At 41.6% G+C, this 72,089-nt stretch overlaps 1 protein-coding gene across 1 annotated transcript; it reads left to right on the forward strand.

The window, feature by feature from the left end:
• Nucleotides 1-728: 728 nt before the first annotated feature.
• Nucleotides 729-34,122, forward strand: FH (fumarate hydratase; the record flags this gene model as incomplete). The annotated part of the gene is made up of 10 exons (XM_080698326.1): nucleotides 729-854; nucleotides 7,044-7,178; nucleotides 10,877-10,987; nucleotides 20,690-20,866; nucleotides 22,801-22,983; nucleotides 25,673-25,838; nucleotides 27,409-27,612; nucleotides 29,039-29,166; nucleotides 31,272-31,425; nucleotides 33,980-34,122. 10 exons carry the CDS (start codon nucleotides 729-731, stop codon nucleotides 34,120-34,122), a joined length of 1,527 nt encoding a protein of 508 aa, XP_080554452.1.
• Nucleotides 34,123-72,089: the final 37,967 nt, after the last annotated feature.

Genomic DNA, 72,089 nt, shown 5'->3' on the forward strand with positions numbered 1-72,089 from the left:
ATTGGAGGGGGTCGGCAGCCAGGTAATTGGCTCAGGGGTCAGTGGGGAATGTCCCTTTCACTGATTGGCCAAGGGCACCAGGAGGGGGCAGGTCTCCCAGGTAAGTGACCAGGTATGGTCAGAGGAGGATGGTAGCTTAACTGGTCAGACCAGGGCTCAGGAGACTTAGCTTATGGGGGGGGGGGAGAATCTGAAATAAGAACCTAATTCATCTAGCAGACTCCAATATGACAAGTTTGAAAACCCAGCGATTATTTTCAATGCAGGATTATTGTCATTTCATTCTCTATGCTGTTGCACTTTCCCAAAAATTCTAGTAGGATGTGACCTGGAAAAATGAACAATCCCCCAAGAGAACATGACACGATAAATATAACAATAAATAAATATTCTTTTCTAGGTTATTCCAACAACCAAACTGTTTAATCAGCTAAAATCTTCAGTCAGCCACGCATTCCAAACCGGTCACAGGAGCACTTGAACCACGTCTCCCAGGATTCCTTGCTCACTGGTTTCCCATAAATCCGAGGGCTTCTAACATCCGTCCCACAGCACCGAGGGAGTTAGCCAGCCCTCTCGCTCCTTATTGGCCTTTCACTGTTAGTCCCGCCCACTATCTCCACTCAGGCTGCTGATTGGATAGAACTGTGGGCGGGGCGGGTGGTGTCGGCGAGCGCAGGGGCGTGGCCGCGCACGCCCGGAAGTTTCCCCCGCGCTCCGTCCGCACCATGTACCGAGCACTCCGGCTCCTCGCGCGCTCGCGTCGCCTCCTGCGGGATCCATCCGCAGCCGCAGCTTCGGGCCTGGGTGGCGCGGCGGTCCTCCCGCTCCGGCCCCCGAACGCCGCACGAATGGTGAGCGCAGGCCGCGGGTGCCGGCCGGGCCGCGGTGACCTTCAGCCTTGCCCTCGGCGCCCGGACGCCCGGGGAAGGAGCCGAGGCCGAGGCCGGCCTCCCGCCTCTCCGACCCCGGGGCGGCGGGGGTGGGCGCGGCGGCGCGGGGCCCGCAGCCCTCCGCCGGTGGTAGACGATCCTTAGGAACTTCAGGTTTCATTTCTCGTGAAAGCGCCTCTTGAATTAGAGTCCGAATAGGTTTCCCCACAACTTTTGAAAAACTCAAATCCGCAAACTCGAGCGCAGCATTCGGAATCGTGTTTGAGGGGATGGGATAGGACCTAACTAGAGTTGACTCTGTAGTTTATTGATAAAGGCAGCTAAGGAACCCAAAAGGTCCAAGTTCAAGGTATGTCATGATTGCTTAAATAAGCACGCTTGCTCTTTAGAGTGTCACCTTCGGGAGTTAAGGCTTTATTATTTCTTTTATTGTTTTTAAGACAGGGCCTCGCTAAGTTGCTGAGGACCTCCTCGAACTTGTGATCTCCCTGCCTCAGCCTCCAGACGTAGTGGAGCTTACAGGCGGGGATTCTCACGCCCAGCTGGCAATTCTGGTTTAAAAAACATTAAATACGTATGTATATTAGAAAAAGTTCGAGGATATTAAGGATATTTTAGGAAGAATAAAGCTCTTCACTGTGGACTAAGGTGTAGTAGGTGGTTTGCAATCCCAGATGTGATTTCAGATTGGACTCTGCTATTCAGAAATTGAGACTTGGAGCAAATTGTCTTTGCACCTCATTTTCCACAACCATACAAAATTTGAGTAATTATAAATACTCAGTAGTAGTGCACATGAGAAAATACTACGTAGTGAGCGATAAACATGCTCCATTTAAAGGGCCAAGACCCTGCACTTTAAGGTTCTTTGATGAAATTACTACACCTAAAACTACCAAGTCCAGGATTGCTTTGGATTACTGGAACTTCCTGATCTCGTAAGTTTAGTGCATTTTAGAACCTTAAAAAACTTTAAAAAAAATTTTTGCTTTTTACTTTTTTACTGTTTTGTAAAGGAACCGGCTGTAGAACTTAAGAATCATCATCTTGGGGCAAATGTTAGAAGATTGTAATGGTTGTAATGTCAGAAAATAAGAGAGGTTTTTTAAATTTTTTAATTTTTTCTTTGTATATTCCTAAACACATTATTTCCCCTTTGAACACATTCAGCTCCAAACTCTCCATTGATTTGATTTTATTAAAAAAATTTCCTATCACTAGTGTTGAGAAATTCACATAGCCCTAGAAACTGTAGGTTACTTATTATTTAAAAGAACACATAGCGGGACATGGTGGCGCAGGCTTGTAATCCCTGCGCTTGGGAGGCGGAGACAGGAGGATCACGCAGGTGTGAAGCCAGCCATGCTTAAGAGACCCTGTTTCCAAATAAAAAGTATAGAATAGGTGCCTGGGAGTGTAGCCCAGAGATAGACGGGTTTCCAGGAACCCCAGCACCACAACACACACACACACACACACACACACACACACACACACACACACACAAGCTAATTTAGTAGAAAGATAAGGTATTTATTGAATGCATTCAATGTGTAAAGCCCTGGAAATAAGATGATAATTTGTGGGCTGTTTAGAGACTTCTTAGGGAGATTAATTAAGCAAAGTTGTTAAGTAACCAAAAATATCACACACGAATAATTACAGTGTGATAAATACTGTGGAGGAGAAAAAGTGCTTTGGGAGGGAGAATATTTAATAGGGAGCCCAGCTATTATATTGCCTTGGTAGCATTGTGATTAGGTAAGACCTCCATGTTTTTTAAAGGTCATCTTATTTCCTTAATAATTTTCAGGATGGCTATAAGCTCTGAAAAGATAATATCTTATTCTGTATTGCTATGTAAACCATTTGTTATGTTATATGCCTATTGTGAGGCATGGTAGTCACCCTATATTTTAGGACAAGACAAACTTTCAGAAAGAAATTGAAAACCCAAAACAGAAGTCAAGTGTTGATTTTTTTTTCAATTTGTTAAGCCTTTTTGTATGACAAATAAAATAATTTGGGTTTTCTTGAACACTAAAATATTTCTTTTGAACCAGTTTAGACTGAGAATCTGGAAAGCATTTTACTTGTCTTTAGGAAATGCCTGGCTTAGTTAAGTGGTCATTTTATCCATGCATTTGCATAGGGTTATCTTATAGGCTCAAAACTGACCTTTGAAGTTGAGAACACTTTGGCAATTCCTTAGGTCCTTGGGGACAGGGGCTGTTAACAGTATTTCTAGAATTGATATAGCTCTAACGCAGTGAATCCTGGACATGGGTCACTTATTATTTCCCTTGGGGGGAAGTTATCTCCAAAAAGCCCTTGGAAACTCCTACTTTGTGTTTGCCCTATACCTACTGGTTAAATTCTTAAAATCATGGTATTAATCCCTAAAGTGGCAGCTGCCTTTTCTTGAAATAAAGAATTATGGCATATGCAGACACAATTTCTAAAAAGAATGGTTACATTGAAGAGATGCTTCGATTGTGTCACTGATACTTATGTTATGGAGAAGAGCTACTCCCTTATTTTCTCCCAAACTACTGGCAATAGGTAATATACATGGTGACATAGAAAGGTCTTGAAAGCCACACGAGTGTTTTTCAAACCTGAGGTGGACTCATTAGTGATTGGTGAAATCAGTGTATTGGGCAATGATGGTTTTTTCTTTTTTCTTTTTTCTTTCTTCTTTTTTTTTTTTTTTTTTTTTTTTGCGGTCTGAGGATGGAACCCAGGGGCATTTGACCCTCCGAGCTACAGCCCCTGCCCTGTTTTTTATTTTTTATTTTGAAACCGCGTCTTACTAAGTTGCGGAGGGCCTGACCAAGTAGCTGAGGCTGTCTGTGAACCACGATCCTCCAGCTCAGCCTCCCAAATGTTGGGATTACAAGTGTGCACCACCACGCTCGGCTGTTTTTTTCCTTTTAACAGACGAGAATAACATGAAATAGAAACTATTAGTACATGACATGTATTGTTTCATGAATTTTGGTGTATAATGTATATTTATACTGGATCCAGATATAAAGGTCTTCTGTAGGTTATTTTTAAAAAGTTTGAGCTGGATGTGGTGGCACATATTTGTAATCCCTGTATTTGGGAGGCTGAGACAGGAGGATCGCAGATTTGCAGCCAGTCACAGCAGTTGAGTAAAACTTTCAGCAGCTTAGCAAAACTGTGTTTCAAAGTTAAAAAAAAAAAAGGCTGGGGGTATAGCTCAAGGTTAAAATGCCATGGTTTCAACCCCCAGAACACCACACACACAAAGATTGTTAGAAGAAACTTGTTACTTGACTGGGTTCATTGTTCTTCTACGTGCACATGTGCATAATTTTTGTATGTATATATAATATGTGTATATATATATATATTATTTAAAAGATTCTAGTCATCACACATAGGCAGCATCTCCTGACAGTTTTTCCCTAATTGTTTGTACTAATGCAACTTTAGAATTTATAGAATTTAACGAATAAAAACGATCCTACATTCCTAATTTTCTTGGTGTGAACAAAGTGCTTTCTTTTTTAATTTTTTAAAATTTTTATGTGGATCATACTGAAATTGGCATACATTCAGACTGTGCTTGGTGTCCTCCGCCACTCCCCCCCCCCCTTTTTTTTGCCATACTGGGGATTGAACCCAGGGGCATTCCACCTCTGATCTATTTTTTATTTATACCTCTAGCCCTATTTTTTATTCTTGAAACAGGGCTCACTAAATTGTAGAGGGCATTACTAAGTAGCTGAGGCTGCCTGTGAACCTGCAATCCCCCCTGTCTTAGCCTCCCAAGTACTGGGATTAGAAATGTGCACCCACTACGCACAGCTTAAAGTGTTTTCTTAAGTGGAATATCACATGCATTCTGCTGTTTCCTTCTGTTTCTCCTTCTGTCCTTTAAAATAAAATCAGACTTCAGGTCATTGAAGCATAATTCAAGAAGTTACTTGCTCCATGAGGCAAATATATATCCGGTGTGTGTGTGTGTGTGTTACTGTGGATTGAACCCAGGGCACTGTATATTCGAGCTTCATCCTCAGCCCTATTTTTTATCCTTTATTTTGAAACAGGGTCTCACTGAGTTGGAAAGGGCCTCATTAAGTAGCTGAGGCTGTTTGCTGTTTGCGTACTGCTATCCTCCTGTCTCTGCCTCCCAAATGTTGGGATTACAAATGTGTGCCACTATGCCTGGCTTCCATATGAATTTTTATTGCATCCATTTTGGGAGACACACCCTACCTTTCTGTTTTGCATGGGATTTAGCAGTCTGTCTTGGGTCTGTTACACACAGCCTTAAAGAGTGGTCAACGTCATTCTTCTGTGTCTGTTCTACCACTTTGTGCAGCATATGTATTTCTTGGAGTTAAAGAGAAGAAATTTTTAGTTTTTGGGAAAGTTATTAGCTAGCTAAGCTGTGACAAACACTGTTCCTTTTGTGTGTATATGTGGTGCTGAGGATTGAAATCAGGACTTTGTGTTAGGCAAGCATTCTACCAGTGAGTGACTCAACAAGTCCCAGTGTTTGCTCTTATTATCTATTTGGGATTTTTTTTTTTTTTTTGGTGGTACTGGGGTTCCTGGAAGCCCGTCTACCTCCGGACTACACTCCCACACCTATTTTTTAACTTTATGTGGAAACAGGGTCTCTTAAGCCAGCGAGGCTGGCTCCGAACGAGCGCGATCCTCCTGTCTCTGCCTCCCAAGCGCGGGGATTACGAGCGTGCGCCACCACGCCTGGCTTTATTTGGGATTTTTATTCTGAAGATAGGAAGTAATTTTTTTTTTTCTGGGGATGGAACCCAGAGGCATTTGACCTCCAAGTTACACCCCCTGCCCAATTTTTTTTTTTTAATTCTTTATTTTGAAACAGAGTTTCACTGAGTTGCGGAGGGCCTCACTAAGTAGCTGACGCTGTCTTCGAACCGCGATCCTCCGGTCTCAGTCTCCCAAATGCTGGGATTACAAGCATGCGACACCAGCCCGGCTAGGAAGTACATTTTTTAAAGTGTTTGGTGAGTGTGTGATTTGAACTACAGTTAGTAGTTTCTTAATGACATCCATATTTTAGGATTTGATTGAGACTGTTATTTCTTGATTTGGAATTAAACTTTTTAAGAGATTTAAACTGAAGAACATAACTAAACTTTATTCATCCAGAACTTGAATAGTTCTGAATTTTATCATAACAATCTGTAAGTTTAGGGGACAAAGTTATTGCTGTTTTATGATGAAAATATCTAATTTTGAACATAAAAAGTGACGAGTAAGTTTAAGAAACCAAATTTGACAAACTGCTGATAAAAACAATTTTTTTATGGAGCTGGCCTCTTGGTGCTTTTTCTTAACAAAGTAATGAGCTAGAATTCTTGGTGCCACGGCTGCCTTTGCTATTGCTAGTGTTTCAAAGTGTGTATATATATTTAACATATAAGGAACTTAGGATATCTGAAATAATGCAAAATAAAAAATATTTTTGTTTGTGCATTTGATATAAAACTGTGGCTGGTTTTGATTTATAAGAGGGGAAAAGGTTGGTGTTTAATGGCATTCATGTGAAACTACCATAGGCCATCTCCCTCATCTGTATGTTTATTTAAGTTATAGATGAGAAAAGCAAGTGACACAGCTACTAAGTGGTGGGTGTCTGGCTTCAAAGCCTGAGCTGTTTCTTTTGTACTATGCTGTCTCTCATGTGTAGTGTTTCTTGGTTGCCCGTATCTGAGCTTTGTTTAAATATATTATTTTCAAATTTTAAAGTATTATTCTCACACTATTTTCAAATGTTCCCAGCAAAGTAAACATTAACTTAAATTAGGTTTGAATTGGCTGAATCTTCGTCAATCATAGGCACACACCTGAAATGGAAAAGATTACTGTTATATTTCAAAGACTTCCTCCGTACTTATCATCACGATAAGACATGAATTCTATAGTCTGTCTTTAATATCTGCATTAATAAATTTGTGTGTCATATTTCTCAAAGAAAAAGCTAAAAGTAGAGAATAGAATGGTAATTAAATGAACCTTTTTGTCTTTATGATACTCACTGATGTTTCTTTGCCCTTGTAGCTGATGAGATGCCATTGCTCTTGATAACTGGTTTCTTTTCAGGCAGTAACAGTGTCTTATCCTTGTCTTTAGGCAAGCCAAAATTCCTTCCGTATAGAATATGATACCTTTGGTGAACTGAAGGTCCCAAATGATAAGTATTATGGTGCCCAGACTGTGAGATCAACGATGAACTTTAAGATTGGAGGTGTGACAGAACGAATGCCAGTAAGTGGCTTTTGTGGAAATGTTAGCTTATTTTGGATGAACTAGGCTATGTTTATGTCACTTTACCTTACAAATATTTTACAGAGTTAAGCGTAAAGGTATTAGAAAACTGTTTTAATGAGTAATAATTTTTTCTCTTTAAAATGTCGAACTTTCTAAAGTTGTAGCATACTATTAATTTGATCTATAACTTTGAATATTTTAAGATTTTTATTTTCTATTTTTGTGGTTACTGGAGATTGAACCCAGGGACATTGTATCACTGAGCTACTCCCAGCCCTTTCTGATTTTTTTTTTAAATTGTGAAACAATGTTTTGCTAAGTTGTCCTCCATTAGCTTCAAACTTGCAATCTTCCTATCTCTGCCTCCCAAGTATGGGGACTTAAAGATGTGTGCCACTGTATCAGCTTTTTTAGATTTTTATTTGATTGAACTAAATGACTCTTTTAATTTTTACTTGGTATTTACTGATTTTTGTTGGGGTTTTTAAGTTTGTAAACAACTTATTTCAGTATTATAATTCTTGATTCTGTTTTTTACTCATTTAAAACTTAGGTTTTTTTTAATATCATATTTTCTATCTTGGTTACAGTTTTCAGAAAAGTATAAAATACACAAATATACCAAAGTATTATTTATTCATCATGTTTGGCATATAATATATAATATGTGAATGCTTATTTAATGCCACATGATTTAGATAACAATTAGAAAACTTTTGCCATGTTTCATTAAATCTGAGATGCCATCAAGTAGAAAATGGACCAGTATGGTACCACTAAAAAAGAAGAAGCTAAAGTTGTAATATGTCATTGATTGTAAGATGCATCTTGATTTCAGAGATGTTAAAGTGTGAAAAGAGTTGATGAGATACATTACATATCTTCCTGGAGCCCAGCGGGAGTATGAAAAGTAGTCAATACAGGATAGGCTAGTAAGCCTAGAAGTAGCAGGCTTCATCCGGTGAGCTATTGTTTACCAGTTATCTCCTCAATCTACCTTTTATTCTAGATAATTTAAAATTCCATATTTTAACTCATTCCTAAGCCTTCAAGACTGAATCCTAACTGGTTTATAAAACTTTATTACAGAATTAAATCTTTGAAGACAATCTTTTTGTCACTGCCACCTATGGCCTGCTTAGTAACGAGATAAACAGGGTCTGACTACATGTTTGGGTAGCAAAGGGCTGGTCCTAAAATGTACTCATAGAATTAAACTCCTGGGGTGAAAAGGTTGGCCCGCCAACAGTGATGGAGTGAATGTGGTTCCTGTTTTGATGACCCTGCTTTAATCAGCAGTCAGTGTGGCTTGAAGGGTGTGTGCTGCTGCTTTTGCTCCAGAGCCAGGGCAACCATTGGGTTATATGTCTGTGAAAGGTGGACACTTGGGGACTTGGTTAAGTTGCATTTGATTTCATCTCTATTACCTCCCTCACCTTTCCTAGATAAGAAACAAACTGTATGTATGTTGGACTTAGTAGTGTGGTAAAATCCAACCCTTTGTGCCTGAAGTCCAAAGTAAACAAAACCAAAAAAGATTATGAACTTCTATACTTGATTTTAGCAAAAAGACCTAGAGGTGATGAGATTATGAATTTCTAATGTGAGTAGATTAAGAATGTTTTTTGTTTTTTTATACTGGGGAATGAACCCAGGGGCATTTTAACTCCATGATATACCCTCATCCCTTTTTATATTTTTTGTTTTGAAACAGGGTCTTGCAAAGTTGCCCAGGCTGGCCTCAAACCTGTGATCTTCCTCTCTCAGCATCCTAAGTACTGGGATTACAGGTGTGCTCCACCAGACCCAGATGATTAAAAAATTATAATATTTTTCTCCCCAGTGATACATTGTGAAATTTTATTTCAGTGGTGTTTAGTGAAACTCACACTGGTATGAGAAATTTCATTTCATTCCATTCCATATTCTTTTTTGTCTGATAATAAATACTAGGGTCAGGCAGTCCATTCAGATGCTCAGTGTTGATTGGCATTTGGTTGTGAATTTTGTGGTGGTTCAACCCACCACCACAGTGTTTCATTCCTGTAGAAACTTAACTCCCCATTTTTTCAGGTTTAAATCTTTTACATTTCTAATCATGTGTGCAGTTTGTTTCCATTTTGTTTGAGTAAAGCATTTATAATTTTTTAAATTTCAGTTATTTAGAATTCACAGTGAATTTTTTTTGTTTTTCATTTTTGGCTTACCTCTTATTCTCACTGTAGTCCGGGTTTATGTGTTTAATATGTTTTATTCTTTACATTTTCTTGTTTTTTCCACTTTGATACTCCTCAGAGGACTATAGCTTCTGTTTTATAAACTCTTTGTTCTTTTCCTCAGCTTTTCTCTCTCCTTTTTCTACGTTTAAATTTGGCTTGGAATCTGTGCCATGATTTATATGATTAATTTTGACAACTCTAAATTATTTTCTCTTGACAAAAACCAGGTTATTATTTCCTTGAACTTTAATCAAGACATTCAGTTTATCCTTTTAAAGTTTAGATGATTTGAAGTAGAAAATGAAAAGATTTCCATACTAAAAAATGAAAATACAGTTATATATTATTAACCATTAACTTTAAGACTGGAGAATCCTGGATTTAAAAAACAAAAATCCTGAGTCAGGTGTGGTGGTACATGGTTGTAATCCCAGCATTTGGAGGCTGAGACAGGAGGCTCGTGGTTTGTGAACAGCCTCAGCTACTACTTAGTGAGGTCCTTTGCAACTCAGTGAGATCCTGTTCAAAATAAATAATAAAAAATAGGGATGGAGGTGTAGCTTGGAGGTAGAATGCCCTTGAGTTCCATCTCTAGTATTGCAAAAAAATAAAATCTGGGAATATTTACAGTAATCAAATCTTATTTAAAGAATGTCAAATCAAATGGGTATGGTAGCACATGCCAGTACTGGGGAAGCTGAGACAGGAGGATTGCGGGTTCAAGGCTAGCCTCAGCAACTGAGCAAGGCCCTCTGCACCTTAGACTGTTTCTAAATAAATAAAAAATAAAAATAGTGCTGGGGGTATAGTTCAGAGGGAGAATGCCCTTGGGTTCAATTCCCAGTACCAAAGAAAAGTCTAATATTTACTAACTAGAAAAAAAATACATATGTAAAAATAAAGCTGAAAATGTACATATATGTATATGTATGTACACACACACACACACACACACACACACACACACACACACAAACACACATTTTCACCCAAAGCTATAAATGGGATAAAATGAAAGTTCTTTAGTCATTGGTTATCTCCTAGTGATTAGAAGTTAAATATGTTGTTGATTTTTTTTTTCTTTTTTAAGAAAAGGAAACAGTTATAATGCAACATGGATCCAGTGATGAAAAATTAATGACTCTTGTTGAGAAATGATTGAATACCTTTGGTTTAAATGTATATTGTATAAAAGTAGATATATACACTTTATAACATATATGTATATAGAGTATAATGAAAAACATGTCTGGATATGTGTGTATGAACATATATATATGTGAGATATAGATGAAGACTCAATGTATTTTTTTGGTTCTCTTGTTGCATTATGCGTTTATCTGTAATCTTTTTATTTTAAACATAGAATAATGGTATTAAGTTACTGTTTTATGTGCAGTTTTTGCATTGCATGAAATAATAAATTTTCATGCATAACTAAAATCACAAGTTGAGATGTTTTCTGATTAATTTTAGATCCCAGTTATTAAAGCTTTTGGCATCTTGAAGCGAGCAGCTGCTGAAGTGAACCAGGATTATGGGCTTGATCCAAAGATTGCTAGTGCAATAATGAAGGCAGCAGATGAGGTAGGTGGTGATAGTGTATTTTTTAAATAGCATCAGACCTGTGTCTTCCATTGGTTTTTACAAGCTCTGCTAGGGGGAAAGGGCACTGAGTACTTGAGCTAAGGAATTTCAGATAGGGTGACAGCATTGTTTGGAGAGGATATTAATATGACACTTAAAATACTGTGACAAAATTTCTGGATGATTTTATAACTTTTACTTTTAAGCATCTTGATTTTCCTTGTTGACTTATATATGGTGGTTCATGCCTATAACATCAGTTACTCAGGAAACTGAGGTAGGAGGATCAAAAGTTCAAGGCCAGCCTTGGCAACTTTAGCAAGACGACTGTCTCAAAATAAAAGACAAAAAAGGATACAGCAACTACACATATGTCGTTCATTACAGTACTGTTATAATAATAAAAACAAAGCCAGGCGTGGTGGCGCACACTTGTAATCCCAGCATTTGGGAGACTGAGATGAAAGGGTCCGGGTTTGTGGACAGCCTCAGCTACTACTTAATGAGGCCCTTTGCAACTCAGTGAGACCCTGTTTCAAAATAAAGACTAAAATATAGGGCTAGGGGTGTAGTTCAGAGGTAGAATGCGTCTGGGTTCCATCCTTAGTACTGCAAAAAAAAAAAAAAGATTAGATTATATCTAAAAATAACAGCTGCTTACATATGTTGCATTTGTTTTAGTTATATTGTGAATCATAGAAAGTTAGTGGATGTAACCTAGGGGCATTCTACCTCTCTACCTTTACCCCTGTTTTTATTCTTTTTGAAACAGGGTCTCGAGTTGCAAAGGGCCTCACTAAGTAGCTGAGGCTGTCCGCAAACGGAGATCCTCCTGTTTCAGCCTCCCAAATGCTGGGATTACAAGCATGCGCCACCCTACTCAGCTTGAAAGTTAGTTTTTTAAAGATTGGCATAGAACAGAGCCTAACCTATGAGAAATAGGGAAGAAAGTTTGCAAAAAATGTATGTTATGATCCAAATTTTGTTAAGGAAAAGAAATGAACAGAAAATGTGTTTTTATATACACATACAGACAGGACCATCCTCCATTCCCAAACCCACAGATGCTCAAGTCATCATATACAATGTGTATATTATTTGCTGTTGACCTACTCACTTCCTCCTTTAAATCATCTCTAGGCTACTTAAAATACCTAGTACAATGTAAATGCTATATAAGTAATTGTTACACTGTATTGTTTAGAGACCATTGGCAAGCATAAAGTGTATACATGTTTATTTACACATATATACCATTGCATGGGATACTGATTGCCATTATTTCTGAGGAGTAGAACTATTATGACTATTATTCTTTACTCAGATCTCAAATCGTCTGCAACAATCACCTATTATTTTTCTAGAACTAAAAAAAAAGTCTTGAAATGGACCAGTTGTCTAAAGTAGTAGATTTCTCAAGTGCATTGAATTTTCTTTTTTTTAAGCTAAGATTTTTTCCAAAGATGAAGTTGAGTATCTACTCATTTAGGAAGCTTACAATTCCAAAACGAATGCAAAAGCTGAGACTAGGAAAATAGGACAAAAATAGGGGCAAATCTGGGCAGTGCTTATTTCCCATTTGGCACTTGCTGTTGGTTGGACATCTGTGCAGTAAACTATCTATTAATGAATTCACATTTTCAGATCCCTAGTTCGTTATGCCGTCTCTGGTACTAGCATCTGTTGGATATTCCTTCTGAGCACCAACAATAAATGTATCTGAAGACAGCATATTTGCCAGCTTAACAGGTGGCCCTCTTCTAGAGGAGGCAGAGGAAAGTAAGAAAGATGGCTTTGATTTAGTTTTCATTTGAAGCCAGTTCATTATCATACCATGCAGAATGTATACTATTTCACTTTTTAAAGCATTCATGATTGTAAATGTGATGCTACAGGACCTTAGAGTTGAGACACACCTACATTTAAATGCCAGGAAGCCCTCAGAGAATCATTTAGCAGATGAAAATATCGAACATCTTTAAAATAGTGCTAATGTAATCATGGTTGATTAAAATAGTCAGTGAATATTATTTCTCACTTGGGAAGAAAGAATGTGGGTCTTCGGGCCAGAGGGAGAATCCATGTTGGAACTTAACTCTAACTCAGAACCTGGGCAGTGGAGATGGCAGGTTTCACTCTGCTAGCGGCAGTCTGCAGCTGAGCCCTCCGTCCAGTCCGCTCTTCCACTCTGCTCCACTCCATTAGTGAAATACTAAGGAATTTTCTAAGTAACAGAAGCCCAGCCTACTTGAGTCTAGCCCTCTCTAGCAGGAGGCTGCAGCAGCCCCATCCCCCCCTCCACTCCATTGGCCCCTTCTATCAGTGAATTACTACGAAAGCACACAGACCTGGGAATTGAGTGTAGCCCCTCTGGCTGTCAAGTTGGAGGTACTCTGCCTAAACCCCCCCTCCTCGATGACCTCTGAGATAAACCTAGGCAGCTGGAAACTGAGTGGGTGGGGAACAAGAGCTCTGGATCAGAGGTCAGGAGCAGCATTTACACTTTTCAAAGGAGGCTGGAACCCAAGAAGAAAAAACATCTGACATAGGACAAGAATTCATATTTAGCCTATTTAGTCCTTTTTCAAAATAGAGAAAACCTTGTCACTTTTTGTTAAACAATTCTTAAGATTTATATTGTTTGATTTCCAGGTATCTGTCTTCCTGCACCTTTTATTTTTCTACCTTTTCACTGTTATTTTTTTAATTTTATCTATCATTTTCTCTTTATTTTTATTATCTTTTTACACAGTTTTATTTTTTACCTGTTGCTATTCTTGCTCCTTTTGTTTCTTTTCCTCTTTTTTTACCCTTCCTTCTTGCTTATGTGATTTGTTCCTGTTCATACCAACTGACTTCTCTAAACTTAAACCTACTAGTTTCCTCAACTTCCGCCCATAAAAATCACTCTTTCCCTATTACTCCTGTCATAACTTGCTTGGTACTTTATATGAAGCCTAGTGGATGTACTAGTGCAGCTCCAATTTATATAGTTTGACTTCTTCCCATACCACCTCATTACTCACTCAGCCCTCCCTCACTCCTCTACTAACTGAAACCCCTTGACTGTACCTGCATACTCTTATCACTAGCCTTCCATGTATGCCTACCTTTTTTTCTCCCCCTTTCCAAAGACCTGCTAAACTAAACCCTTTAATATTTCCTACACATACTAAACCCTTCAGATTTTCCTCTTTTTTCCCCTTGAAGACTTCCCATCAACTAAAGAACTGTACCATTGCCGTCTTTAGAAATATTTAACTCATACAGCTCTCTTCCTCATCAGACATGTATTTGTGATCATCAAAATAGCAGAAGTTCTTGAGGACATACACAATACAACTTTCTTTTTTTTTTTTTTTTTTTTGTGGGTCTGGAGATGGAACCCAATGGCATTTGACCCCCGAGCTACAGCCCCTGCCCTATTTTTATTCTTTATTTTGAAACCGGGTCTCACTGAGTTGCAGAGGGCCTCACTAAGTAGCTGACGCTGTCCGCGAACTGCAGTCCTCCAGGTCTCAGCCTCCCAAATGCTGGGATTACAAGCGTGCGCCACCATACCCGGCCACAATACAACTTTCTATGTAGCTTATAGGTAGATATTGACACTGTTGTTAATTGATGCCTTCACTGTCCAAGTGATTGGTGATACAAGTAGTGTAGTAAGCATAAAGATACTGGGTTCATAACCAAATGCTATGTAGTGTCCAAGTCTATTGCCACAACTGTCTATTATGAGATCTATATATGAGATTAGAACGTACGATGACAAGGACAACACATATTTATGAGACAGAACCAGGACACCTGAACTACACCCCTAAATCAGCTAAGAGGTAACACATTCTGCCACACTAATTATCATTGAAGAATCCAAAAAGAAAGGGCACTACAGAAGTAATTAAAACACAAGGAACTTAGAAGTCATGAGAAAAAGAAGTATAGACAGTTGGTATGCATAACTGCATCCACAAAAATGGAAACTACCTCAGAAGAGGAATAAAGATGAGCTCAGAAATGTGTTTATCAATCTGATAAATTACCTAAGGGAAGATAGGAGGAAAGAGCTCAGAGAATAATAAGGAAATAAAAGGGTTTTATGAACAAATAGCTAAACTCTGAAAAAAGAAACAAAATTTGAATGACATGAAGAATGCAATAGACCAACTGAAATAATAAATAGAAAATATCACCAACAGACTAGACTACACAGAATCCTGAGTCTCAACTTTAGAGGACAGTACATTCAATCTTGAACTTGTAGTGAGTAACAGGTAAAAAAAAAAAAAAAAAAAAAAAAATATGAATGGAACATTCAAGATAACTGGGACACCATAAAGCACCCTAATCTCAGATTAATTAAAATTATAGGAGGCTTAGAGAAACTAAGGAAATAAAAAATATCTTTGAAGAAATAACATCAGAACTTCCCAAACCTGAAAGACAAGACAGACATTCAGGTACAAGAGACATCCAGAAGCCTAATTAAACAAGATCAAAGAAGACCCTCTGCACATCACATCCTAATTAAAGTGACCAACACTGAGGCCAAGGAGAGAATCTTAAAGTCAGCAAGAGCTAAATATCAGGTGACATTTAGGGGCAAGTGAATACTGATTATACCAGACTTCTCAACCCAAATTCTAAAAGCCAGGAGGACATGGAATGACATGTGCCATGTCCTGAAAGAAAACAATCTCCAACCAAAACTGTTAAATCCAGCCAAGCTGTCCTTCAAATTCAATGGGGACCTTTCCTTGATAAAAACAAAACAAAACAACAAAAAACTAAAAGAATATATTAACACCAAGCCAGCACTACAGACGCCAAAAGAAATAATTCACAATTAAGAAACAAAAAAGATAACCTCAAACACAAAAGGAACTATCTCCATTAAATGATAACCAAGTAAATAAAAACTTACAGAAGCAAAACTCTAAATGTTAGGAAATAACAAAAATTTATGTTATTTCCTAAATGTTAGGAAATAACACTGAATGTAAATGGCCTCGGCTCTTCAGTTGAAAGACTGGTTGGCAAAGTGGATTAAAGCTCAAAACTACTATACATTGCTTGTAAGAAACTCACAAAGATATTCATAGGCTAACGGTGAGTGAAAGGATAGAGAAAGATATTCCATGAAAATGAAAAACAGAAATAAGCAGGAGTAGCTATTCATATCTGACAAAGCAGATTTCAAGCCAAACTTATAAAAAGAGACAAAGAACTGGGTGTGGTGGCACACACTTGTAATTCCTGTGCTTAGGAGGCAGAGACAGGAGGATCGTGCAGGTTTGAAGCCAGCCGCGCTGGCTTAAGAGACCCTGTTTCCAAATAAAAAAGATAAAAAATAGGTCTGGGAGTGTAGCCCGGAGGTAGAAGGATTTCCAGGAACCCCAGTACCACCACCACCAAAAAAAAGAAAGACAAAGAGGGCCACTTCATATCGGTAAGGGAACAAACAATACAGCAAGATGATATAATAGCAAATATTTATGCACCAAATATTGGAACCCCTATGTACATTAAACAAACACTATTGGGCATTCAGACACGGAGATCCAAATACTATAGTACCGGGAGACTTCACCACATATATCTACATTAGGCAGATCAACCAGATAGAAGATCAGTAAAGACATTTCAGACCTAAGTAATACTATAAACCAAATGGACCTAACAAGCATCTATAGAATATTTCATCTAACAACAACCAAATACACATTCTTTTCAGCTGTTCATGTAAACTCCAAAAGAGATCACATTCTAGGCCACAAAGCAAGTATCAGTAAGTACGAAAAAAAATGGGTCCAGTACTGTGCATCTTCTCGGATCACAATGAATTGAGACTAGAAATCAATAGCAAGAATATACTAAGGAACTATACCAATGTATGGAGATTGAATAACACTTTTGAATGAGGACTGGATCATAAAAAAGGGAATAAATTTTAAAAATCTAGAACCAGGGCCGGGCATGGTGGCGCACACTTGTAATCCCCGCTCTTGGGAGGCAGAGAAAGGAAGATCGCACAGGTTCGAAGCCAGCCGTGTGCGCTGGCTTAGGAGATCCTGTTTCCAAATAAAAAATATAAAATAGGTCTGGGAGTGTAGCCCGGAGGTAGAAGGGCTTCCAGGAACCCCAGTACCACCAAAAAAAAAAAAAAAAAAGAAGAAGAAAAGAAAGAAAAATCTAGAACCAAATCAAACTAGAGATACAGCCTACCAAAATTCCTAGGATACTCTGAGAAAAATCTTAAAAGGCAAATTTATAGTATTGACTTTGCCTACATAAAAAAAAAAAAAAAGACTCCAAGGAAACAACCTAATGAGAAATCTCAAGGCCCTAGGAAAACAGGAACAAATAAACCTCAAGTCCAGTAGAAGGCTGGGTTGATAATTAAAATTAGGCCAGAAATAATTGAAATCAAGAATAAAAATTTTAAAAATCAATGAAACGGTTGTTTTTTGAGAAAATGAACAAGATTGATAAACCTCTAGCTAACTTAACCAAAATAGAGAAAACAACCAAATAGATTAAGAGATGAAAAGGGAGTTATTCACAACCGATAATGCAAAAATTCAAATGGCCATCCATAGCTACTTTCCAACGAATTGGAAAACCTAGAAAAAATTTTAAACTCTTAACTAGAAATGTTAACTAGAAATTGAACCAAAGGGACAGAAAATCTTAACAGGCCAATGTCAAACAGTGAGATTGAAGCAGCAATAAAATGTCTTCCTACAAAAGAAAACCCAGGTCCAGATGGATTCCCTGCCGAATTCTATAAACCCTTCAAGGAAGGGCTAAGCCTTCCTTGTGCTTCTCAAATTATTTCAGAAAATAAGAGGTGGAATACTCCCTGATTTGTTCTATGAAGCTATCATCACCCTGGTACCCAAGACAAGTAAAGATAACTCAAAATCACAAAAATTTTCTTAATGAATATAGATGCAAAAATTCTTAATTGATTACTAGCAACTCGAATTCAGAAATTCACAAAAATTGCTCACCATGTTGAAGTAGGTTTCATCCCAGGGATGCAAGGATGGTTTGGCATACACAAATCAATAAATGTACCTCACCACATAACCAGAAGTAAAGACAAAAACCACATGACCTTCTCAATACATGCAGAGAAACATTCTACAAAATTCAATATCCTTTCATGATAACCCTGAAGAAACTAGGCATGGAAGGAAATTACTGCAATATCTTATGGTAAACCCAAAGCCAATATTATACTGAATGGAGAAAAACTAAAATCAAAATCAGACAAGGATGCCCACTGCTATTTAACATAGTACTCAAAATTCTAGATAGAGCATTGAAAGAAGGAAATTAAAGGAATATGGGCAAGGAAAGAAAATGTGAAATTATTCTTGTTTGCTGATGACATGATCCTAGAAGATCTAATAAAATCAACTAAAAGACTGCTAGAGAGCTGATAAGCAAATTCATCAGAGCATCTGTTTACAAAACCAACTTAGGAAAATGCAGTAGAGTTTTTTTTTGTACACCAATCCTCAATCCACTGAAAAAGAGTTTTTGGGGAAAATTTGCACTCACAGTAGCTCCAAAAAGAATAAAGCAGTTGGCTGTAAATCTAACCAGAGAAGTAAAAGACTTTTATGATGAAAACTACAGAACACAGAAGAAAGAAATCGAAGGCCAGGAGATGGAAAGAAAGTTGGGCGAGGTGGCGCATGCTTGTACCTCTAGCAGTTGGAATGATGAGGCAGGAGCATGGTGATTCGCGGACAGCCTCAGCTACTGACTGAGGCCCTCTGCAACTCGGTGAGGCCCTGTTTCAAAATAAAGAATAAAAAGTAGGGCTGGGGGTGTAGCTTGGAGGTAGAAATGTCCCTGGGTTTCATCCCCAGTACTGGCAGGGGGGGTGGGGGAGCCAGGCATGGTGGTACACGATTGTAATCCCAGCGCATGGGAGGCTGAGATTGGAGGGTTGCACAGATTCGAAGCCAGCCTCAGCTAGTTAGTGAGGCTCTCAGCAACTTAGTGAGACCCTGTTTCCAAATAAAGTATAAAATAGGTCTGGGAGTGTAGCCTGGAGATAGAAAAGCTCTTGGGTTCCACCCCCAGTACCACCAAAAAAAAAAAAAAAAAAAGAAGAAGAAGAAGAAGAAGAAGAAGAAGAAGAAGAAGAAGGAAAGACATCCCATGATCTAGATGGGCAGAATAAGCATCTTCAAAATGGCCATTCTACTAAATGGTTACTACTAAATATCACAGAAATAGAAAAACACTCCTAAATTCATATGGACAAAGAAAAAAGTTTGCCCAGAATAACCAAAGCAATTCTCAGAAACAACCATGCTGGAGGCATCACAATATCTGACTTCAAACTCTGCTGCAAAGCTGTATTAATAAAAAGAGTATGGTATTGGCACAAAAACAGACACATAGATCAGTGGAACAGAAGATATAGAAACAAACCCTCACACTTATCTCTGACAAAGGGGCCATAAACAGACGCTGGAGAAAAGGTAGCCTTTTCAACAAATGGTGCTGGGAAAATTGGCTAAACATATAGAAAAATAGAAGTAAGTCCCAACCTCTCTCCCTGCACAAGAATCAACTAAGATAGATAAAAGATCTAAAAATAAGACTAGAGACTTAGCAGTTACTAGGAGAGAACAAAGGACCAACTACCTGACACATGCACAGGTAGATACTCCCTCAGTAAACCCCTAGAACTCAGGAAATAAGGAAAAGTAATAAAGAGGATTGTATCAGATTAAAAAGCTTCTGTGCTGAGAAACTATCAAGAACCTAGAGAGAGAACCTACAGAGTGGAGGAAAATCTTTGCAGCTCTTCTTCTGATAGAGGATTAATATTTAGAAAATGTAGAGAATTTTAAAAACTTAATACTAATAAAACAACCCAATAAAAAACTTGGCACAGGATCAAAATAGATAGTTCTCAAAAGAAGAAATACAGATGATCAAATCTATGCAAAAATGTTCAATCTCATTAGCAATCAGGAAAATGCAAAACAAAACAAAACATTCCATTTAACCCCATGTAGAATGGCAATCATCAAGAATACAAACAATAAATGATGTGGAGATGATATAGGGAAATAAGAACTATTCTACACTGTTGGTAGGATTGCAAATTAATATGTATCTAGGTTCCTTAAAAGGGTGGGAATGGAGCCACCAAATCACCATGCCATACCACTTTGGGGATCTTCTCAGAGGATTCAAATTCAGATTACTTGAGGAATACATACATTTCCATGTTTATACAAACTCAATTCATAACAGCCAATCTATGGAACCAGGCTAAATGTCCATCAACAGACAAATGGATTAATGAGATTATGGAATATACACACAGTGGAACTCAGCCATAATAAAGAACACACTCATTTAGTTTGCAGGAAAATGGTTGAACCTGGAGAATATTAAGCTTAGTGAGATGAGCCAGTCACAGAAAGTAAAGGGCCATATGTTTTCACTCATGGGTGGAATTTAGGGGAGAAACTAGAAAACAGAAGACCCCAGATAAATGAGGGGCACACTAGTGGAATGGATCTGGAGAGGTGGGGATAGGGTGGGAGCAGGAGGGAAACAACACATGCCTGCTTGTATGTATTTGTTATTCTGAAACTCACTATGATACATAATTATAGTGCACTGGTACCAAAAACACTCATTTTTAATGTTTTGTTTCTGCAGGTCGCTGAAGGTAAATTAAATGATCATTTTCCTCTTGTGGTGTGGCAGACTGGATCAGGGACCCAGACAAATATGAATGTAAATGAAGTTATTAGTAATAGAGCGATTGAAATGTTAGGAGGTGAACTCGGCAGCAAGAAACCTGTGCATCCCAATGATCACGTTAATAAAAGCCAGGTCAGTATGTTTTCTTCCCTTGTTTCATTACACATTGAAAAGCATAATGGAAGCGCCTGTGTGTGTGTGTGTGTGTGTGTGTGTGTGTGTGTGTGTGTACACGCGTGTGCATGTGAAGCATACACTTTTGACAAGGAGAGTTCTTTTACCTTATATTTGAGAATTGCTAAGATAGTTCAGAAGTCCTTTTTTCCCCTTTACCAGCTTTCCTTAATGTGAAAACATGTTAAATAAGCCAGGCATGGTGCACACCTGTAATCCTAGTGCTTAGAAGATAGAGACAGGGTGATCACAGTTTTTAGGCCAATTTTAGCAACTTTACTAGGCCCTGTTCTAAAATAAAGTTTTTTTTTTTTTTTTTTTTCGGGTCTGAGGATGAAACCCAGGGGCATTTGACCTCCGAGCTACATCCCCTGCCCTGTTTTTTAATCTTTATTTTGAAACAGGGTCTCACTAAGTTGTGAAGGGCCTCACTAAGTAGCTGAGGCTGTCCACGAACCAGGATCCTCCTGTCTCAACCTCCTGAATACTGGGATTACAAGCGTGTGCCCGGCTAAAATAAAGATAATTTTTAAAAAGGGCTCATTGTGTAGCTCAGAGGTAGAATACCCCTGGATTCAGTCTCCATTATCCCACCTCCCCTCCCCCCAAAAAACATGTTAAACAACCATGATACATTTATCAAAACTAAGACATTAACATAGGCACAATGCTCTTAAATAAATAAATAACAAACTTTTTTTAAGATTTTATAAATTTTTCTACTGATGTCATTTTTCTCTTCCAGGATCCAGACTGAGCTATACATTACATTTAGTCATATGTTCCCTTAAGTTCTCTGATTTGTGATGGTTTCTTGTTTCTTAGGGGCTACTATAGCAGAACACCATAGACTGTGGCTTATTAACAATAGAATTTGGCCTATGAGTACCTAAGAATTCATTATACTGTACATCTTATTGTTGTGCTTTGATATTTTCCATAGAAACAGTAAAATACATGAATAATATATCTCTTAAAAATGCATCATACTTGCTGGGCATGGTGGCACATGCTTGTAATCCCAGATTTTGGGAGGCGGAGATCAGAGGATCACAGTTTGTGAACAGCCTCAGCTACTTAGGCCCTTTGCAATTCAGTAAGACCCTGTTTCAAAACTAAAAAGACTAAAAAGTAGGGCTAGAGGTATAGCTTTGAGGTAAAATGCCCCTGGGTTCCATCCCCAGTACCCCCCCCCCCCCCACACACACACACAATCAATGATAATAAAAATTTAGGGCTGGGGGTGTAGCTCTGAGGTGCAGTGCCCCTGGGTACCATTCCCAGTACCACAAAAAAAAAAAAAAAAAAAAAAAATCATACTTTAAAAGTACAGGGTTAGTGGTTGAGGAAAGAGCACTGTGTGTGTACTGCTTGGTCAGTCTCAGTTTTTTCAGTTCCGATGTATTTTAGCTCCATCACAGCATCTCAGTCTCAAGCTCAGCTGTCCTGTGGTTAATGTGGTGACCTACCTCAGAGAATATTCCTCAGCTAAATAAGAAATGCTTATAAAGAATAGATGTGCTTTATAATTGTGAGGAATGTTATTGTTCTCTTCAAGTACAGCTTTTAATTGGATTTCTCTGTTTTGCTGTCCTTTATTAATAGGCAGGTATAATATGTAACATATGTAATATACTTAGTATGCTTGGTTATAATACATAATATATTCAGTATATGTTATGTATTCATAATCCTGAGTGTGTTCCATATAGCAAGACAAATACAGGAAGCCAGGTCACTTCCTGATTTGTTACATGTAAACAAATGTACTTGTTACATGTAAAGGTACACTGGGTTCTGAATAGTCAGTGAGTTATTTTGAGATACTTGGTTTTGCTTTTTGTTGCTTTGGGTTTAACATTTCACTTTTTTTTAAAAAAAAATTCCAACAGAGCTCCAATGATACTTTTCCCACAGCAATGCACATTGCTGCTGCAGTAGAAGTCCATGAAGTGTTGTTACCAGGGCTACAGAAGCTACATGATGCTCTCAGTGCAAAATCCAAGGAGTTTACACACATCATCAAAATTGGACGTACTCACACCCAGGATGCTGTTCCACTGACTCTTGGGCAGGTACAGGAATTTGACTTGTTCAGTTTAGGAAGTGATCTAAATAGCCAGCATATCACCCTTGAAATCACACTAGTTTAGAAGGACAAGTTTATAACAAAAAATTGTTCTGTATTGAAAGGAGATGAGTAACGTACTGGGAGTGAACCATCGAAATCAGAGTGCTTGGGCTCAAATCTTTGCTTTGCTGTGTACAAGCTATGCAACCTTAGGAAAATTATTTAGCCTTTCTGTGCCCAGATTTCTGTGCTGTAATGTAAAGAAAATTATATCTCTTTCATAGGATAATTATGAGGTTTTAAATAAGTGAATTCACAGAGTCCTTAGAATCATGCATTAATGTTGACTACCATAATCATCTTTATCAGTGTGATTATCTTGATTTTTTCGTTTCTCTTACTCTAAATTAGAAGGTTTAGAATTTAACTTTAAAGTAATTAAACAAGGTGTAGCTTCCTCATTAAAATTATTTTGACCATGTCTTCATTAAGATACCAGCAAATATTTTTATGTTTCTTAACCGGTTGAAGAATATGTGAATCACATGATAATTATGAAATAATCATTTCCCAGAAATAGAGGTGAGACTGAGAGTTTGACTTTGCTCATGTGGGTGTATTCTTGGTTTTGGTTTGGGGTTTTTGGTTTTTTTTCAGGATTGGGGATTAAACTCAGGACCTCCCATATTCTTGGGAAATACTTAAACACTAAAGAAAGCTTGATTAAGCCGAGTGTGGTGGAGCACGCTTGTAATCCCAGAATTTGAGAAGTTGAGACACGAGGATCTCCGGTTCATGGCCAGCCTCTGCTACTTAGTGAGACCCCCTGCAACTTAGTGAAATCCTATTTCAAAATAAAGAATAAAAAATAGAGCTGGGTGTGCATCTCGGAGGTAGAATGTGCCTGGGTTCAATCCCAGTACTGCAAAAAAAGAAAAGAGAAACCTTGATCTGTTAGCTTAATTTACATACAGAAGGCATGAAGAAAACTCAAAAGGATTTGTTAACAAACAAATTACGGAAGTAATTGAGCCCACTGCATGAAGTTGCCTCGAAGGCTGAGGCTCATTTCTCTTTGCGTCATTGACTCTTGGTACCATGTGTTTGAATCCGTGGTTTCTGATTTTTTTCCTTTTTTCTTGGTATGTCACTTTTTGTGTGTGTGGTACTGGGGATGGAACTCAGGGGCATTCTACCACTGAGATACACCTCCACCCTATTTTTCTTCTTTATTTTGAAACAGGGTCTCACTGAGTTGCAAAGGGCCTCACTAAGTAGTAGCTGAGTCTGTCCTCGAACCAAGATCCTCCCATCTCAGCCACCCAAATGCTGCGATTATAAGCATGCACCTCCGTGCCCAGTGGTATGTCACATTTTGAAATTCATGTCTGTTGGGATCATGTTGTGGCCTCTTATATAAAATTATCATTTTTACCTATCGTGACAGAAAATTCTGTTTTTCTACTTGACTTGATAATATGAGGATTCATACTTGCTTTTTGTGGAATTATCTTTTAAATTTTTGCATTTTCCCCAGTCATAATCTCTTCCCTAAGTGAACCAGCCTCTGTGCGTATACTCATATGTGTGCATGCTGTTTTGTCAAATGATTAGGTCTACCTGAAAGGAGTTGTATTTTTTTTTTTCTTTTTTTCTTTCTTTTTGGCAGTACTTCTGGGAATGAAATCCAGGGGCATTGTACCTGTAAACTACACTCCCACCCCTATTTTTTAGTCCTTTTAACATTTTGAAACAGGATCTCAACTGAGTTTCAAAGGGCCTCGGCTAAGTAGCTGAGACTGTCTGTGAACTGCCATCCTCAAGTGTGCACCACCATGCCCAGCTAGGAATTGTATTTTTGAAATGAAATGTTTTCTTTACATCAGTATGAAGTCCTAATGCTAATAAAAAAATATTTATGATTTTTTAGTATTTTCAGGCAGGAAAGAAAAGATTTGCTATAACCAATATCTTTGGCTTAACAAATTAGGTTTTAGTTCATGCCTTTATTCCTACATAATTATTGATAGGGTTTCTCTATGTTAAAAAATGGCAGATTTTGCAATTGCCTTATTTAAAGTGCATCCTAGTGAAGAAATAGTGCAACACTGAGAGCAGAATTAGCATGTATAGGAATGCTGTAGTCTTACCCCACTGTTACCTTCGTTCACAGTCTCTTCAGTGTGGCTTAGCTTCTCAGCTCCCAGTCATAATCCCAGTAAAGGATCTTTGTTACCTCTCAGATTTTTAATCTGAATTTTTTGGGAAAGGTTTCTGTATTTGTGTTTTTCTTGGGAAAATCTGTATTTTTTTCTTTCTTAATGTTGTCTGGAACACACCAAAAAAATAAAAAAATAAAAAAAAAGGAAATCACTTCAGTTTATTTAGGAGATTACAAACAAACCAGTAATTTAATAGAGTGAACTTATTTTTGAAGTTTATTTACTGTTTTTTTGTTGAAAGAATAGGTTCTAAAAGACTGCATGTGATTAGTTGCATCGTCCTATCATATCGCTTTATAAGTCTTCATCCTTCCCTGTACTTTTGTTCATCATCAGAATTGACACTATATGAATAACACTTGAATAGCTTATAATGTAGTACTCTGAAATATTTTTAGAAGCTTCTATTTAATGTAGTTAGAGTAACTTATAAGCCATGAGGAAATTCTTACTTTCCTTTTCTTCTTTCAGGAATTTAGTGGTTATGTTCAGCAAGTGCAGTATGCCATGGCGAGAATAAAAGCTGCCATGCCGAGGATTTACGAGCTCGCAGCAGGGGGCACTGCTGTTGGTACAGGTTTGAACACTAGGATTGGCTTTGCAGAAAAGGTTGCTGCAAAAGTGGCTGCCCTTACAGGTCAGTGATCCAAGGATTCTTACTCATTTTCTTAAACTCATCTGTATGCTTTCTAAGTATCTCTGCCTTAAACTTTTCTGAATTTCAATTTAAAAGTTATATTTTTCCATCAAACGTGTCTTATGCCTCTTTTAGAAGTTGTAATACTGATCCTTTTACATTAAAGGTTTTCTGCAGTTAAACAGTGTTATCTTTGCTTACTATCTGGTAGTATTCAATTATTTTCCCTTTGAAGCAATTTTGAAGTGAAATTTTCAAAGTAGGCAGAAATAACTGAATCTTGAGTAAATCATTGGAATGGGAAATATGTTGTAGATAGACTTAGTTTCTCTTTTAATGTCATGCTGTGGTATTTCTTTGAATATTAAACTTTTTAAATCTTTCTTTAATAGAGTACTATAGTGTGAATAATGATTATTACTATTAGAGCCAAGTTGTTATATCTGTAAGCTACTAAGGTGCAGTTGTTACCAGAGGGCTAGAGTGTAGATAATTACATAGTGTATATTACAGCTTGCTAGCCACATCATATTTTAGTAGAGAAGAATTGTGTTTTTAGGGCTTAGAATATGTAGATTTTGAAATTTGAGCACAGGAGAGATTAAGAGCATCTAACACAAGCCGGGCATGGTGGCACATGCTTGTAATCCCCGCGCTTGGGAGGTGGAGACAGAAAGATTGCTCAGGTTCGAAGCTAGCCTTGCTGGCTTAAGAGACCCTATTTCCAAATAAAAAGTATAAAATAGGTCTGGGAGTGTAGCCCGGAGGTAAAAGGGTTTCCAGGAATCCCCATACCACCACCACCAAAAAAAAAAAAAAACCATTTAACACAACCAGGCGTGGTGGCGTATGTTTCTAATCCCAGCATTTGGGAGGGTGAGACTGGAGGATGGCGGTTTGTGGACAGCCTCAGCTACTTAGGCCCTTTGCAACTCAGTGAGACCCGGTTTCAAAATTGGGCTGGAGGTGTGGCTCGGAGGTAGAATGGCCCTGGGTTCCATCCCCAGTACTGCAAAAAAAGAAAAAAAAAAAAAAAAAGAACATCTAACACATGATGCTCCTTTGTCCCTCAGAGGGAAAACCCAGGTGTTTGGCTAGAGGAGAAAACAGATTTTAGCAGCTGTGAACTAAGAGAGGAGTAGTATGGGATAGAGCAGAGTGGATTTTACTTGACTCTTCAACTCAAGGGAAGTCATCATGCACGTGTTTGCAGGATGAAAGTGGATTTTCTTCCGCTCTGTTTTCTTCCTTGCAGTTTCAGCCACTGAATGTGCCCAGACCAGATCCTTTGTGCTCCTCTAGGACTGCTAAAAAAAAAAAATCTAGATGTAGCTTGAGGCTTAAAATGAACATATTTTCTTGAAGTACAGCTTCTGATTGGTTTTTGGTTTCGCAGTGCTGTGATCAACTTAGGGCATCTCACAGACTAGGCTAGCGGTCTGCCACTGCTTCCCCTCCCTTCTGTTTCTGATTTTCATTTACTAAGACTGTCTGTTTATCTTGCTGAAAGTAGAGGTTAGCTGTTGATTTGACCTGTCTACCCACACAGATTATCTTTTCTTTGCTTCAGGCCTGCCTTTTGTCACTGCTCCAAATAAGTTTGAAGCTCTGGCTGCTCATGACGCTCTGGTTGAGCTCAGCGGAGCCATGAACACCACCGCGTGCAGTCTGATGAAAATAGCAAATGACATTCGTTTCCTGGGTTCTGGTCCTCGGTCTGGTCTTGGAGAACTGATCTTGCCTGAAAATGAACCAGGAAGCAGTATCATGCCAGGTAATTACATGGCTAGTATATGTTTGAGCTGGAATTTGATTAGATCCCAGGTACTCTCAGCTTTTGAGCAACGTCTTTTTATTTCATGGGATCCTAAATTTGGGTGGGGACATGTGACACTCATCTTTCAATATATCTTTGTAGACTATGCATTAGGACTTCCAGGAACATCTAACAAGTTAGGAAGAAAGAATCTGACCTGGTAGCCTGCAGTTGATTCCCTCACCTCAAAGTATGTTCTTTACAGTCCAGTACCAAGAGAATTCTAGAACAGAATTAAAGTGATTGCGGAAGTTGAATTTAACACGTTGCACCAAGCTGCTCTTAGTTCAGGTTTTGCCTCAGGTTGTGGCTGAGAGAGGTGACACAAACACTGGGTGTCTAGAGCTTAGCAGGTCATTGCATTGACTCAGCTGGTGATAGCTGGTTTCAAGGGAAGAAGTGTGGGCAGTGCCTGTGGACAAAAGTCACCAGGTGAACAGTGGCATTCAAGGAATGGCTAATACGTTGACCATGGCCTGGAGGGGCACCTCAGTAGCAAGTGAAGGGGCTCTCTTTATTCAGCACCCACTAGTGACCGAGGGCAGAGCAGAAAGCACATGCTGGTCACATTAGCAGGTACCACAGTTGAGTGACAGAAAATCAGAAGCCCGGAGGCCTCTGCAGAGCAACATCTGTTACACTAAAACTGAAAGTAACTTTTTTATAATAAGAAAGACAGTTCTGGCTGTAGATTCTTTTAAATCTCAAGTAGAGCAAAATGAGATTATTTTTTGTTTAGTGATTTCAAATTCAAGGTTGACTGTCTTAAAAAAGAGACACAGAGAGTCATGGATAAAGAAATATCTCCCAAGTGTTACCTTGCATGGGTCAGAGGAACCTGGGGTGTTTGATCCAAACTTGAGCTTGTCAGAGGGATATTACTAGGGTGGTAGAGTTCCAGAAACTCACGGGATGGATAGGGAACTTCCAATTTGACAAGATGCCGCCAGGGTGTTGGTGAAATGTCTCTCTTCTAAGTGCTTCCATAGCAGTTTCAACTTTTGGATTGCCCCCTCACCTATTGAAGTTACCAGCTCTCTTCCTAGCCTCCAAGCCCTGCAAGGGTAGAGGCCACATTTCTCCAATTGTGTTCTGTACCTGGCTTCATAAATATAACATGAGTGAGAGCCATGAGGGTGGACACGCACCGCATTTAAAGTGTATATGTGGCTTCTCATTAGTCATTGAGTGACTCAATTTGTGGCTGCTCATCCATCCCTTTTCTTTGGTTAGTTTGTTTCATGAAAGCAATCCTGTTTTCTTGCATCTTATTTAATGAGATTAGCTCTTTCATTGCTTATTTGACCTAAAACCTAATCTTAACTGGTACATGAAACCATGAGCACATTTGATGTAGATTCTCTCCCTGGTGGTTTCCTCAAAGGCAAGGTGAACCCCACACAGTGTGAAGCGATGACCATGGTCGCCGCTCAGGTCATGGGGAATCACGTCGCTGTTACCGTTGGAGGCAGCAATGGACATTTTGAGTTGAATGTTTTCAAGCCAATGATGGTAAGCCTAAATTTTGATTCTTAATTGTTTTTGACTAAAGGCTTTTTTTCTTTCATAATGGTTTCTAAAGATTCTATAGTGGGTAGTTGGATGATAAGAGTAGCAGTTGGAAGCCAAGCACTTATTAACGTTAGAGGAAAAGCGCTTGGTATTAGGGAATAGGTGACTTAGCGCATGTGATTTTATGACTTGCATTTTTTAATAGGAAGAAAAATTCTAGAAGTAGAATGTCTCCTTACCACTGGGGATGCCAGTAACCAGGAGCAGTCAGGTTTCCTCAGTTGTCAGAAAAAAAAAAAAAGCTTCTCCTGCAGCCCTGCCTCCTTCTGAGGCTGCTCAGTTGTGTTCGCCTTCCTTTCCACTTAGTCCTCTTGCAAGAGTCACCTGTGGTCACTTGGGCTCTGCTTTGACCACTGCAGTCAGTTTCGCCCCTCCACTGGGCTCAACTCTCTCCCAGGAGATGTCCCACACTCCCCTACAGGGCACCCTGCCGACCATCCCTCCAGGACACATTCTCCACTCCTGTTTTCTCCTGGGCTCTCTCACCTTAGTTTTTCCTCTTCCACATACCTTGGAGGCTTTATTGCATCGAACAAAGCCCTTCCCTTTTCTTCATCTTTATAAAGTTGGAACAAAGTGTTGTCAATTTTTATCTAGTTTCCTTTGCTTCAGAAAGTGGAGCTGCATCACTATTTAGAGCCCTTGATTTGTGTAAAGTACCATATTGAAAATGTATACGAGGCTTATTTACTGTTGGCATATGGTGGAGTCTGATTTTAGTTTGATAAGAATATGCACATGACATAATTAGGCATATTCATTTCCTTATTCACTAAATACTTATTGAATCCTACTCTGTATTTCACATTGTATTTTCTTTCTCTTTTTTTTTCTTTTCTGTCCTTGGGTATATGTTCCAGTGGTAATTAAAGACAGCCCAGAGAATTCAGACCTATAAACTTTTGCTTCCAGATCAGTTTCCAAAGAATTACCAGCTACCTGGCATGTATAGATGCATACGAGTCACTTATTGTTGGTCTTTATAATTTATTGTGGATGAAAGATGATGCTGTCTTGCTCCATCTTTCTGAAAGTGAAGGAAAAATAACAGTTTTGGTGGACACAATAATGTCACCAGGAAATGGGGAAGAGGCAAAACCAGAGAGATCCTGGGAGGGGACAAGAGGAGAACTGGGGAGAAATTGTCTCAGTGATGATTTTGTAAACGTATTTTTTATATTGTTGTTTTATTAGAAAATAGATCAAGATAACATTTGCCATATAATATTAGCATCAGTGCAGTGCCTTCTAGTAGTCTCTTGTTAGAAGACTTAATTTTCAGACCCTGGGGTTTTATTTATTTATTTATTTTGGTGGTAGTGGGGATGGAACCCTTCTACCTCTGGGCTACACTCCCAGACCTATTTTATATTTTATTTGGAATTCTTAAGCCAGCAAGGCTGGCTTCAAACCTGCGCAATCCTCTGGTCTATGCCTCCCAAGTGCGGGGATTACAAGCGTGCACCACCATGCCCGGCATGACCCTGGGATTTTAGACCAAAAGATATAAAGGATGTGAATTTATCTTAGTAGTTTGGAAAGTGAATATTTGTTAAGCAAAAAAACCTGGGCAATCATTAAAAACTGGGGCACCTTGACAATACCTTTTGCCTCAAGCACATGCTGGACTTTCTAATTTCTGTACCTTTGCTTCTTTACCTCTTGCACATCCATCACTGGCTGTCCAAGTCCTCTGTATCATGTAGGACTTCAGCAGTTTCTACAGCTGGAATTAAATTTTTTTTCATTGTGGTCCCTAACTCTTCAGACCTGTTTTATATATTCACCATGGGTTATCTTATGGTTTGGTTATTTGTATTTATGGGTTTTTTTTTCCATCTTTTTTTTTTTTTTTTTAATTTCTGTGCCCTCAAAATTTCATGATTTTTTTTTTCAAATTTGTTTTCTTGGGGTAGTACCTTACTATTTGTAAAAGTTTTATATGTTTAATGAATTACATATTTAGTATGAATCAGCAAATAATATATGTCATTGGACAAAGAAGAAATTGTGTTTAGTAATGGCTCTCTTTCTCTTTCTCAAAGATTAAAAATGTGTTACACTCAGCCAGACTGCTGGGAGATGCTTCAGTTTCCTTCACAGAAAACTGTGTGGTAGGGATCCAGGCCAACACGGACAGGATCAACAAGCTAATGAATGAGTCTTTAATGTTGGTGACTGCTCTTAATCCACATATAGGTAAGTGTTCCAGGAATATTAGCATTTAGAATGCAAAATTAAAAGCTGAAAATTTTTTAGAGAATACTGGATCAGTGTTTGTGGATAGCAAATTCCTCTGGGACATTGTTTCAATAAAATCTCTTAAAATATCTGAAATTGGCTCTCATATTTATAACTTTTTAGTGTCGTAGTTTTTTCAGAAAACTTGATCCATTATTCTTCCTTTGAAATATATAATACTCAGAAGTAGCATTTGAAACATACAAAATGCTGATAGAGTTCAGATGGTTGGAAAGCTCTCTGTAAGACCCACAGTGTCACTAGGTGGCACTGGCTCATTACCAACAAGGAATGGATTTGTTTATTTACCTTTGACAGATGCGCCACAATGCTTTGGAGTTTGTTTTATCCAATCAGATATGGAAAGTGACCAACTAAAAGAAAGGGGGGGGGGGGTATATGTTTATTGCTCTCTTGTAGAGAAAGGAAGGAAAATATAGTTTGTTAAAGCCATGGTTTTGTGTTGCAAGACTGCCCAGAATTGCAATTATTTCATCATGTAGAATCCAACATACAGACCTTGACTATAGACTGTCCACGGTGATTCCCATGAAACAAACTGTTTGACTTGTGTAGGTTTGTGTAGGTTTTGAAGCAGTGATTGCATTATGCTGTGATGTGTCTATAAAGCCTTTTCCCTTCCTTCCCTCTGAGCTAGTCGATGTAGACTTTAGTTTTCTTGTTTAGAACAAGTTATGATGTAATCATTTGGCACAATATGGTTACTACTATAAAACCTGCTTTTATAATCCTGAACTTTCAAGGCAGATTTTCTGTTGGCTTCTCCTCAAGCTGCTATTTCAGATCTACAAAGTTAGAGCTCATCCTACTGCTTAGATAACTGAGTGCAGCATGGTCTCTGGTTTTTATGTGACACTGAGACTGGTAATGCTTTGACCCATGAGAATTGTTGCACAGAAGTTCGAATAAAAATTGTTTCATCAGATCTTCATTTCAGCACGTTTTGCCCAAACAGTTAAAGGTTGGTGTCTCCTACATCTGAAAGAAATCTTTCTTGGAATCAGTTTAATGTGAAATAAAAGCCTTATTAGAAGCAACACAGGGATGTTATGGTCAAATACCACCTTACTTGTTGACTCAGCATGAAACATGCAACCCTCCAAACCACAGCTTTTCAGTGTCCTGTTATAGAACAGACTTTCTGTTTAACACTGGTTTGTGGAACTTGAGAACTAAGTGTTGTTGCTTAGACTTTGAAGTCATCATTAATATAAATGCACAGAATATAAATTGATTGACATTTCCTATGAGAACTCTTTTTCAAAGCTAGTCTGGTCCATGCCAATAGTCTGTTTTGTTAATAACTGTATAAAGATATGTAACACCTTGTTTGGGTAACAATCATTGCTTCAGCAAGATTCTTTCCTTTGGTCATATTCCTCTGGTCATTTTTTTCTTTTTTCCCCCCATGTTGGTTTCAACTTTATTCTTGCTTTTTGCCTTTTGTTTTTTGATTTTTTAAACAAATTACATTGTCAAGACAAACTGCCAAGTTGCTCAGTTCCTTTTTTTAATTAAAAAAATAAGTAACTAGCTGGGCGTGGTGGTGCACACTTGTAATCCCCCATGCTTGGGAGGTAGAGACAGGAGGATCACGCAGGTTTGAAGCCAACCTCTCTGACTTAAGAGACCCTGTTTCCAAATTTAAAAAATATATAAAATAGGTCTGGGAGTGTAGCCCAAAGGTAGAAGGGTTCCATCCCCAGTACCAAAAATAAATAAATAAATAAATAAATAAATAAATAAATAAATAAATGTCAACAGGATGCCTGTGATCTTCACAAGTATCTGTTTTTGCTAAGACTTCCACACCTGTATTCTTATAATGCCTGAGGAGAGGGTAGGGAATGTAGCACTGGATGGGAGCCACTAGAAGCAGGTAGAAGGTGCATCTTTCCCCAGAGCTCTGGCTTCTCCTTCACTGAGGGACTTCTCCCTCAGGGCCTGTCACTACAATGCCAGTCCTGTGGCACTATATTTTCTTCCAGACTGGAGCATTTAGCTTGTTAATGCTTCTTTAGAAAGATATGTCTTAGTGCTCTGTTTTTCCTTGTGAAAATATTAGTGTGTTGCAGAAAGTGAGGTATGTTTAAGTCTGTGTTTCTTAAGAAAAGTAAATGTTTGTTCTACCTGAGAAGTAACAACTAACAAGATAATTACTATTAATTTTTTTTTAAATAAGGTACATCACCAAGCATGGTGGCTTATTACTCTTTTTATCTCAGTACTTAGGAGGCTGATGCAGGAGGATCACAGGTTTGGGGCCAGTCTGCACAGAAACTTAGCAAGACCCTGTCTCAAAAAGAATAAAAAGGTCTGGGGGTGTAGGCTAGACATCTTAGAAAGCCCTTGGGTTCAATTCCAAGTACCATAAGCAAAATATGTCAAAGAAAAGGTCCAAAAGCATCAAAATAAAGTGAGGAATGATCATCTTTTGCTTTAGAAAACTAATTTTCACTACTGACTCCTGCATTGTCCATTTTCTCTCTAGGGTATGACAAGGCAGCAAAGATTGCTAAGACTGCTCACAAAAATGGATCGACCTTGAAGGAGACTGCTATTGAACTCGGCTTCCTCACAGCAGAGCAGTTCGACGAGTGGGTAAAGCCTAAGGACATGCTGGGTCCCAAGTGATTTAAAAAGCCTTGTAATAAAAACAAACTTTACATAAATTATAAAAAGCCAGACTCCTTATATTTCTTAAACAAAAATGGATACATTTAAAAGGAAACTGCTGTTGGATTTGAGAATTGCTGGCGGAGCAGTTTGATCATTGTTAAACTCCAGCATGTGGTCCAAAGAAAACTGAGTAAGTGTAAAATAAAGTACATTGTATAAAGTAAAACAGGCCAAGTTTTCTTTTATGTTGAATGACTTGTACTGTAGTTGAACCTATGGTACTTGCCATGTGTTTTTATCATTTCATAAGTTTTTCTAAAGTATCAATTTTTTTCCCCTCCAAAGCTGGGCCTTAGGCATGCCACGCTAATGCTCTACCTCTGAGCCACATCCAGCCCTGAAGAGTTTCAAATTTTTTGGGTGGTGGTGGTTTTTAAAAAAATTCTCCTGTAATAAAAAACATACTTTTTGTTTCTCAAATAATTTCCATCTTTATTTTTCCTTTGATTGGGGTCATAGGCTGAGCAAGCCCTTCTGAGTGTGCACTTGGGCATATATAAAAATTAGGGAACTCAGATTAAAATGTTGAGCCATATATGTTGTATGTACTAATAATATACATACAAACCCCTACCAACCTTATCTCAGTAATAAAAAAGAGTGGGAAGACATGGGCCTGGATTCAGGACATGGATTAGAAAAGACAAGAAGCTGACGTGAGGCTGGAAGGAAGAAGGAAAGGACGACAATGTCATGTGAGTGAGTCCAGCAAGTGTCACAGCACCCCATGCCTGTCTCAGCAGGGAGTCCTTTGAAACAGGCTCCAGGATTCTGCACGAATAGACTGGCCTGAGCCTGAAGATCAGGGGCTTCAAGCCAACTCCTGTTTTGTGGTGAGTGAGAGTAGCCAACCCTTCCACACAGAAGTAGCAGGATCCAGAGAGACCAAAACAGCTGTAAGTAAAGTTCTATCAGTTACATTTTGTAAAAATGGAATATAACACCAACTCCCCTGGTGGTAATTTGAAAAAAAGTCTTTGTTGTAGCAGTTAAAAGTCTAATTAAAACAAATATTTCTAGAAGAAATACCAGTATAGAAGATGAAATTAAAATTTTTCTAAATAACTTAATAATTTCTTAAGTCTGAATAAGCATTTCTCTCTGTGTGTGTGTGTGTGTGTGTGTGTGTGTGTGTGTGTGTGTGTGTTTTTTGCTGGGGATTGAACCCAGGGGCATTCTGCCTCTGAGCTACACCCCCTAGCCCAATTTTTTATTCTTTATTTTGAAACAGTCTCACTAAATTACAGAGTGCCTCACTAAGTAGCCAAGGCTGTCTGTGAACCGTGATCCTCCTGCCTCAGCCTCCCAAATGCTGGGATTTTAAGTATATGCCACCATGCCTGGCTCTGAATGAACATTTCTATTCTAAGTTGTTTTCAAACTTATTTTTGTCTAATCAAACTGTGGAACCTATAGAACCTGCTTTTTAGTGCATACAATACTTTTGCCAGTGTTAACTCAGGTGACTATGATACAATGCTGTACAGCTTGCTTTCAATTAAGGCATAGCTTCCCATAGTCTGAAAAGCATTTTTTTATTGGAAGATAGTAAAATAAAATAAATTGTGTAGCAGTACCTAGAATCCAACCACTCAATTGGCAACTGACCTATAGATGTGGAATAAGATGTCTATTGGCATGTAGGGTGTTTTGCCTTAGTAGGCATCCTTAGCCTAAATCTGGACTCGAGGGTAATCACGTGCATAATAAGGAGAACAGCAGCCAGGCAGCAGCATACACCTGTAATTCAGGACTTGGGAAGCTCAGATAGCGGGATCATAGGCTTGAGGACAGCCTCAACCATTAAGTGAGGCCCTCGGCAATGTAGTGAGACCATGTTTCAAAAGAAAATTGGGCTAGGGGTATAGCTCAGAGGGAGAACACTCCTGAATTCAATCCCCAGTACCAAACATAAAAGATAATAGCTACTCAAGTTCCTAGCCTCAGTTTTGGCTCAAATGTCTGCTATACCCCAGCGTATTATAGGCCATTGTGTAATCCTTGGAGTTGACAATCGTCTTTTTGTGGTAGTGTAATAAAACTGTTGTAAGACCTTGAGACTTCCTTGTTGGATTATTATACTGAAAGCTTCAGTATTTTTTCACAAGGGATAATCTGGGGGACAGGCAATGTCCAGAGACGTTCTGGAGTATCACAACTGAGGAAGGTAATGGTACTGTCCTGTAACAGGTAGGGAGCTGAGGTGCTGCTAAACAAACAGCATAGACGACCCTCTAGAGAAGTTCCTCGTGGACATCAGAGCAGAGGCGGAGGACTTGACGTGGAAGGGCCTGCCTTTGCAGAGCTCACTGCTCAGTTCAGCTTCATGGCTGTGTGTCCTGGTGTTATTGTGGTTGCTGGACTGAACTCCAGGTTGTCTTGGATGTCAATAGAAACAGGAAAGTGTTACTGAAGTATTACCTGACCATGGTGCTCATGCTTTGGAATGACCTGTTTCCAGCAAAGACTCCAAAGATTTGTGCTGGATACACGTGAATAGGGTCAAATATTTGCAAAAACGTCAGGTAAGCATATTCAGGAGGAGGCGAGCAATGCATTGATCCCTCTAAGGAAACATGAAGGCCAGGGCTCTCTTGAGCAGACAGATTTTAGAGAAGGGAAGTCTTGGGACATAAGAGCTGGGCTGTGGGACTACTCCGCACACAGGCAGCACAGGGATTCACAGGAAGCCACTAGCCAATTCACACCTTTTTTTTTAGCTCCTTAGAAAAAATGTGTGTGTGTGTGTGTGTGTGTGTGTGTGTGTGTGTGTGTGTGTGTGTGTTCACCACCAGCATGGTGGTGCACATCTAATCAGCTACCTGGGAAGCTGAGGCAGAAGGATCAAGTTTGAGCCAGCCTGGGCAACTTAGCACAACCTTCTCAAAATAGAAAGAGCTTGAGATCGCACGTTTGAGACCAATGCACAGTAACTTATATGTATAAGTACAAAATTGGGACTATTTCATGTTCAGGTATTTTAAGGATCAACACAGTACTTTTATTTTAGCTATTTCTCTGTCATTTTGGGATAACTATACCAGGAAGAAGTCTAAGAGGAATTAATTAAAAGGGGGTTTGCAAAGACAAACCCGGTAAACTGAAATTAATTGGTTTCTTTTTTTGAGTCAGTTTGTTGAGTTGACCACTCGGCGTTGACTTTTTGAATAGTCACCTGGGGAATGTGCATGTCTTCTGAGTAAGGAGAAGGAAGCCACTGATAACTGTCCCCTGAGGAGATCAAGAAGCAGAGTGCTGACTTCTTAAGACACTGGAGTCGCGGATGAGGCCATTGATTTCACACTGCTTCAGGCCTTGCCCAAAAGGCTAACAGACACCCGGACAGCTTTGTTTTGTCCCATCTGCCATATTGCCATTAGACTATACCATTCAGAAGCCTGTGGGACCCGAGAACGAGAAGCCCTGTGTCGCTAGGGTTAAGATGAGAGAATGGCCCACATTTCCTACTTGGAGTGTTGTGTTCTCATGGCTGAGCCTTCTCTAGGAATCTGGGCTGAAGCATGCGAGCACTGAACCCAATCAGCAAGGAGCACATTTAGAAGGCAGAGTTCTTGAGGAAAGCTACATGTCTTCATCAGTAACCTGGGTCTCTTCATCCAGTTTTGAAACTAAAAAGAGAATGACCAAGGAAGGGACAGAAAGAAAAGGAGAGGTGCCGCTGAAGGAGGAAGGTGTAGTCATGAGGTGGAGCTGGAGTGGCTAGTGCTCCAAGCGCCAAGGCGAGAGGGAAGGAGGCCTGCACAACTTCCTTTAAAACCCAAGAAGAAAGGGAAAAAGGCCACTGTCGAGGCTGTGTCTGCCCAGTTGTAGACCAACAGGATCCTCTCTCATTGTATTCCAAAATAGAATAGATTTTCACAAGTAAAAGTAAGAATTTCATCAGAGTTTTTTTTTTCTGAAAAGCTATTTCAGGTTCCATCTTAAACACTGTTTGAACTCTCATAATTTATTCAGTCCTCTTGTTTTTTGTTGAGACAGTGTCTTTGCAAGTAACATGGCAGAGCATTGTTTCCTTTTTTAATAATGCATTCATCAGGAAGATTATCAGTGTAAATTGATCTTTTATTTCAGATTATGTAACTATATGATTTTATTTAGCATATGAGTAGGCAGGCCAAGCAAAAATAAAGGTTTAGATTTTTATCCCATAATATGAAGGGAAAAGAAATTAAGAATAATTTTCATATCAAAATAATCTTGAAATTTATATCCTACTTAGATAGTAAACTCAGTTCTTCTGATTTTGTTATTTTCAGTCATGTATGTATATATATATCAGTATTTGGATTCATCTTTTAGCATATCTCTTACATCCATGTATGTAAAGTCCAAGAATACTTCTTCAAAGACTTAATTATGGTATATCTTGCCAAAATACAATTTTTTTGGGGGGGTGGTACTGAGGGTGGAATCTGGGGGCTTTTCTACCCCCAGGCTATACTCCCAGACCTATTTTTATACTTTATTTGGAAACAGGGTCTCACTAAGTTGCTGAGAGCCTCACTAAGTAGCTGAGGCTGGCTTTGAACCTGTGTGATCCTCCTGTCTCAGCCTCCCAAGCGCAGGGATTACAAGCTTGCACCACCATGTCCAGCTGCCAAAATACAATTTTTGAGAATAATATTTTTTCTGTATGTAAAATTTTAGATGTACTTGAAGAAAAAGCCTTTGTAACAACTATTTCTTACCTAATGGGAGTGGCACTGCCGGGCCTCCGACAGCTGGTGTAGCACGGTGCTCAGCATCATCCTCTGTGAATTCATCAGAGTGTTTGAAGGAGGGGACCAGGCATTTCATAAAAAGCTCGTGTGTAGCCAGGGTTAAGAACCACCAGTCTACATAATATAATGATGATTTTTCAGTACTTCAGTTAGCAATTGACTATATTCACGATAAAATGGTAATCATCTTTTGTGAGTCTGATGAGTGTCCATTGTTGGCATTCTTGTTATGGAGCGATTGGATTGTCTGGGCAAGATTCCACACATTCATCATGTCTGTTACCTAAATTCTCTTGTTATTTTCATGAAGTTTTAAAGGACTTTATTAAGGGAGAAAATTTTAATGGCCATTTTATCCTAATGATCAAGCATTTTAAAAAAGTAATTTGTCTACTATTAACAGGCTTGTGGTGAGAATAGTAACATCATAGTTTCCTGGAATTTATTTTTATTTGTTGTTGTTGTTCTTGTTGTTGTTGTTGTTGTTGTGTGGTGGTGGTGGTGGTGGTGGTGGTGGTGGTGGTGGTGGTGGTGGTGGTGGTGGTGGTGGTGGTGTGTGTGTGTGTGTGTGTGTGTGTGTGTGTGTGTGTGTTGTGTTACTGGGATTGAACTCAGGGGTGTTCTACCTCTGAGCTTTACCCCAAGCCCTATTTTATTTTGAAATAGGGTCTCACTAAGTTGTGGAGGGCCTTGCTAAATTGCTGAGGCTGGCATCCAACATGCAATCCTCCTTTCTCAACCTCCCAACTACTAGGATTACAAGTGTGTACCACCAGATGTTGTTCTGGGATTTTGTTATTTTTCCTGAAATAAAACCTCCTACCCCAAGTTTTCTGTGATATTCTGACTTTAGGAAATACTTGACTTTAAAACTTTCATAATCACTAGATGCAGTATTGTTGATTATTCCTCTTTATTTCACTACTCCGCAGTCATATATAAATGAGCATGCATTACAGGAAATTATATTAATCAATGTCAAAACTACATCAGGATGGGGCAGCACTGCTTCAGGGTACTTCACATGGACTTGGCAAGGGCACTGCTGACCACATCTCAGCTGTGTCAGTTCAGAGGGGCAGCTCTGCTCTGGGCTGCAGACCCCAGGCCCGGAGAATTGCTTTTGCTGACCTTCAGAGACCTCACTTAAGCCCTTGCTCAGGTGCAGTGTTCTCATCACAGAAGAGCCGAGTTGAGGTAAGGGTAGTTTATTCCCGAGGAGGCTTCCTGTGAGGAGGGAAGAGCCCAGAGTTTCAAGTCATCTCCAATACGAGGGCAGAGGGAGCCCAGTGGGAAGGGAGGGTGGAGGGGCTTCGCTCAGCCAGCAGTGTCACCACAGGCCTGCGAGTCAGAAGCTCAAAGGACAACAACCACCTAGGGTCCTTATGGCCTGAGCTGGCTGTGCATTGCTAACAAGTCCCGGGTGCATTTTTACAGGAAGGTCATACACGGCTAAACATCTGCTTATTTAGTCTAAAAGTTGGATGGGTAAAGTTTGAGTTTGGAGCTAGTGGGCTTTTGAGCCAATGGGTCTCTGTCTGCAGTGAAGAAGTAAAAATCCTAAGAATCTAGGCATGGTGGCACACACCTATAATTCCATTATCTGGGAGGCTGAGATAGGAGGATCACAGGTTTGAGGCCAGCCTCAGTAACTTAGTGAGACCCTCAAAACTATAGTGCTTGGGGTGTAGCTCAGAGAAAGAATACCCCTGGGTTCAATCTCCATTACAAAAAAAAGAAGAAGAAAAAAAACCTAAGGACCAATACACACAGCCTCATGGGCTCATTTATATAACACTGATAACACCGTTGATGCTACGTCAGCTCTCAGTTTCTTAAACGCAAGGTGTGATCCCTGAGGCTGAGCTGGAGGGCTGTCACACAGGAGAGGAGGGCAATGCAGGTAGTGAAGGACAGGCTGTGCCTGCGGAGAGAGCACCAGGCAAGAAAAGACCGACTGGACTCCACCCCGGCACGTGCCGGCATTTGGGGGAAGACACAGGAATAGAGTTTGTCAAAATAGTCATGAGGCGAAGGACGAAGAGGAAGCTGCTGGATGACCAGACAGTATATACCACGCAGCAGCGATGGTATATTATTAGATGGAACGGCTGCAATAATTCTTATTTATATAATTACTGAATTACTGGGGTACTGGGGATTGATCCCAGGGTATTTTACCTCTGAGCTATGCCTCCTACCCCTTTTTATTTTGTGCTCTGAAACAGAGTCTCACTTGGCTGCCAGAGTTTCGCTAAGTTGCTGAAGCTGTTCTCAACCTGGAATCCGCTGCCTCAGCCTCCCAGGTACTGGGATTACAGGATTACAGAACAGTGCGCCATAATGCCCGGCTTCGTTCATCCCACCTTCTGTACATGTGATGAAACGCCAAAAATAGCCCACAGATCCTGCCCACTGCGCATCCAGGTTGCCTGGAGAGGCAGACGGGCCGCACCTGAGGTGGAGTCGGCGCGGCGGCCCACCCTTGGTGTCCAAAGTTGTCTTCAGAGTCAGCCGTGTTCCCTGCCTGCCGGTGACCACAGGGAGAGGGCTTGGCTTCAGAAAGTTACCTCCTCTGCAAAATAGGAACAGATCGGACTCACAGGGCCACTGTTTGTTGTACCGCGAGTCCCGGATCTTCTAAAGAGTGTCTGCAATTCCTGTGATGACACGCTAAATGGTCCCTCTCCCTGATTGATTCAAAGGTATGGAAATAGCAACTCTAAAATGCTGACTTGGAAGACCTCTACTTTATAATACTCCACAAAGACTGGTACTGTGTGCATGTTGATTGCCCGCTTCTGAATATGCAACATCTTACCTAATGCCTGACACACAAGAGGTACTATATGAAGACATTTGAACCGCTCTCTGAAAAAAACCTCCATATAAGCCACTTTCAAGAGAGCCACTGTACCGTCTCCATAGTTAATAGCCGCAACAATTTATTGAGGGTGTAGCCTCATGCTAAGTGTCTGTGTCAGTCAGCTTTCTACCACTAGAAATGGACTATCATTCGGTCTCCAGAACATTACGGTGACACCAGTCAGACCACTGACTTAAAAGAGTGAGGGTGCCGGGCACGGTGGCTCACACTTGTAATCCCCGCGCTTGGGAGGCTGAGGCAGGAGCAGGAGGATCGCGCAGGTTCAAAGCCAGCCTCAGCTACTTAGTGAGGCTCTCAGCAACTTAGTGAGACCCTGTTTCCAAATAAAATATAAAATAGGTCTGGGAGTAGGGCCCAGAGGTAGAAAGCCCCTGGGTCCATCCCCACTCCCGCTTCCTGCTCCAGTTGGATTCTGGTCACGGGAGGGAAGCGGAAGTTGTGTGACATGTAGGAAAGCTGCCTGCTTTGGCTCTTACAGAACTACCTGAGCTGTCTGCCGTGTTTGCAAACAGTATGTCATGCTAGTTAACCAATGCCTGTGCTTGACTAATCACCCAGGACTCATACCGCCTCCTCCACGAGAGAGCCTGTGGGCATCATTGCCATGAGCTTTGTGTTCGAATCAGGGACTGAACCTTCAGACGTGGTCTAGCTTCTGCACATCTGGGCTTATATTTCAGTGACCACACTCAGCCCTTCCTGGAGAACAATACTCTTCCTCCTCATTCATCATGCTTATAAAAAGAAAACTGAATTGTGAAGTCGTAACACCCAAACTGTATATTCCTATAGCCACAAGACTTTGAGGGCAGCCTGATAACAGGACAGCTGAGTATTGGAAAGTCTGAAAATCTACTTTAAAATAAATTTGCTTTGAAAATCTGATTAATGTCAGGCACAGTGGCACACGCCTGTAATCCCAGTACTTGGGAGGCTGAGACAAGACTGTTAGGTTCACTTGCTTAGTCCAAATTTAGCAAGATCCTCTTTCAAAATAAAAATTAAAGAGGGTTAGGGGTATAGCTTGATGGTAGAATGCCCCTGGATTCAGTTCCTAGTACCCAATATAAATAAATAAGTTTGCTTTAAAAATCTGAATAACAATTCCAAACTTAAGATTAAGCTGGGCTCTTCTCATTATTCAGTCTTCTTCCTGCATCCTCGCCCCCACCACCACAGTAATGATTTTGTGACTAAGACTGGTGTCACCATAATGTTCTGGAGACCGAATGATAGTCTGATGACTCATCAGGCACTAGAAAAGAAAAATATTCAAAAATGTGACATCATTGCTATTAGAAATATTTCAGCACTGTGAATCTCTCTCTAAAAAAATAAGGTCAGCTGGATAACTTTTCATGGACAAAAAGCCACAAATCAAAACAACTGTAATGGAGTGCAGGACAAAGTCTACAGACTCACGGGATGTTGCGATCATGCTTATGAACCTGAACATTGGCAGCCGTTTTCTTGTCTACATGGCTCCTTCTGGGGCTCCTGCCCTCGATTTCATCAATTACCCCCCTGCATGCTCCTCTTGGTGGATGGGACACACAATGGTCTTCAGATTCTAAAGACTTTCTTTGTATAGGAAGGACATCTGAGAAGCAGATGAGAACCTTTCAGAGACAATTAAGTTGAGATGTGTGAGCGAGAGAGAAAGGAGAAAAAGCTATCTGGGGATGCTGACTCTTCCAAGAAGTCACCGGGGACAGGCAGAGCTCCAGCTGCCAATGGTGTCGCCTTCGCGCTATCCACATCTCACTCCTCTCTCCCTCTTGCCCTGCTTCTCTCCACTTCATTCAATCCATGTTTCTGTCACTTCTTGTCCTGCTCTCCCTCATCTCTATCTCTCCTGCATTCTCTCTTTACATGGCAGTAGCCTCATGCAGCCTAGCCTCCAGAGAGAGCTGTGGCTTGCAGGGAACAGGGTCTGTTCCTTCCTACTGCACCTCCAGGAAACACTGGCTGAGTCCCAGATGCAAGACATGTCATAGTACCTGATCTCCAGTAAGATGGAGACGCACACACATTGTGAAGTCGGCCATAGTTGTATTGTTTATCCACAAGGCCCTCTCCTAGTTCTGAGTGTTCTTCTAACACATTCACCCATCAGAACCCGCTGTCAGCAGCCACCTGCCCTCGCCACCGGAGCCCGCTCTCCTTCCTATACGATGTCGCTTGATTTAGGTTTTTATCAAAACCATGTCTGCTTGGCGTGGTGGTGCACACCTGTAATCCCAGTAATTGGAAGCCTGAAAAAGAGGATTGTAGGTTTGAGGCCAGCTTCAGCAACTTGCCCAGATCTTGTTTCAAAATAAAAAATTAAAATAGGGTTAAAGTGTGGCTTGAAGGTAGATTACCCCCGGTTTAATCAACAGCACCAAAAAAAAAAAAAAAAAGAAAGAAAAGAAAAAAGAAAAAGAAAAATCCAAAGTATTATTGCTAAGTGATAGAAGTGAATTTGGTTGCTCTAAGCCAAAAGAGCAGGGACTTAATAATAATATCTGCGTCCATCAAGGCCTGTTTTATTTGCTGTGATTGTGGTGAGAATATGCATTTTGAGCTCCCCCAGTCCACCTTGAGGAGCAGGCCTCACAGGAAGAGGCAAGATCACTGCGGCGTGACCTTGAAAAGGACTGTGGGACTCTGGTCCTTTCCTGCTCTGCTTCTTTTCTGGCCAGAAGGCAAATGGTTTTGCTCTGTCACATGATCACACCATGATGCACCTCACAGGCCAACCTACTGTGAGCCAAACACAACCCTTTCACTTTTTTTTGGTGGTACACATTTGATGGTGAGCAACAAGGATTACATCGCTGAGCAGGTCTCCAACCTGCCATTCTCCTGTCTCAGACTCCCAAGAACTGGGATCACAGGTGTATGCCAGGCAGAGTTGTGTTTCCTTTAATATTTTACTTTGGACCTATTTTCCATCCTGTTGACTTTCTCTACAATGTTTTCTTTTTGAGGGGGGAAAGAAGCACACAGAAGCCATGTAGCACCATGCCCAGCCCATTCACTTTTTAGATCCTGAGTTTTAGCTCTATAAAATGGCAGAAGTTAAATGATTCTTAAAGATCCTAATAGCTCAACATTTGAATTTAGGCTGCCTCATCAGCATTTGGCAGAAGCTAGGTGCAATGGGTGTACACCTGTGATCACAGAATCACAGTTTTGAGGCCAGCCTCAGCAACTTAGCGAGAACTTCAGTAACTTATTAAGAATCTATTTCAAAATAAAAACATTTTTAAAAGGAGTTGGGAGTTTGGAGGTAGAATGCCCCTGGGTTCAATCCCTAGTTACACACACACACACACACACACACACACACACGCACACGCACACACAAAACAAAAAAGAAGGAAGAGGAGGAAAAAAATGAGAAATAATGTATTTTCTCAATGTCAATGGTCCTCCCCAAACCAAAAATACCAGTAAGCACTAGATTGATGAAAATAATAAATACATAAGCTGAAGAGAAAGAAAAATCTGTTGATGCATCTTCAAGTTGTGCTAGGAGAGCAGTGCAGGCTCTCATGTCTCCATCACTGGGAGTCACGCCTTAACCTTTGCACTGTGTCATACGTGGGCAACTCAGCAAAGGAGAAATGGTTATACTTAAATTGCCCCAATCCCCTTCTGCTGCTGTAATTCATGCCGCTCCTCTTCACTCCTGGCCACACCATGGGCAGAGCTTCCTCACCAAGCCTACAGCAGTTCAGTTCTCCTAGATAGCTGCGGGGTTCAGTGGTAGGTGAAGTGACTGACTTATTTAGATACCTCTGACTCCACTGAATAGACTTCGGCAATACAAAAGACCAGACAAACACCCTTGTGAAGTCGACTTGAAAGAACAACAGCTCACTGCAATGATAAAATGCACAATTGTCATGAACAAGTAACACAGTCACATCACTTAGGACAGGCTCACTCGGTCAAGAGGCAAAGGTTAGCAACCTTTCTGGGTTTGTTAATTGCTCTCAGACTGCAAGCTATTGGAGACAATAGACAATCCAGTGTTTCAAAATCGGCCCCTGAGGAGACTCCATGGCTAGTAACAGTAGCTGTGCTACCGTGTAGGTGTCACCGGGCTTGCCAGCGGAGGGGTGTTGAGGATGGAGTCCACTCTGGGCTGACTTTGTGTGTTGAAGGCAGTTTGCAGCCTGTAGACCAGTGTGCAGAGACTGGAGCCTGGAGAAGTGGGGGCAGGGCCAATCAACAGTGGGCATCGCTGCTGGAACAGGAGCACAGAAGGTGTTGGGGAGGCATGGGGGTGCGCCGGCAGATGGAGGGTTGGAGGGTGACTTAGAGACTGAGCTAATTTCCCCCTTATTCCTAAGAATAATACAGAAGTAAATCAAATTTAAAACTGACATGTTTTATTTTTTAAAACTAAAGCCTTTCATTTCTATTCATGTGAAAGTCCGGGGTGGTGACAAATATATAAGCCATGTGATGGCAGCCCCGAGTCCTGCGATTCTGCGGCTGTTTCTTCCCTCCACTTGGCTGGAGCATTTCTTGCTCACAGCAATGACTAAGCTACATTTTCCACCTGGAAACAGCCCATGGGATTCACAGGGAGAGAAAAGGAATTCCATTTTATTATATTACCCTGGCACCCCCTGCCCTATTTTTTATTTTTTGTACTGCAGATTGAACCCAGAGTCATTTTTACCTCCGAGCTATACTCCCATTTAGTTTTTATTTTGAAACAAGGTCTTGCTGAGTGGCTGAGGACCCAACTAAGTTGCTGAGGCTGGCTTCAAACCTGCGATCATCCTGTCTCAACCTCCCAAGTACTGTAATTACAGGCATGCACCACCACACCTAGCCTGTTACGTAACATCTAACCTATGGTGTGATATCTGTCATATAACACATATATACTAGATATAGCACATATGTGTTGTTTCTCTGGAGACCTAATGCAGTGTTTTAAGCATTTCAATACAATCCGTTTTCTAGCAGCAAATCCTGAGCTGCTTTCTGTCACAGGTTTGGGAGAGTTTGGCTCCTCAGGCACAGCTGTGGCCACGGAGCTTTGTGACATGTCCCTCTTTCTCCAGAGAAACCTCATGCAGCTTCACAAAATTACTTTTGTCTTCAGGATGGAGGTTTATTGGTTCTCTGTCCAACCGGGAAATCATCCCTTTTGTACCATGAAGAGTCTTGATTACTCCTTCCAAATTAGTTTTTTCTCCCTCTGTTAGAACTTTTAATCAGTAGAGCTTGCCAGGCCCGATCCCATCATGCAAAAAGTGGAACACCTCCAGGCTTCACAGGTAGTCATCTCCCAAGGGCATATCACTTTTTATTTTTTATTTTTTTGGTGGTACTGGGTTTCCTGGAAGCCCTTCTATGTCCGGGCTACACTCCCAGACCTATTTTTATATTTTTATTTGGAAACAGGGTCTCTTAAGCCAGCGTGGCTGGCTCCGAACCAGCGCGATCCTCCTGTCTCCGCCTCCCAAGCGTGGGGATTACAAGCCTGCGCCACCACGCCCGGCGGCATATCACTTTTTACTTTATCCTGTAAAGGAAAATGATAAAGGGATCAAAGCAAACACCTTCTGAGACTTCTATGTCCTGGTCCTGTGTGAGGCTCTTTATAAAGGGGCATCTCATGGAATACTTGGCAACACACTAATGACACAGATACCAGGTTTTTTGTTGTTGTTTCTTTTTTTTTTTTTTTCTTTTCTTTTTTTTTTTTTTTGTGGTACTGAGGTTCCTGGAAGCCCTTCTACCTCCAGGCTACACTCCCAGACCTATTTTATTTTTGGAAACAGGGTCTCTTAAGTTAGAGCGGCTGGCTTCAAACCTGTGCAATCCTCCTGTCTCCGCCTCCCAAGCACGGGGATTACAAGTGTGTGCCACCATGCCTGGCAGATACCAGTTTTAAAAAGATACTTAAATGCCAGGTGTGGTGGTGCACGCTTGTAATCCCCGTGCTTGGGAGGCAGAGACAGGAGGATCACACGTTCGAAGCCAGCCTCGCTGGCTTAAGAGACCCTGTTTCCAAATAAAAATATAAAAAATAAGTGTCTGGGAGTGTAGCCTGAAGGTAGAAGGGTTTCCAGGAACCCCAGCACCACCAAAAAATAAAAAATTAAAATAAATAATCAAATAAATAAATAAAAGGATACCTAAAGCAGGGCGTGGTGGCGCATACCTGTACTTGAGAGTACTGTACTGAGGATTGCAGGTTCATGACCAGCTTCAGCAATTTAGTGAGACTCTTGGCAACCTAGCAAGACCATGTTTCAAAACAAAACAAATAATAAAAAGGGCTGGGGTGTAGCTTGGAGATAGAACATCCCCGGGTTTAATCCCCAGTACCTCCTTACCCCGCACACACAGGTCACCTCCTGTTCTTGGATTTGAATTCAGCTCTGACTCCAGACATTTGCTCTTCATGTTATAGCTGGTGACTGTCTATTAGCTTCCAATTTATCTGAGCCAAAAACAAAGCTAGGACAATGCTCAATGAGTAAGATTAATGCAGTCAGATCACTTATTTGCCACTTCCAAAGAGAGACAGCAAACTTACAGCCCTCCCCTCCTTGCCCAGTGCAAGCCATTGGGCTCTAATTTTACTCTTGCAGAGAAATGGAGAAACTATTTTTCTAAATTCTCCTCCATGTGTTTTTTTTATTAATGTAGTTTTCTTTCTGTTCCCCCTTTCCTACCATTTAAAGCAAAGAAGTTTGATCTATTGCCCTAGTGAGAGGCAGTAGGTAGAGTCTAAGTCCATACAGCGCTCTCTCCAAACAGGAAGGGGAGCACGCCACCGGAGCCTGGCCTGGCCCAGCTTCTGCTTCCTTCAAGATGGTGCCTTGTGCATGGCAGAGGGCGGTGGGGCACAGCCAGCCTGAGCTAGCTCCAGCCCTTCCATAAAGCACTAATCTTTTCATGGCCTAACCACTTCCCAAAGGCCTCGCCCATTAACACCACCAAAAAGGGGTTAAGTTTACTCGTGATGCTACACCATAGCATTCTCTCCCTGGCCCCTTAAATGAAAGGTTGAGGGAGGAAGGAGATGATGGGAGATGTCTTAATGTTAGAATAGGCTTTATTGGTGTAAAGCCTCAGGGGGGGTTCTCCAGGAAAGGATGGGGCAGGTGTCCACTTACAGATTAGAAGCTTATGTAGGTTAAAGGGACAGTCTACAGGGCAAGGGAGAGCAGTGGTTAGCCATTGCTGGGAGCTTTAAAGGGAGGTAACTGGGTTGTTAGACCTGGCTTAAGCAGGACAAAGGATATTTTCCATAAGCAGAGGGACTCACTAAGCGAGGGGCTTGTCAAGCACATCTTAGGCAGGAAAATGGGGACATTTAAGTATGCAGGGGGTGAGTGTGTTTGAGACTTGGGACCTTTCTGGTCAGCACAGAGGTCTGCAAAGTGACATCTCCACAAGATTGGGGTCACTTTAGTTCGAACCTCTAACATAAACTTCATGTCCCTCTCATATACAAATATATTCATCTCATCCCATTATCCCCCCAAATCTTGTGCCAGCACTAACTTTAAAATCTAAGTCTGAAGTCTCTGAAATACCATCTAAATCACATATAAATGAGCTTCAAGGTATGTTTGGTCCTGAGACAAATTCCCCCTCTAGCTGGGAACTGTGAAATCAAACAAGCTGCTTCCAAAACACACTGGCTGGACAGGGGTATGACAGACATTGTCATTCCAAGACAGGGGTAACCGGTCCCAAGAAAGTCTAAAATCCACCAAGGCAAGCAGCATCAGCTCTCAAGCCAGGGAGCAGCCACTGCTGGCTTGGTGTCTGAGCTCCTGGGTCCCAGGGCCTCACCGGTGAACCCTTCAGCGGTGGGAGTCACGCGCTGCAGTTCTCCCAGGCTGGCATTGAACGCAGTGGCTCGAGGGTCTGGAGTCTCATTGGCTGTCCCGCGCCCAGGGCTGCACTAGGCACTGTCCGTGTGGGGCTCTCTGTGACATCCCTGACTCCATGGCCGAGCTGGGCTTTTATCTAGCAGGGAGTCTCTCTTAATGGCCCTGCTGCCACGATTCTAGTCGGTATTGTCCTATTGGAAAGAGCATTTCTAGAAGGTATTGGTTAATAAGTGCCTTTTAAATGTTCATTTATAGTCATTTAATATTTCTATGTAATAAATAATTCAAAAAGAGAAAATTGAGTCAGGTGGGGCGGAGCATGCCTGTAATTCCAGTCCTTGAGAGGCTGAGAAAAGAGAATCACAGGTTCAAGGCCAGCCTCAGCAACTTGGTGAGACTGTCAGCAACTTAGCAACTTAGACCCTGTTTCTAAATAATAATGGTTTGGAAGTAAAATGTACCTGGGCTCAATCTTCAGTACAGAGAGAGGAAAGGAGGAGGGAAGGGAGAAAGGGAGGGAGGGAGGGAGGGAGGGAGGGAGAGGAGAGGGAGAGGGAGAGGGAGAGGGAGAGGGAGAGGGAGAGGGAGAGGGAGAGGGAGAGGGAGAGGGAGAGGGAGAGAAAGAGAGAGAAGCTACATGAAAAACAAAAGACGATATAAAAGGCTGAGAAAGCCTGTCATCTGCTCTAGAAAAATGCTCGCAGAAATAAAAGCTGTCCTAATTGGCAAATCCAATATATAAAGGAACCACTTCTAACCACTTCTCAGCAAAAGGGCCAGAACCGGAAGCACCTCTAGTCTTGGAATGATAAACCCGCGTGGAGCTGACACACGCACACACGTCACCTTTCAGGGACTGCGAAGCTCGCGCTCCCAAGCTTCTCCAGAGCAGTCTTCAGCCTATGGAGCTGTCATGGTCAGAGTTAGCAGATGCTCCCAGGGATGCCCAAGAGCTTGCACCCTCCTGTGGTGGAAGGCTGGCAGCCACTGCCTGGCGGGCACAGCAGGAGGCAGCAACAGAAGCTCAGCCTGTGGCCTCAAGTCCTGTGGGTCAAGTCAGGACCGTGGGGTTGGGCTAAAGTCAGCTTTAGGTGAAACTGCACCCTGTTTAGCTTCTTCCTCTGCCCAATCCTCTACTTCTCATTTCTTTACAGCCTTGCTCCTCCTACTCTTCCTCCTCTTTTTCCCTTTTCTTCTTTGCCATAAAGCTGTACAAGAATGTATTCATTCACTTAAACATCTGCGTGCATGCACGTATACATAGTCACACATTTTGAGGTCATACTGAGTTGGACATAATTCAAAATACTGTGGATGCAGATGAGAGAATCCGAATTCCCTGCCCCACAGCGTTTGCTCTAGTGGTGGGTCTAGTCAGGGAGACACTGGGGACAGTAAGCTCCCATCACAGTCCCTCCTTCCTCAAATGTTTTTACCCTGGGGAAACAATGGCTTCACTGAGACTGATGAAAATGCTTCAGAGAATGTTCATAAACCATCACTTCATAAGTAAAAAAAAAAAAAAAAAAGTTGAGTGCAGGTCATAACTGTGTATTAGCCAGGAATCTTTTTTTTGGTACCGGAGCATTCCACATCTAGGTTACACCCTAACTCTGTTTTAGTTTTTATGTTGAAATAGGGTCTTACTAAATTGTTGAGGGACTTAGTAAATAGCTGAGGCTTGGATTGAACCTAAGATCCTTCTGTGACAGCCTTCCAAGTACAGGATTACAGGCATGCATAGCCACCACATTCAGCTTAACCAGGAATCTTTCTAAATACAAAAAATGAAACTAATAAAAATATTCAATTTGGACACAACCTCCAAAAGGTAACATTGAGTCCTGTGACTGGCATGTTCAGTGGGTGAATCTGGGCACCAGGTAAGGTTAGATCCAGAAGCTCTGGTTCTTTGGACAGTGACCTCACAGTAAGTCATGGCCTGAGAGTTCCCTTCTCAGGCCCTGGGGAGACCCAGTCTACAGCATCAGCTGTGGTGTGTGTAGAGTGATGGAGTTGTGAATTGTGGTCCCCAGCGATGCCACACTCACCTCGCCCTTCATCTGGGGTTGTAGTTTGGCTGTTATTTGGTGGTTATGTGTGGTGGGCGGCCCAAATGACACGTTTCCCTTCCTTTTAAGAGATGTAGTCCCTTTTTCTTTTGCTTGAGTCTAGACTGGATGAGTGACTGTTTTGCCTAAAGGGATATCAGCGAGCATGACAGGAAGAACACTTCGTAGCATGAGGGAGCCCAGCTAAGTACCAGACCTTGAAAGGCAAAGCCCTACGTACCTCTGGTGACCCTCATGTAGGCCTGACCTTAGATATAGGAGCCAGGCCAGCTGAGATCAACCAGAGAGACACACAGCTCAGACTGCTGGCCCAGAATCATGAGTTAAGTACATTCTTATTTGTTCATTTACTTATCTTTAAACATGTTTTTATTATATTAAACCATTAAATTTCATTTGTTGCTGGGAGTGATGGAGGATGCTTTTAATCCTAGTACTTGGGAAGCTGAGAGGAGGACTGCAGGTTCGTGGCCAGCCTCAGCTATTTAGTGAGGCCCTCTGCAACTTAGTGACACCCTGTTTCAAAATAAAAAATAAAAAGCCCGGTGTGGTGGCGCACGCTTGTAATCCCCGTGCTTGGGAGGCGGAGACAGGAGGATCATGCAGGTTTGAAGCCAGCCGCGCTGGCTTAAGAGACCCTGTTTCCAAATAAAAATATTTAAAAAAATAGGTCTTGGAGTGTGGCCTGGAAGTAGAAGGGCTTCCAGGGGTCCCAGTACCACTAATAATAATAATAATAATAATAATAAATAAATAATGGTCTGTTGATGTAGCTCAGAGGTAGAATGCCCCTGGGCTCAATCCTCAGTACCTCAAAAATAGTTGTTATAAATATTTATTATATTGCATATGCTAACAGATACTGTATGGGTTATATCCATCATACGTTTGCAGATAACAGCTATTTTAGGTTCAAATTGCTGCCATATGTAATGTATATAACATGATACATATGTATAAAAATATAAACACAAACCCAATCCTTGGAAGGCTGAGACAGGATTGCAGATTTGAGGCTAGCCTCAGCAACTTAGTGAGATTCTGTTTCAAAATAAAAAATAAAACAGGAGCCAGGTGTGGTGGCTCATGCTTGTAATCCCAGCATTATGGAAGCTAAGACAGGAGGACTGCAGTTCATGGACAGCCTCAGCTACTTAGTAAGTCCCTTTGCAACTCAGTGAGACTCTGTTTCAAAATAAAGAATAAAAAGTAGGGCTGGGGGTGTAGCTTGGAGGTAGAATGCTTCTGGGTTCCCTCCCCGGTACTGAAAACAAAACAAAACAAAATAGGGCTAGGGGTGTAGCTCAGAGGTAGAACATCTCTGGGCTCAATCCCCAGTCCCATAAAGTTAAACGGATAAATAAGTAAATAATATAGCAATAGATTTGCACACATGTGTGATTTTAATCTTTGGATCTGACTACCAAGGAGATTCTTCCTGGGAAGAATCACTCACTAGTATTAACCTGAAATAGACTGCTAATTTAAGATGCATTCATAATAGTAAAGTAGCTAAAAAGGAATTTTAAAATATGCAAAAATATTTATTTAGCAAAAAATGTAGTCAATAACAGAGGAATGGGGAAATGAAAGAAGACATGAGACAGAGAAAGTAAGTGGCAAGCTGGGCGTGGCGGCACTTGCTGGGATACCAATACCTAGGAGGTGAGACGGGAGGCCACGGGCTGGAGGTCAGCCTCGGCAAGAGAGTAAGACTTGACAACCTAGCAAGACATACATATATATAAAGTAGGGCTGGGGGTGTGGTTTGGGGGTAGAGTGTTCCTGGATTCTATTCCCAGTATCAGAAGGAAAGAAGGAAAGAAAGAAAGAAAGAAAGAAAGAAAGAAAGAAAGAAAGGGAGAAAGAGTGGCAAAGTGGATAGTGAAAATCCCACTGTGTAATGTTATGCTAAATATGATTCAAGTATAATAGTATTATACTTGAATCCAATAAACACTCCAATCAGAAGGCACATCTAGTACATTACAATAAATGACATTAAATTTGAAATGAACTAGCTTGCATGATGGCACATGCCTGTAATCCCAGTACTTGGGAGACTGAGACAGGAAGATTGCAGGTTCAAGGACAGCCTTAGCAAGTAGTGAGACTCTCCTCAACTTGGGGAGACCCTGCTTCAAAATAAAATAAAAAGGGACTGGGGGCATAGAATTCCCCTGGGTTCAATCCCCAGTACCAAAACCCCCCTCACCAAAACCCAAAAATAGTTGGAGACTTCAGTATCCCCCTTCCAATACCTGATAGGCCAATGCAAGAAATCAGCAAGATTTTTTTTTTTTTTTTTTTTTGCGATACTGGGGTTTGGACCCTGCTACCTCCGAGCTATACCCCAAGTCCGATTTTTTTATTCTTTATCTTGAAACAGGGTCTCACTAAGTTGCAGAGAGCCTCATTAAATAGCCGAGGCTGGCCTTGAACCTGCAACCCTCCTGTCTCAGCCTCCCAAGTACTGGGATCACAAGTGCACACCACCATGCCCGGCTTCAGCAAGGATTTTTAAGATTTGAACAGCATGACCCATCAATATGTACTAGTTAATTTTTATAGACTGTTTCATCCAAGGACTGTAGAATATGCATTGTCTTAAAGTATACATAAAACATTCTTCAGAGAAAATCATATGTCTGGCCACAAAACAACTTGCATTACTTTTCAGAGGACTGGTATCATGGAAAATATGATTCAATTAGAAATTCATAGAATGAAATGTAGGACATCTCTAAATATTTAGAAATATAAGAAAACACATTATAAAATTACTCATTGCTTAAGGAATACGTCACGGGGTTAGAAAATATTTAAACTGCTTGCAAGCCAAGGCACTGTGCATGGGACCTTGTTCGTGGCTGTACAGCCATAAGCCACTTTGGTAACAACTTGGTCATTTCTTTTATTTTTTTTCTGAGCTATACTCCCCAGCCTTTTTTAATTTTTTTCTTCAATGTATGCTTTAATAGAGAATGTTCTGCCAAAGAACATTAAAACTCCATAAAAGCCTTTGATATTTCTGGTGATTTATTTAATATTAAATAAACAGTATTTTTTGTTTTTATTTGGAACATATTGAAACTGGCATACATTCAGACTATGCTTGGTACCCTCACCCCTTCCCCTTTCCCCCCCTTCCAACAATGAGTGTCCAGGTTAACCATGCTATATTTATATTTTTACACAAATTTGGATGTAGCTCCTTCATTAATCAACCTCAGCCTTCTTCCTCTCCTATCCTTCTATTCTAGCTTTGCTGAGGTTTCCCCTCCATTATCTGGAGTCCCTCTCATATCCCCAATACTCCCTAGTTTGGGCATATTAGAGAAAACATAAGTCCTTTCTCTTTCTGTGCTTGGCTGATCTCACTTAGTATAATGTTCTTCGGGTCTTTCCATCTTCTTGCGAATGACATGATTTTGTTCTTTATTTCTGAGTAGAATTCCATTGTGTGTATTTCCCATAATTTTGCAGTCCATTCATCTGTTGGTATAGACCTAGGTTGGTTCCATATTTTGGCTATTACGAACTGTGCTGCTATGAACATGGGTATCCATATGTTACTGTAGTTCTCTCATTTCATCCCCTTTGGAAAGATACCCAGGAATGGTAAAGCCAGATCAGATGGTGGATCCATTCCCAGTTTTCTTAGGAATCTCCACTCTGATCTCCATAGTGGCTGAACTACTTTGCACTCCCACCAACAGTGTAAAAGAGTTCCTCTTTCCCCACATTCTCACCAGCAATTGTTGTTTGATTTCTTTATACTTGCCACTCTTATTGGGGTTAGATGGAATCTCAGTGTAGTTTTGATTTGCATCTCCCTGATGGCTAGTGATGTTGAACATCTTTTCACGTATCTATTGGCCATTTGTATCTTCTTTTGTGAAGTGTCTATTCAGTTCAGTTGCCTCTTTCTCGATTGGGTTATTTGTTTTGCTAGTGTAGTCTCTTGAGCTCTTTGTATATTCTGGATATTAGCCCTCTATCTGAGTGGTGGCTGGTAAAGATCTTCTTCCATTCGGTAAGCTTTCTCTTTAGGTTCTTGATGGTTTCCTTTGATGAGAAAAAAAGTTTTAGTTTGATGCCATCCCACTTGTTAATTCTTGCTTCAATTTCCTGCGCTTTGGAGGTCTTGTTGAGAAAGTTACTGCCTGTGCCTGTATGTTGGAGTGTTGAGCCTATGCCCTCCTCTAATAGCTTCACAGTCTCTGGTCTAATTTCTAAGTCTTTGATCCATCTCGAGTTGATTCCTGTGCATGGTGAGAGGTAAGGATTTTGATCATTTCTTTTAAACAGAATCTTTCCATCTGAGAGATTACAGCATAGGCCCACAAAAGACTTATGCATGAATGTTACAGCAATATTATTCTGTAACAGCCCCAAACTGGAAAGAAATCCAACGTAATCAAAGAGTGAATGAATAAACTACACATAGGGTAGCCCTGGGATCGATGGTGATTCAGCCATTGAAACAGCACGCGATTGATGCCCGCTATGAAGTGGAGGGATCTTCAAAGCATTATGCGCAGTGAGAGAAAGTAAGTGCAAATACTGCATGCTGCATGATCCCACTCTACAAACCCTCCAGAAGAGGCAAACTTATAGAGATAGACAGCACACACCTGCGATCCTAGTACTTGGGAAGCTGAAAAGGTTAAAGACCAGTCTTAGCAATTTAGGGAGACATTATTTTATTTATTTACTTATTTATTTTTGTGATACTGGAGATTGAGCCCAGGACATTCTATGTCTGAGCTACACTCCTGGCCCTATTTTAATTTTATTTTAAAACAGGATATCCCTAGGTTGATGAGAGTCTCAATATTGCGGAAGCTGTCCTTGAACCTGTAATCTTCCTGTCTCAGCCTCACAAGTACTAGGATTACAGGTGTGCACCATGAGGCCTGGTCCTGTATTTATTCATTCACTCATGGTACGGGGGATTAAACCCAGGGCATTCTACCTCTGAGATATACCCCCATCCTGATTTTTTTTTTTAATTTTGAAACAGGGTCTTACTAAGTTGCAGAGGGCCTCACTAAGTAGCTGAGGTGACCAAGAACTTGTGATCCTTCAGTCTCAGCCTCCCAAGTACTGGGATTACAAGTGTGCGCCACATGCCCGGCTTGTATTTATTTTAAAATAAAAATAAAAGGGCTGGGGGTTTAGTTCAGAGGTAGAACACCCTGGGTTCAATCCCCAGTACCACATTAAATGGAAAGAGAGAGAGAGAGAGAGAGAGAGAGAGAGAGAGAGAGAGAGAGAGAGAGAGAGAGAGAAAGGTTGAGAGGTTGCTTCTCTAGGTGGTTGTCTAGATTTGGGGTTGAAATGCAATCTCTAGTAAACACAAAGGAACTTTCATAGGGAGGAAAGAGAAATTTTTTAACATTAGATTTGTGTGACATTGCATAACTCAATAAATTTAATATGGATGATTGAATTGTGCAGTAAACTTTATGGTATATAAATTATGCTTCAATAAATTATGTCCAAAAAATAACAAGTAAGTTGTAGTGGGTAAAGAACCACAGACAGAACAAGACTGACACTCTATTCACAGTGTCAAAGCTGGTTGGTTCATAATGGGGTCTATTCTTCTACTTTTATGTATCTTTGAATATTTTTATTTTACTAAAAAGGTTTTTTAGAATACTGTATATCAGGTTACAGTGGTATATACCTGTAAGCTGTTTGGGAGACTGAGGCAGAAGGATTTGAGGTTCAAAACCAGCTTGGGCAACTTAGAGAGACCCTATCTGAAAATAAAACAAAAAAGGGCTGAGGATGTAACTCAGAGAAATGCCTCTAGGTTTAGTATGGAAAAAATAAAAGTCAGTATTAACACAAAATTAATAAAAACAGAAGCTGAATTTTATAGACTTCTTGTGTCTAAAGAGTAACTACTCCTTTTAAAGAGGTGCAGGGTCACTTCCCAAGTGTCTGGTGATAGAAGTCAACCCTGAGTTCACTGAAGTCAATTCAGAGACAAGCCACAGATTTCACTAGAGCTGGAAGCCGGAGCAGGGTTCTTCTGCATGCTTTCCGTGTTGTGTTTTCTTCAATTACTAACAAGTGAAAGCAGTTATCCGTGTCATTATTCTTAGATGTGGATGGTTTTATTCACTTTCATAGAACTTTGATTAGTCAGTGGTAAAAATTCAGAAATATTGTTCTCTCTCTTTCACCTACCTCTCCCATATGTTTTCTGGAAGTAATAGAAGTTTCTTCATAAATAGTGGAGTTTTAATCCGCACAATCTCAAATACCTAATTACTAAAGTAAACTGGTTTGCTCTGTGGCAAAATAATTCATTTGGGAAAAGTCATTACCCCCCCGTGAGTGTGAGTGGCACCCAGCTGAGTCCAAGGCTCAGGGCTCAGGGCTCAAGTCTGCCTCAGTCACAGGAGTCACCTGCTCCAGAGATGGCATGCTGACTCCTCTCAATGAGCGGCCAGGCCCCTCTGGAGGAGCCCCTCCAGGTTCTAGCTTCACCTGTTTGAAAATCTCAAAAAGAATTGAGAGAACAATTCTAAAACAAGTTTTAGAACGGTTTACACGACCTGCTTCTTGTGAAAATGTAATATGATTTGCAAAACTAATTCCATTTCTGAACTTGTAGAGAGGGAAGGTGATCAGCTGCCTCCTGTGCTGTACTAGTGGTGGATCATTACTTCCACCCTGCGTCCAAGGAAAAGCTGAGCTAATAAAATAAATAGCTTGGCAGCTGGACGGAGTGGTGCGTGTCTGTGATCCCAGAACCTGGGAGGCTGAGAGAGGGGGATCACAAGTTCAAGGACAGCCTCAGCAACTTAGTGAGGCTATGTTTCAAAATAAATAAAAAATAGAACTGGGCTAGGAGTGCAGGTTGGAGGTAGAATCCCCTGACAACAACAGCAACGATACCTACCACTGTTCTCCACCCCGCCTCCTCCATGTCTGCTTTCTGACTTCTCCCACATCGTAGTAAGATGTGTTCTTGTTGTCTCTTTTCATTCTTAAGCATCCCCACTGGCCAGGCCTTCCAGTGGAGAACTAGAAAGAATTTCTGCTTTCTCTCTTTCCCCCAGTCTCCTGCACAATTCCCTACACACAGAGCTTTGGTGACTCAGTATAGCTTTTTCCTTTCTGTCCCTATCATGTGGGGCCTGATGAAGTTCAGAGAAAGAGAAAATGGAGAAACTGTCATTATTTGTGCCTGTTGCCCCAGGAAATGCACTAGCTGTCCATTAAATATTTATAGTGCTACCATTTCACAGCGTAGAGGAGGAAAGGTTTATTTGGCTCATGGTTTCAGGGGTTTAGTCCATGGTCGGCCAGCTCCAAGGCAAAAACATCATGGTAGCATCAGGGTGTGGAGGGGAAAGTGGCTCGCATATGGCAGCCTGGAAGGAGAGAGAGAGAGAGAGAGAGAGAGAGAGAGTCAGTCCCCAAGGCCAAATCCCTAGCGACACACTTCCTCCAGCCACTCCCACTTCTGAATCTTGCCACATGGGTGACTTGAGCTATGGGGAGGCAATCGAGACACAAGCCATGATAACATCGACCTCACACATATACACATATGGCCCAAAGCATTGAGAACCAAATACAATACAGTTTTATAGTATTTTATCCCACTTAATAAATGACAATCAGTATTGAACATATTCTATCATTTTTCATGCATTCACTCAACAAATATTTATAGACTAACTCTATGCCAGACACTGTTCTAAGTACTTCAATACATCAATTTGAACAAAAGAACAGAAATCCCTGTTCTTGTAAAGTTCACATTCTAATGGATGAGGGATAGAAAATAAACAATAAGCATACTACTAACCAAGTCAATTATATGGTATATTGAAAGGTAGTAGGTGAGTTGGGGGAAAAAATAGGGCAGAAAAAGGAGACCTGCATTATTTGGGGATGGAATGTCCTTCACAATAGAGTAGTAATTGTAAAGGTAAAGTTAGCATAGAGACTTGAAGGAAGCCAGGCACGGTGGTGCACAACTGCTATCCCAGTACTCTGGAGGCTGAGACAAGAGGATTGCAGGTTCAAGGCAAGACCCTGTTTCAAAGTAAAAAAGAAAAAAAAGGCTGGGTGTGTAGCTCAGAGGTAGAATTGAATCAAGAGAAAGACTGTAGTGGGGGACTTTTCAAGGATGTTGGTTTGATCAGAGGGGAGTGAGCTGTGTGTGGGAGGGAGGGATGTGGAGTAATATGGAGATCAAGCACATGAACGCCATTGGAAGGGTTTTTGTTTTACTTTACTGGAATAGGGAACCACTGAGGGTGTTTGAGCACAGGAGTGATCAACTCAGGTCTGGAAGACTGTGTCGAGAATAGATGGACAGAGCTTCAACGCTGTGCGTGGCTGTGTATTTGTCACGTATCATTAGGTTAAGGTCAGATGGAATTTAACAAGATCAACATCATGGCCAAAATCTTATGTCAAGATGAACTACTGAGAGCTGATTAATGTTAACCTAGAGTTAATGTAGGGATCGACACAGGACACCAGGGCATTAATCAGAAAAGGAGAGTATGGCCTCTGGTGTGAGAATCTCAATTGGTCGCCTCAGTATTACCCTTAAATCTATCTTACTGGATATATGCCTCTCTTTTCTCCATCTTGAGGAAAGATTTCAGTTTCAGAAATAGAATTTGCCCTACAAGATTTCATTTTTAGTTACACATAAAACTTCAAATTTCATGTGTGTCCAAAAAAAAAAGTCTTTAGGCCTAATTTGGGCCTAATTTGTATTTTCTGAGCATATACTATCAATTCTATGAAAGTCTTTCAACACCTATTTTAACACCTTATAGTCACTGTTTTCTTTCTCTTTTTGTCCCTTTAGTTCTGCTTAAAGAATCCAACACATGATGCACAGCTTTCTAAATAGATGTGGCAGTCTTTTCTCTCCCTTGTCCTCTTTTAATTGTACCAAAAATTCTCTTTCCCCAATTTAGAATTTAGACAGAGAAACAAGACGTTCCTGTTCTCATAGAGCCGCATGTATTGCTTTGATGCTTTTTCCCCTCTTATCTAACCCCCGAGTCCTATTTATATTTACTAAATATAAACTTAAAATACATTCACTGAGCCGGGGGTGGTGGCGCACGCTTGTAATCCCCGCGCTTGGGAGGTGGAGACAGGAGGATCGCGCAGGTTCAAAGCCAGCCGCGCTGGCTTAAGAGCCCCTGTTTCCAAATAAAAAAAATATAAAAATAGGTCTGGGAGTGTAGCCCGGAGGTAGAAGGGTTTCCAGGAACCCCGGTACCACCAAATAAATAAATAAATAAACAAATCATTTACTGAGCTAGGGTCTGCATATAAACATGGCAGGCATACTTTCTGGGCTCAAATTTCTCAGAAGATGAAAGTCCAATTACTCCAGCAGGATCTTTGTTATAGGACTCTTGTTTAAGGCATTCTTGTGTGTGTGTGTGTGTGTGTGTGTGTGTGTGTGTGTGTGTCTGTTACTGGATAATAGACCCAGGGGTGTTCTATGTCTGAACTATACCCCCAACCATTTTCATTTTTTATTGTGAAACAGAGTCTCACTAAGTTGCTGAGGCCCTTACCAGTTGCTGAGGCTGGCCTCAAACTTGTGATTCTCCTGTTTCAGCCTCCCAGTACTGGGATTCCAGGCATGCGCTATTGCGCCCAGCTAATGTTTTAGCCCTTAGTGTGGCCATGCAGAATTAACTGAATATGGCTGGAGTGTCGCCTCCCTCTCCTTACTGCACAGATAGTAAAGAAGAGGTCAGATGAGACTTTAGAGTCCGTGTTGTTTCTAGATACAGGAGAGTCTGGCCTCCCATTCCCTTGCACATTCCATGACTTTTCCAGTGCAAACTGATATTCTAAAATCACTTTTATAGTCCATACCTAGAGAACTAACTTATATATTTGAAATAAATGTAGTTCATACAAATTCATACTTAAATAATAAATCAGTAACTTACTCATTTTATTTTATTTTATTTACGTATTTTGGTGGTACTGGGGTTCCTGGAAACCCTTCTACCTCTGGGCTGCACTCCCAGACCTATTTTATATTTTTATTTGGAGACAGGGTCTCCTGCCCGATCCTCCTGTCTCCGCCTCCCAAGCACGGGGATTACAAGCGTGCACCACCATGCCCGGCGTACTTACTCATTTTAGAAAAAGATTCAGATCAATTACTTTATTTTTTATTTATTTTTTATTTTTTTATTTTTATTTTATTTATTTATTATTATTATTATTATTTTGGTGGTACTGGGGTTCCTGGAAGCCCTTCTACCTCTGGGCTACACTCCCAGACCTATTTTTATATTTTTATTTAGAAACAGGGTCTCCTAAGCCAGCGCACGCGGCTGGCTTCGAACCTGCGCAATCCTCCTGTCTCCGCCTCCCAAGCGCGGGGATTACAAGCGTGCGCCACCACGCCTGGCCAGATCAATTACTTTAAAAGGAAAGATTTCTTATGCATTTAAAATATGATCCAAAACATTAAAAATCCACAATTGACATATGCCCCCTTAGGGATACAATTTTGTTTTGATTTCAATACTGGGAATTGAACTTAGGAGTGTTCTACCACTGAGCTATGCCCATAGCCCTTTTTATTTTTTATTTTGAAACAGGGTCTTGCTAAGCTGCTGAGGCTGGGCCTCCAACCTGGGGTCCTTCTGTCTCAGCCTCTCAGGTACTAGGATTATAAGTGTGTGCCACTGTGCCAGTCTGGGCACACGTTTTGACAGGGAGGTGAAGTTGCACCTGGGCTCTCCTATTAACTTCTATTAGTCCTGCAAAGCAAGAAGACGACAGGATTGAAACTGGGGATTCCACGAAGATAAAAATCTGTACCACAGAAACCAAAGGCTGTTTATGGCATCAAAGAGTGGGAGGGGAGGCGGGAAGAAGGCCTCTGCTGACGATGGTTGAGATCCGCCAAGGAGAAGACAAAGGAGCCGCCCTTCCACTTCTCCACCAAGAGGCCACTGTTAGAGGAGACTGGGTTTTGTTTTGTTTTGGGTACTGGGAAGTGAACTCAGGGGCATTCTATCTCTGCACTGTACCCCCAGCCCTTTTTATCTTTTATTTTGAAAGAGACTCCAAGTTGATGAGGCTGGCCTGAAGCCTGTGATCCTCCTGTCTCAACCTCCCAGGTCTGGGGATTACAGGCTTGTGCTGCTATACCAATACTGGATATTTTGCCTTTTCTGTTTGCCTTAATTATGTTAATTCTGTGTATGCCCTGTTACTTCTGTATGTATACAGATAGTTTTTTCCTGTTATCCAGCTTTCTGCTATTGCAGTATATGCCTGAGCACCACCTTTCGGTCCAGTCATGATTGGCTCCCTTTCTCTGGGCACTTGGGTGAGGCAGCGCACCGTGGTAGCAGCTTGTAGCAAAATTCTTTGCCTAGCATCTGGTGCACAAAAGAGAGAAGGAAGAGCAGGGCGCCGGGTCCCACGTCCCCTCCAAGGGCAGCTAGTGACTGGAGGACGTCCCACCAGGCCCAGCTCCTGAGGACTCCGCCACCTCCCACTGGCACCAGGGGCTGGGGACCAGGCCTTCAACACATGGGCTTTTGGGGACACTTCTCCAAACGGTGACATTATGTATTTCTACATATGTACATAAATTAAGTATTTCTATGGACAAACATGCCGAAGGTGAGTATTCCTGCCTGCATGAGCAGCTTTCCATCACGGAAGTCATCTCGGCTTCGGAGGCCTCCGTCCAGGGTCAGCCTGCTTCTCTGGCCTGTGACAGCGCAGAGGTGTGTGGCAGAGGAGATGCTCACCTCCTGGCATCCAGGAAGCAGAGAGGGTGAGGACGCAGTTGGGGTCCCAGCGCCCTGATCAAGCGCACACTCCCAATGGCCTTGCCCTTCAATGAGGCTCTGCCTCCTGAAGGTCCCACTCAGAGTGCCACAGGCTGGAGAGCAGGCTGCCAACACGTGGGCCTCTGGGATACTATCGAACATGTAATTTCATCTCTGTCCATCTCTTTGTGTATACACAGCATAAGGAGTCTCTGCATGGGAACTGCTTCACATACAAATCTCTGCATTTCTAGCGCTTGCTCAGGGACCTAGGGTTGTACTGAACAAATGTCATTTGTGGAATGAATGGCTGTCACGATCGCTTCCACCTCCCCACCTAACACATTTCAGGCACTGTAACACACAAATGCCAAGGCCACTGTCACTGCGAGCCTGTGGGGGGCGGTCTCCACCATGCAACACGCATCCCGCCTTCTTAGAGCAACCATCCACTGAAGAGACAAAAACCAAACATGGCCCCCAATTATGTAACAGGACCCGGTGCAGACTAATCCAATCTGCCTATGGGAAGCGGTGGCCTGGGATTGGTGGGAGACAAACCTCCCTAGGCTGGGACGCCCCATGAGTGCCCTGATGTGTCCATCTAGCGGACCCGCCATCTGCCACAAGTCATCTTTTGATGCGAGAGTAGTGGAGCGGGAAAAGCGACAAAATTCAAATGCACTGAATGTGTCTGGCTTCCAGAAAGTACAGCTGTCACTGTTCAGAGGGCCTGGTGGTTTGGGCCCCACAGAGGGGGCCGCGGAACAGTCCCCCAGAGGGGATGCCAGGGATGAAGCCTCACCGGGCCCACTGGCCAGAGTCCTGGTGGTCACCTAGCCAGGTGTCTCTCTGGTCAGTCCCCAGGCTCCACGTGGGGCAGAAGCCATGGTCTTGCTGTGCTGACTTAGGAACATGAAGGAGAACTGGGCAGTGATCACACAGGCCTGGCTCAGGAACTGGGCTTATGACTCCTCAAGGCCTGACTCATTATTTCTTGTCTGTCTGTCTGTCTCTTGGTGGAACTGGGGATTGAACCCAAGGGTTTCCTACCTTTGAATGACATACTCAGACCTTTTTAATTTCTTATTTTGACACAGGGTCTCACTAAGTTGCTAAGACTGGCCTTGAACCTGCAGTCCTCCTGTCTTAGCCTCCCACATCACCACCACATCGGCTCTGACTCGTTTTTTTCTGGTAACGTTTATATCTAAGATGTCTGCCCAGATCAGATCGTCATGTGATCTGTGGAGATGCATGTGTCTGTGGCCACTCTGGGGACATGCCAGCTCCCCCTGGGCTCTACCACATTGCCACTGTGTGACTGATTTGTACTATGGTCCTCTCCTTGGTCCTCTGTGGGGCTCCTGAGCCCTAATTACAGATTAAATGACTGAGAGGATAGAAAGCCAGCTGTTGCCTCCCTTGGCTCCAGGTTCAGATCTGATCCCCACTGCTTCACAAATAGGTGGACTTGAGTGAGTCCCCTGGGCTCTGAGCCTCTCTTTACTCCTCTGTAAAATGGGGCTAATCACATGCCCCCACCTCATAGGAGAAATCCAGGCCATGTACTAGAGCTGCTCATCACAGTGGTCAGTCTGGATGGAGTATAAGAAATGCTGATACTGAGCCCAGTGTGGTGGCCATAACTGTAACTCAAGGACTTGGGAAACTGAGACAGGAGGATCATAGGTTTGAGGCCAGCCTCAGCAACTTAGCAACTTAGTGAGACCCTCAGAAACTTAGCAAGACTCTGTTTCAAAATAAAAAATAGAGCTGGGGGTGTAGCTCAGAGGTAGAATGCCCCTGAGTTCAATCCCTAGTATGTATGTATGTATGTATGTATGTATATGTATATGTATATGTATGTATATATATGTGTATACACACACACACACACACACACACACACACACATACACATACAAGGAAACAGTAGTCTTGCTCTTGGCAGGTGTCCCTTCAGACTTTTTTCTATGAGCCAGCGATGGGCTACTGGGTTCCTGCACTTTTCTCTATAACTGCAGCCAAGTGCATTCCACTGGACACAGGATTTCCTGCCTGGAACCTGGGCAAGAAGCTGCAAGCAAGGTCTCTGAAATGTGGGATTGGCTGCGTGGAGGAGGCGGGGCTCTCAACAGTGAGGTCTCAGATATTTTCGGCTACAAATCTGGTGGCCTTGATTTGGTGGCTGAACATTTGGTCAGCTTGCCACCTGCTGTTGTGTGGGGTACGGACCATGTGCCGCGGCGGCTTTGTTATTAGGACAAGTAGTGGGGAAATTGCAGAACCCTGGCATATGGTGATAGGCTTTTTCCTTTTTTCTTTTTCTCCAAAGGGAAAAAGTACCTAGACTGAGCCAGTTTCCAAACAGAAACAGGAGCTGTATTCTTTACCTGGGCTCAAAGTCTGAATTGACCGAGAATCTCTTATTTTGGATACTGCAGAGTTTTAGAAATTTATTCTTAGCAAACTGAGCAGGCAAGAGGAGAGGTAGAAATCGGCAGTGTTTGTAGGTTGGTACCTTAGCACATTTCTATCCAATCTCAGAGTTTTTCAGACACGCGCATTTGCATTGCGCTTGACGTCTCCGCATTATTCCCAGTGGCTTTAAGGCATTAGCCACCAAGCTACAAGAGACGACTGAGTGAGAGCCAGAGACCGGGGGTGAGAGGAAGGAATCTGTGCTCAACGCCATGTCTATGCGGAGTCTCTGCCTGCGGTCGTTTGCACATGGGATTAATTAGCCAAGAATGATCATTTCAAGTTTGAGAATTCCATAAGCTTTTAAAAGAATCGTATTGCCAAAGCCTAACAAAAACCTGCAGTTAGTAACCCTCCAAGGCCGTTTCTTGCCATGAATTCAGAATAATAGAAAGTGAGCCTCAAATATCTGTGGCTCCGAAGGAGGTGATCTTCCGCAATGCCCTCTTCTTATGTGGTCAAGGGAACTTCTCTAGCGAGCAGCCAGCGGTATGACCAGGAGATAGCTCCCAGTGAGGAAGCTCAGGAGTCCAGAGTTTTCCTGCGAGGCAGAGCTTGGTATTCACTCAGAGCCGGCACTACAATGTGCCTTTTATTGTTCTTCCTTCTGAACAGGAGTCATAATGTGCCATTTTGCATGACTATAACAAAATACCTAACGTCAAGTAACTTTATAAAGAAAAGTTGATTGAGCTCACAGTGCTGGAGAGTCAAGGACACACATCTGGTGATGGTATGCGTGTAGGCATGTATGTATTTTTGGTACTGGGGGTTGAATCCAGGGGCAGTCTACTTTTGAGCTATGCCCCCCAGCCCTATTTAATTTTTTATTTTGAAGCAGGGTCTCTCTAATGTGCTGAGGGCTTCCTTCAGTTGCTGAGGCTGGCCTGGAACCTGGCACTATCCTGTCTCAGCCTCCCAAGTGCTGAGGTTATAGGAGAGTGCCACCACGCCTGGCATCAGAATGTTCTTGAAGCCCCCCAGATGAACTCAATGAGCATTCAGAACTCCCTAAAATCAATGAACTTATGCAACCTCATCAGCTCTGCTATGAGTGAAGAGAATTCCAACACTGGGTCAGGGTTAGGGTTCCCGTGAAAGGAGCTCAGAATAGTTCTCTCAGTCCTGCTTCTCCATGAGGCCTTTGCTTTCATGTTTCTTTCTGTCATTTAACAAGTTACAAAGGTAAGACACGGAGGTCTTAAGAGGGGTCCAGACCAGCAATAAAGCGATGTCAGAAACGCTTTAGTCCTCTAAAGCCTGTGGGTTTTGTTTTTCCCCCTAGTTCTGGGGATTGAAACTAGGGGCATTATAACTCTGACCTACACCCCTAGAATTCCTTATTTTTTTATTTTAAAACAAGTTCTCATTAAGTTGCTGAGGTCTTGCTGAGTTGGTGAGGCTGGCCTCCCAACACTGGAATTATAGGCATGCGCCACCACGTGCCCGGGTTACAGTCTCTATTTTAAGGAGTTAATTCTGCCAGAAGAGAGAAGGCTGGAGTGACACTTAGTTATAGTCACTGAGGAGTCATCAGATATTGTTTGGGAGGCAGGACATCTGTTCACTTTGGTCACTGAGGCCGACACAAGGGAAAATGACTTGCAATGCATCAAGACGCCAGCTAAAAAAAAATCTCTGGTCATGTATGTAGGTTTTGAGTGACAGAAAATATGTCTGAAGAAGAGAAAAAGAGAAGTGGAAGAGGAGGAGGAAGAAGAGGGTAGTTTTGTTGCTGTGTGTGTGAGTGTGTGTGTGTGTGTGTGTGTGTGTGGCACTGGGGATTGAACTCAGGGGCATTATACCTCTGAGCTACATACCCAGCCTTTTTTAAAAAAATATTTTGAAAGACTTTGCTGGCCTTGATCCTCCCGTCTCAGCCTCCTAAGTGTTAGGATTACAGCCATGCATCACTATGCCAAGACTTTTTTTTTTAATTTTTGAAATATGGTCTTGCTAAGTTTCTAAAGGTCTTGCTGGGTTGCTGAGGCTGGCATTGAACCTGTGATCCTCCTGTCTCAGCCTCCCAAGAACTAGTATTACAGGTGTGTGCCACTATCCCTACCTGCTAAGATATTTTCCTTGGAATACATAGGCAATATAGTCATAGACATAGATTGAATCATTTTCTAGGGATCTTTTTGATCCTTGGGGAAACCTTTACATTGAAATTATCTCATAGACTTATGATTTCTGTTGAAAAAAATAATATGGCTATAACGTTGGGACATCACACACACACACACACACACACACACACACACACACACACACACGGGAAAAGAAAGCTCAAAACGAAAGTATCAGACTCCTGTTTGGGATTCACACCTGTTGTAAATTCCTGGAGGCAGTGGGACACCTGCGTGTGGTGACTGCATGTGGAGATTTTTCATACTGAGACTTTTGGAGATGAGGAGCCATGGGCGTCGGTTCAGTAACCTGACAGGGAGAAGGGCAGAGCTGTGGGCCCTCCTGTCCCTGCTCCTTGCTGCGTGAGGGCTGCTCCCCTACTGGTGGCCACCCACATTTGCAGCCAGAGGGTGAGGACGGGCCCAGCCTCCCGGGCTGCAAACACTTTGTTGTAGTGGGAGGCAAGAGCTGTCCTGAGGTGTCCCTCAGCGCTGCTGCCAAGGGCATTCCTGCAGAGCAGTGGCTGACCCAGCACCCTTCACCCAGCATCCCCAGGAGCAGCCAGCGTCATGTGGGATGCCACCATGCTAGGCTAGAAGAAGCACCTCCCAGCCTCCCTTGCAGCCCTGGGCCTGGCATGGGGGGGCTGTCACTTCAGGATAGTCCCTTAGACGCTGTCTGGAATGGCTTCCTTGTTTATCTCTTGTTATTTCCTGCTCTGGTTCACCAAGTACCACCTGGCATCATGGCAGGGGACCCAGGAGATGTTCTTTTGTTATATGTGGGGGTCCTGGAGATTGAACCCAGGTGCATTCTACCTCTGAGCTTCACCACAGACCTATTTTATTTTTTAATTTGAAACATGATATTTCTAAATTGCTGAAAGCCTATGCTAAGTTGCTGAAGCTGTCCTCAAACCTGCAATCCTCCTGTTTCAGCCTCTCAAGTACTGGGATGGCAGACATCATCCGGCTCCAGCAGATCTTAGTCATGGGCACTGGCATGTGCCTTCTGGTCCCTTTCACTTCCTGGCAGAACACAGACCAGGAACATTTCCTGCAGCAGCCCCATCCCAAAGAAAGACAGAAAAGGATGGCTCTGGCCTACAAATTCCCAGTTTCTCGCTCCGCGCCCCTCCCACACACACCCCAGCATGGTGAGGAGGCAGTCCCAGGAGTGACATGGTTGGAGGAGAGACAATAGCAGAGGTGTGTCCATGCTCCAGCCCTCCTGAGCGGCGGCCTTCAAGCCTGTGGGCCTCAGCCACCTCCAAGCAGGGGTCAGCAGTTTGTCAGGACTGTCTTGTTCTCTGCATGGCCTCTTAGCACATCTTCCTGGGGCCCCAGGTACAGGTTTTTTTTTTTTTTTTTTTTTGGTGGTACTGTGTTGGGAGCCATTAAGGCCTTCCCCTAGATTGGTGTCTCTGGCTCAGCTGACTGTCCTTCACACAGAGTCAACAAGGTTTGGGGTTATGGAAAGTTCAAAGAGGTCTGAGAGAAGATCAGGTGGTGATGACACGAGGGTACTGATAGGCCTATCTGTAATGTGTGTTTTGTATTGGTCTTTATTGTATTCTGGTGGTGGTAGCATGAGAATGTTAATTGACCTGTAGCTGTGTATAAATACTTCTGGAAAAACAAATCGGCATCGGCGTCAGCACAATAAAGATGAGATTAACTCAGAAGTTGTGTTGGCCAGGAGTGTTGGCGCAATAGAGTATACTGACCCAGGCATAGTCGTCGACCCGTAGGAAATATTGACCCACGAACAGGGGTCGACCAGCAGAGAGAGTAGGCTGGCGGCTCCCCCGCATTAGAATTTAAAATTCTCCATCCTCACGCCTCACTTCAGAATCTATACTCTTGCCGGCTGGCTCCGGCAGTACTGGGGTTCCTGGAAGCCCTCCTACCTCCGGGCTACACTCCCAGACCTATTTTTACATTTTTATTTGGAAACGGTCTCCTAAGCCAGCGCGCGCGGCTGGCTTCGAAGCTCCGCGATCCTCCTGTCTCTGCCTCCCGAGCGCGGGGATTACAAGCGTGCGCCACCACGCCCGGCCTTCCAGGTACACAGTTTATATGCCCCTTCAACAAAGTTGGAAACAAAGTAGAACAAGCCACCAATCAAATTAGCGCCAAGTCCACACATTTGGACAAGAAACTCACCCCTTATTCTATGTAACTGGGCTATCTATATCTGCGGGCTCTGTAGGTGTAGGTACTAACAGCTGTGGATTATACATTGTAGAGTTAGGCCAAAGATGGCTGCATCTCTACTGGATATGCACAGACTCCTTTTTATCATTATTCCTTAAAGAATACATTATAACAGATATTTTCGTGGCATTTAAGCTGTGTTAGATGTGATAAGTGATGTGCATAGGTTACATTCAAACACTTCACAGTTTTCTAGAAGGGGTTTGAGCATCTGAGGGATTTGGTGTATGCAGCGGACTTCTGGGACCAATCCCCTGACAGTGCCTGTGTCCCTGTCCTATTTGCTATCCCAAGCTGTGGCACATCTCCAAACAGACTTTCTGAAGTTCTGTAAGAAATTGGATGACAGTTTTTATACTATAATGATCAAATATCAACACAAGAATTTTTCTACCTGTGAATACAAGCCCCTCTTGTTATCACAGTGGGATGATTATGTCTCCCTTGCCAATATAGATTAAAAACAAAAAAATTAATAAAAGCCCCAAGCCAGGCATGGTGGCAATGCCGCCTGTCAGCCCAGCACTTGGGATGCCGAGACAGGAAGATTGCACGTTAAAGGTCAGTCTCAGCAACTTACCAGGACTCTGTTTCAAAAAAAAAAAAAAAAAATGGAGCTGGGAATGTAGGTTGGAGGTAGAATGCTTCCTGAGTTCAAAAAGAAAGAAAGAGCCGGGCGTGGTGGCGCACGCTTGTAATCCCCGCGCTTGGGAGGCAGAGACAGGAGGATCGCGCAGGTTCGAAGCCAGCCGCGCACGCTGGCTTAGGAGACCCTGTTTCCAAATAAAAATGTAAAAATAGGTCTGGGAGTGTAGCCCGGAGGTAGAAGGGCTTCCAGGAACCCCAGTACCACCAAAAAAAAAAAAAAAAAAGAAAAGAAAAAGAAAGAAAATCCCTAAATCCATTCTCCCTGACCCTTTATATTATTATTATTATTATTATTATTATTTTTATTTTTATTTATTTATTTTTTGTGGTACTGGGGTGGAACCTAGAGGCTTTCTACCTCTGGGCTATCCTCCCAGACCTATTTTTTACTTTATTTGGAAACAGGGTCTCACTAAGTTGCTGAGAGCCTCACTAAGTAGCTGAGGCTGGCTTCGAACCTGTGCCATCCTCCTGTCTCAGCCTCCCAAGCGCGGGGATTACAAGCGTGCGCCACCACGCCCGGCCTGACCCCTTATTTTGCCCTGGCCTAGCCGGTGGGCTTCAGGTGAGGTAGGTGCCCTCAGCAGCCTCAAGTCAAGTTTCCCTCTACTGGACCATTCCTTCAGGGCCTCAGGAACCACACTAGTTCCAAATCAATTCTTTGACGTGCTCACTTATTACAGAGGCCAAGAAGCTAACAGCAGTAGCAATAGTAATAGCTCATAGCTGATTCTTTCCCAAATGTTTTCCTAAGGATCTTGCTACTTATCAGCCCTAACCACATCCACCGTATGATGCTGTGGTTCTCATTTCCAGGTGAAACGCAGTTGAGGTGTGGCAGTCAAGAAATGTCCCCAGGGTGCCCTGCCTGACTGCAGGGAGAGCTAAGATACAAGTGGAGAAGAGTCCAGAATTCTGTCTCATGCCTCCAAACTGAGCAACCAGCTCAGCCCCCATTTTGAGGTGAGTTAATCAAGACCACAGAATTTTCTGAGAACCATTCTCAGTTTGGTCAAAGACCAGGAAAAATCAAAAACAAAGCAAAGCAAAAACCCCTCAGCG

Source organism: Muscardinus avellanarius (assembly GCF_963383645.1).
Source record: "Muscardinus avellanarius genome assembly, chromosome: 7".
Taxonomy (NCBI): domain Eukaryota; kingdom Metazoa; phylum Chordata; class Mammalia; order Rodentia; family Gliridae; genus Muscardinus; species Muscardinus avellanarius.